General features: G+C 46.3%; 1 protein-coding gene across 1 annotated transcript; it reads left to right on the forward strand.

The window, feature by feature from the left end:
* Positions 1 to 31,979: 31,979 nt before the first annotated feature.
* On the forward strand, positions 31,980 to 60,439 carry LOC135902898 (uncharacterized). Its single transcript, XM_065433209.1, has 13 exons — positions 31,980 to 32,274; positions 32,567 to 33,132; positions 35,548 to 35,746; positions 37,997 to 38,172; positions 40,268 to 40,467; positions 41,089 to 41,192; positions 41,332 to 41,478; positions 49,290 to 49,352; positions 51,846 to 51,940; positions 52,689 to 52,759; positions 53,680 to 53,911; positions 58,021 to 58,117; positions 59,796 to 60,439. Exons 1-13 carry the CDS (start codon positions 32,045 to 32,047, stop codon positions 60,133 to 60,135), a joined length of 2,520 nt encoding a protein of 839 aa, XP_065289281.1. The 5' UTR covers positions 31,980 to 32,044; the 3' UTR covers positions 60,136 to 60,439.
* Positions 60,440 to 72,089: the final 11,650 nt, after the last annotated feature.

Genomic DNA, 72,089 nt, shown 5'->3' on the forward strand with positions numbered 1-72,089 from the left:
CCCTTGCTCGATTCTGACTGGGAATTTTGCGCGCCAATCCCATAAAGGTCCGCACCGCCGGCCCTTAGTGTTCGGCTTTCCGCCTCTCACCGCGTGGACGCCAAATAGCACAACGCCTACCGAAGCCATAAAAAAATACCGAATGTTGGTCATCCTTAGCAGCATGTCTGGGCGCACCGCGAGGCATAAAAAAATAAAATTTCCGAGACTGGTGCGGTCATCCGAAGCATGAGAAGCAACAAGTCGCAGCGTTTGCCTTCTGCCCGGGCCGTCACCGCTTAACTCGGTCGCTATTAGCAGGTTATTGACGGCATTGTGATGCCACTGCGAAGAACCTTTGAACGTACTTGCAGTCAGAACATAGTGGAAAACAGTGACAACTTCTAGATTTCTCTATGAAGCCACGTCTAGCGAGACAGAAAACACCCTGGTATTTGCGTAGACTTATACCGACAAATACCCTAGTCGGTATGACCACAGCGCCACCACAACTGGTGATATGTTGCTGTATGTAGCGAAAACAAGCATGCACAAGTACAGGGTCGTCCTATTTTAAGGAAAACACCTGATTCGTATTGAAGCCCTCAATTCTACCCTAATATTTGGCATGAAATCCATCACACTAAATTTTTCAAACGTAGATCTCCGAATTTGTTTTCGTGTAACGTAGATTTATCCCACGAAGAATAAAAAAATGCTAAAGTTATACTGGCGTGGGCGAATACAAATCAAGTTTCTCCCCTAAGAGTGGGCAACCCTGTTCATGTAGTCATTTATGCCGTTGGGCAAACTTCCAAATTCAAGAAAGAAGGACAACAAAACGAAGTATAGTTTCTGGATTGCCTGTTACTTCAAATGAGGTATTTCCTTGTCCAGAGGCGTCAGTGAGTAATGTCAAGGTGGAAGCTGTGTGAAAACGAGATTATAAGGGTTCGAATTTCAGGCTACCGCCGGTTCGCCTCACTCGCCGGCGTAAACGGCAGGGAATTAAGCAGCCGATTTATACTGCATTTCCCTCCGACCTCGAGAGGGATTAACATGCACGAAACCACTTTCATCACGATAAATGAGGATTTCTACTGGGTTTATTTTGTTTCCTCGGAGCGCATGTACGGAGAATTCAGCGCGCAAAAGAGTGCCTAAGCGCGGTTTTTTGGCCATGCACTTTAAAGAAGGAAACAAAAAGCGGACCTGGGAAACAAAGCCAAAAGTTTAATATGAAAGTGCGTAAGGGTAGAACTGGGGCAAACGCACATCAATGCGTTCATTCAGAACATAAGGCTGATGGCGCTTAAAAAAAGGAACAATTGTGCTATGGAGAACTGTTTGCTTCCGAGAAGCTAAAAAAGAAAAAAACCTTGCACATGAATGCACTTGTTATGCTAATTAAATTTGTTGAATAACAAGCTAGTTAGGTGCCTGACTTCGCGCTCTTCTTTTGTTGCTTCGTTTGTTTGCTTCAAGCTTCGAGTGTAGTTGGCGGTAGAGTCGACCGCTGCCGGAAAGTCGACTTTGCCGAAGAATTCTTTTATATGTCTCGTTGTGAGACCTTCTCGGCGTTATATTCAAAATACGCCACCCCCTATTTAACCAACGAGAGTGTGGGAACCCGCTCAATTTACCGCGGCACTTGAAACACAACGACGTTGCGCTAGAAAATGAACCAGAGATAAAACGCGGATCTAAGGAAGTGAACTTCCTTGTGATAAAGAAAAGCAAGATTGAACCTGAACTCACTTGTTATGCTAATTGGATTTTCTCAAGAACAAGTTCTGCGGATGTTTTATTCTTGTTTGCGGTTCGCCGCTCATTTATGCGTTTCCAGCTCTTCTCCAAAGAGACGGCCGTGCTGCCGTGGTATGAAACCGAGTTTGCGGGTGGATCCACGACGCCCTCCCTACGCCATCGGAAAACGCCAACGCATCGGAGTTTGGCACGTTTAAAGTCAGTTTCTCGGGTGACGGCTTCGTGCGAAACGCGTAATGTCACGCCCAACACCGCGTAAAGAGGCGGTGAATATGTGTGGGTTAGGCCGGCTTTATGGCCATGCCTGTTCCTTTGCTTATTGATCAAACTGCAGAATACAGTGAAACAATACATCTTGAAGCAACATGTCTATACTCCGGTGAAACTCCCTTACCTTCGCTGGCAAATTTGCGTGCGCCTGTTTACGGGCGCGGGCCCGAATATACCAGTTCTTTAGAATGAGTGGCAACTTGTTCATCCTTGGATGTATCAGTCATACTTAAATTTAGTCATGTTATATCATGCGCGAGCTTAATGTCAATCCGTACTGGCGGGCAGGTATCCGATGGCGTATACCACCGCTGTACATCTGAAGTTCTTTGTTGGCGTTTAAGTTTTAAAGAAGCCAGGACCTCTTTATCAAGAAAGAAAAAAAGAGGCTTGCTATAGGGCAAGGGATTGGGCAACACCTTTCATCAGCTTTACTGTTTCGTTGCTTTCCCCACTATTCGTGCCCTTTCATCCCTAGAAGCGCGCTAGTTCAAACCTGGTGTCGCACGTGAGGCACTCACAGTGGTCGGCCAGTCAGGTAATACAACGCATCATGAAGTTGGAAGTTTATAGTTTATTGTTTGTTACTGCATGTACAAAAACAGGGCTTGCATAATATATACAGCATCAGGAGGTCCCAGAGCCAGAAACTGCCAGGGAGACCTCCTATCATTAGTGGGTACATAAGAGTATTAGAGCAGCAAGAACAGGGTGAACAAAGAAAAAACGTCAAGATATACAATCGGTAGGGAACGAGTTATAATAAATAGAAAACAATTACATACGCATTAAAACAGCGCCATACGATAAAATCACAATAAATGCTCACAAACAGAAATCTCTAGTAATGAACAAAAAATGCGCTTTTCTGCATACTACTAACAAGGAAAAATTAAACTTGTTTCACAACAACATAAAGCCTACCATTACAGCCATAAAAGTCATGTAAAGAAAATGTAATAATTATGAAATTTATTAATGACAAATGAAAAGATGGTTCTGCGAAAAGTATAATTTTTCATGTTGTGTTTAAAAAACTGCAACGAACGAGATGGCGTAATATTAACAGGGCTTGATTCCAAAGCGCAATACCATAGAAGCGAAGTGTACATTTTCCATAGTTGGATCTGATTGTAGGTAAGAGAAGGTTATTGCGCTTGAAAACATAGTATTATTTTTGTTGATGAGATTATCAAGAGGAAGGCTGTCTAATGATATTTCACGATGAAAGAGACGAAATGTAATGAGAGACAACTTATGATAGAACAACTGTTAAATGCGTAAGTTGCGAAGATGTTGATAGATGGGTAAAGAATGGCAGTGGAATGAGCTAAAAGTAATTAATTTTATTGCCTGCTTTTGAGGACGTTCAAGTGGTTTGAGATGAATAGGATATGTGTTACCCCATGAAGATAAACAGTATGATAAATGACTATTAACATAAGCATGATACAACGACCTAATAACATGAGGTTGGAAAAAAATTCATGGGTTTTAATGATAATGCGGATACCAAATGAAACCTTTTTTAATAGCTAGTTTGCATAGCTATTGAATTTAAGGTGTTTGTTGAGAGTAACACCTAGTAATTTAACAGTACCAGATGTTAGTATAATGTAAATATTTAACGAGACAGTTATGGAAGAAACATTCACAGTTTGTGGTTTATGAAATAGTATAAACGTTGTTTATAAAGGATTGGTTTGAAGCTGATTATTTCTGCACGAAGAATACACATTGTTAAGATCGGTGTTAAGTGTGTCTTAAGTGGCTATGGTGTTGGGCTGCTGAGCACGAGGTCGCGGGATCGAATCCCGGCCACGGCGGCCGCATTTCGATGGGGGCGAAATGCGAAAACACCCGTGTGCTTAGATTTAGGTGCACGTTAAAGAACCCCAGGTGGTCGAAATTTCCGGAGTCCTCCACTACGGCGTGCCTCATAATCAGAAAGTGGTTTTGGCACGTAAAACCCCAAATATTATTATTATTATTATTAAGTGTGTCTTAAAGCGCGGTAAGCGAGTTCTGCGATGAGTAAATGGTCGTGTCATCAGTATATAACAAACAGTTAGAAGTGGTAAGTACATTGGGTAGATCATTTATAAATAATAAGAACAACACTGGACCTAGTATCGAGCCTTGGGAACGCCACAGCTAATTAATTTAGTAGATGAGAACTGGTCATTGAGATACACTACTTGAGGCCTGTTAGACAAATAACTACGACTAAGATTTAAAGGTGGGCCAGTAATACCGAAAGACTCGAGCTTATGCAGTAGAATAGAATGATCTATAGCGCCAAATGCTTTTGTGAGATCGATGAATAGGGTTCCTGCAACAGACCCTTCGTCAATAAATCATTTGATATTTTCTGCGAAATTAATTAATGCCGATTCCGTCGAGTAACCATGCCTAAAACCAAACTATAATGGACAAAGAAGGTTACATTTCTTAAGATAGTGCATCAGACGACTATAAATCATTTTTTCAATGGCTTTACTAAAAAAATGACAACATTCAAATCGGGTGGTGGTTAATAATGGCACGAGAACCCTTTTTGAACACAGGGTCTACTTTATCACGTTTCATCAAATCATGAAATATACTTGTCCTAAAAATTTTGTTCACAATGTCTGCAAAAACAAATTATACGTCTGCCGCAACCAGTTTTACTCTAGAAGGCTGGATAGAATCTAGGCCAGGTCCAGTAACTTTAAGAGAAGAAATTACTTTTAAAACTACTGAAGAAACCGGACGAAGAAAAAATGACTGAGGGCTACGTGGGATGTGGCGTAGAACACTAGGCGACAGCGTATTCTGGCAAGCGGCCAAATGATCACTAAAAGCATTTGATATGTCAGTCTCGTTAGTGCATACCACATTGTTGTAAATTATTTTAATGCTCCTGTGAGATTCAGTAACTTTAAGAAATTGTTTAATAAGCTCCCAATTACGCCTGATATTCGTTCCGTTCTGAATAGTCCGTCTTTCATAATACTCCCGTTTTGCACGTTTAAGCATGGCTGAATTTGCACAGCTGTGTTAAAAGGCTGCAATTTCGCCTTTTTGTGAAGATTCTTGTTCTTTATTATAGAGCGCAGCAACGTATTTGAAATCCATGAATTTCTAGGAGACGAGAATATCTGCTTAGGGGACACATGAGTTGTGCAGTCATTAATATAGTTTGTTATTGTTGATAAAAATACCCCTCTCAGGACAGTTATAATGAAAAACTTTGTTCCAACAAGTGCCTTGTATCTTCTGTATAAATAAGGTTTAAGTGAAATAGCTTTTGGTAGATTGGCGACACTGCGTACGTTTTCCGACACGCAGAAAGAAGAGCAGATGATAGTGGTCAGAAATGGAATAATCTATTACTCTTGTGGTATAATCAGAAGATGACAAGGAAAATACATGATCTATCAAATTGCAAGAGCGAGAAGTGTCACACCTTGTTGTAACATCGATTAAGGAAGAGAAACCGTAGCTAAACAGTTTACATAATCAGATCATGACTGACAGTTGGGAATAAGTATATATGTTTATGTTAAGGTCACCACAAATGATGCTATTCTTGTTTTCATTGGTTAAGACACTGAATATTTCTTGTAGCTGCGAACAGAAGTCCGAATAAGATAATGATGGGGAACGATCACTGGACGCCAGGATTGTATTCCGGTTGAATGACAAGACATTCCGGTCGAACTCCAACCAGACAGACTCGCACAACAAATTGGGGAACGAAAGGTCATGACGACGAGTGTACGCAATCGACGAATTCACAAAAATGGCAGATCAACCGCTTCGCTGAACTCCACGATAACTATATTCCTTGGCAGACCATATAGATTACCATCTACTGGTGTTAGCCATGCTTCAGAGAGGCATATTAAAGAAACATTATGGTTAAGTATACAAAGATAGCTTAAATGGTGATTATGGTACTTGCGGAGGCTTCGAATATTGCAGTGAATGAATGAAAATGTAGCTGAATTGTCATGTAGTAACATTTTCGTCTGATCACACGAAAACATGCCTCTATTTATGGCGAGGATTTACCACGGAGAAAAGGAACTGCAGCCGCACTGATTATGCAGTGATCACAAAAGAGACTAAAGTCTGTTCGCATAAAACTTCGACTGAATGTATTTGCCACATAACTAGTTCAAGCCACTCTTGCTTACGCTGCCGTGCGTGCTCTTGCTTATCAACCACCGCTTCAGGCGCACGTTGACGAACTTGCGCTAGCGAGGCGCAGGTATGCTACACGTATGGTGGCTGCACCCATACCACAGGCATTGGTGACGCATCTGTGTTTGCTGCGGCGCTTTCATTGTGGCGCCATCTTTCGTGCACTCGGCGAATGATGGCTGCTGCCTTCAAGATTTCAGTGCTCACCTTGGCGTTTTTGACTGCCTTTATTATTTTTGCATTTTGCGTGAGTATATACATACGACAGACGAGAGGATACAGACAAAAAAACACGAACGAGTGCAAACCCTAAGTGAAACTTCCTTCATAAGTAAAATTTTGCTTGACTGGACAGCTCTCAGGCACATATGACACACAAGAAGCCTCAGAAAGAAGGCTTCACAGACAAGTGCAAACATTCTTTTTTCTTTCGAATTTGTTACTTTACCACCCGTATTACAATTTGAGCATTGTAGCCGGTGAGTGCGCAAAGCGTATGCACTTGGAACAATGTCTGAGGATGACACCAGTTTCGAGATATGCATTCCTGAAATGTTCGACGAAATGTATTTGTGTTCCAGCTGCAGATATCCTTTAGCTTCAATGCATAAAAAGGCGATTTGTAACAAACGTAAATGGAACAACGGTGCATTTTTACCACAAGTTTTATGGCGGTTATTTCAAAACTCGTGCTAGTTTTCAAACTCGTTCCAAGTGGATGTATCGCCTTCTGAAAGCACTAGCTTCAATTCATACCTATATTGCAATATGTGAGCTTAAGTGAGTAATCAAAAATGTAAAGCCAGTTCCACGCAGTGAAAGCTGTGAAAACAGCGAAGCTGGTGGTCATTATCTTAAGTTTGAACTCGTGTTTAGCGCGATTTTCATTTTTTGTGTCGTTGTCGTCGTTTTGCTAGATTTGACCTTCGGTTCCGGATTGCGCACACTTCAGGTGCACGAGGTTGTGATCAAACCTCAGTCTATCACACACCTTGCAGCTGTGGCCGCACTCACGGTCGAGGAACTCTCTCTTTGAACCATCCATTGTCACCCTCCGTGGGAGGAATCTCTCTGCGTCGACGTCTCTGCTCGGCCTCCTACACTAGAAGTTGGGGGTTAGCTTTCCTCTGCTGGCGCTTGGCTTGGGTTGTCTTCTCTTGAAAGTGATGGTTGGAGTGCCTCCACCGGTGCTTGGCTTGCGCTTCCCGATCCCTATCATCGGCGGTAGCGGCTTCCCTCCGCTGGCGCTTTGCTTGCGATTCTCTTTCTCGAAGATCGGGATTTGCGCGGCGTCGGCGCTTCCTCTCCCGTGCGAGCTCCCGCTGCCGCTCGCGCCGAACGGAATCCATGGTGCTAATAGGGGCGTGCCGGCGAAACACCTGCTCCTATACCCCTCTACTCCCCTCCCCCGGCGTGCGCTCTGATTGGTCCACTCCTCCTCCCCTCCCCCCTTGCGGCCCTCTGACTGGTCCGCTCCAATTCCGGCGGGGCCCCGGATGTATGGATGGATTGATGGATGGATGCTCTATGAGCGTCCCTTTTGGAACGGGGTGGTGGGCTGCGCCACCAAGCTCTTGCTATTCTATTGCCTAATGTCCTACCTATGTTACAAAAGTAAAAAAAGGAAAGGAAAAAACCCACGATGAATTCCCATAACCAAACTTTCTGACCCCCTATTGTAAACTCTGTTTTTGTAGGCCTCCGTTGTTTGTCGTTTCCCTACTTTTCTTCCAGCAATCTTCCAATCACCGCTTACTAATCTCTCTTGCGGACATGTCTACTTTCCCCCTGCTCTCGCTGAACCCAAGGGCCTCAAGGAGGCCAGTGGTGCCTGAATCGACCGCTGGGCAGATATTGTCACATTTTAATAAAACATGCTCCATCATTTCCCTAGCTTTACCGCAGCAAGTACATGCTTCTTCTTCCTTCTTATATCTCGCTTTATAGGTGCGTGTTCTAAGTACTGACCTCGCTTAGAAAAGTAATGAGCTTCCCTTTGAGTTATCATAAATTGTTTATTTCGTTTTTTTCCCTCTTAAGTGGTTACTCATGGCAGGTTTCTTTTCCATTTCCGCTACCCATGAGATTATCTCAGCCTCTCTGAGCTTCCGCTTGACGTTCTTTGTTGCCATGTTGCTAACCATACAGGCCGCATACTTGCTGGTAATCTCCCGAGCTCGTTTCCTCCACTGGTAACCAGTGTTGTTTTTTTTTTTCCTGTACCAATACCTGAACACTCTCCAGCCCATTTACTTTCTTCCATATTCCTCAGTCGTTCTTCCTAACCAATTTACTGGCGGGGCCCCGCTCCTTGGTGTTCCTGTATATGCTCTCGCAGAGAGCAAAGTTGCGCATAACTTATCTGGCGCCGCTCGCGCCGCTATTGGCCAAGCACTACCACGTGGCGCAAAATAACGTCAAATGTTCAACTGCGTCACTGTGAAGCCAACTTCACGGGCGCGATGCCGACTCGTCGTTTCCGTCAGTGCCAGCGGACCGTCGAGCGTGCGTTGCATTCAACGGCTCCGAGCTGTAGGTACGGTATTCGACGATATTAAGTCAAGTAACTTGGTGAAGGGATACGAAGTACATCATATTGAGAATTGTGTTCCAGCATGACGGGGTGCAGCTCACCAAACTGCACAAACCACGCGGAAGGTGGCAAAGCTTTTTGGACAGACGTGCGCCGGCGACTGGTATGGCTACTGCGTACCAGCCGACACAGGCCGGCTCCGAAAGAGACCAGGATATGCGAGATCCGTTCGCTTTGTTTGCAGAGTTGAGTTTGCCTTGTTTACACTAAAGCAACATTTATCTCGACTAACACCCCTGTTAACGCTGAGATGCGTACGGATGGCGTAAAAGGTTGCTCATTTGTAGGATTTTTTGCATATGTGTGAAGCTCGACACAGACGCGGGACAAATAATGAACGACATGTCTTTGTGACGCTGCACATATACGCCGAGAATGTTAACTTACTAACTCGCCCAATTCGCTGTGTTGCTTGTACGATTGATCTGACTTTGCGGCTCTAGAACAGTGTGTTCAAAACAGTAAATACTAGCGGATACTATTTGCCCGCCACACCCTGGTTTTTCTCTCCTGTTTTCTTTTTTAATTTTTTGTTGGCGTTTTGGTTTTTCATGTAACGTTCATTGATGCGCTAGTGTTCATTGTTTTGTAATAAGCGAAAACCTCGCCCACTCGCGCATATGAGGCAGCTGTGATAGCTTCAGCGTTTACCGCCCGCAATATTTTTCTTGTTCAATAGGCATTAGTCGACGCGACCATTGTAAAATTATGCCTGTATGTTTAATAAGCGCTGTGTTATGGTAAACTGACCGGAGTAGTATGAAAATATTGTCACGTGGTGGTGACTTTGAATAACACAGTAGCAATACGGTGAACGACAAAACTAACTTTTATTGGGCGAACCTGTGCCCACAAAACAGGCTACACATATAGCACAACGATAGCACACCGCCTAATAAACGTTAGGCGGTGAAACGTGTCGCCAGATAAACACAGGTACACGTGTCAATATCAAGAAAAATGCGTTACACTATCGTCAGCAATGTGTGACTAATTACTTTGCACGTTTGTCATCTTGACGTGATTAGTTCAATAGAAATAACCTGTTATTCTTATTAGCTTGCTGTCTTTCCAGTTGCTTTAAATTCTGCCCCCCAAGGCTCCAAGAGCCAGCACTCTTGCCTTTCTGCCCGCCGCTATTGGTCATCCATTCCCCTTGTACGAAATAAATTTGATCTAGACGCTCGTCCTTCTTGAATCTTTTTCCACTTGAAGATTTGCTGCTACGAAGCAGTTGGTTAGTATGCGGCATGAATGAATCGTAAAAATAAGCTTTGCATAAAATGTGCGCACGTGAACATTTGAAATGCGTTTAAGTCTACGTGTCTGCACCGCATATATCGAAAAAGTGCAGCTGATGTGAACGACGGTTAGTGATAAATGACACTCTGTTAACGATCCCCGACATAACTGCATGCACGATAGCTCTCTTGGCAACGATCATTAATCGGGCGGTTTCACCAGCCAAAATGCGCTCAGATTATTGTCCACCTTACGTGTGTGAAATCTTCTTTTAACACTCTTTAAAATATTACTTGCCTTCCGGACTTGGTGAGAAAACTTCATATACGTTATATGAAGTTTTATATACTTCATATACGAAGTAGTTAAGGAACAAGATCAAGCTAGCTGAGGACTTTTTTTTACCGTTAGTTTAGGCAACTTTCTCAGTGAAGTACCAGAAAAGTTCTGGAGATAGTATAATGGTGATAAACAAGTAGTAGCTCTTTAATAGTTAACAATTCGCCTCTTGCAGATCCAAAAGCTGTCGTTGATATCTTTAATGAGTATTTTCATTCAGTGTATGGTGATAATGATGTCAGTTCTTGTTCTAAACCAGACGGCTACACTTCTAAGCCTCAATAAAACTTGTTGCTGGGCTAGTTGGTGATGTATTCTACATACCGACTTTGTTCGAGTAAATTCGATCTATGAGTTCAAGCTTATTATCCCACCTGGCGCTTGGACAATCGATCCCACTGGAGTTGGTCTTTTAGGGACGTGATGGTAACGTAAGAGTCGCAGTTGTTCAAGACAAAGCGAGCAGTGTGATTCTAGACACATTTCAATATTTAGAGGCGCACTTCCTAAAAGATATGGAGTTAGGGTTGCTGCACGTCTGCGAGTAAAGGGCATTTGTTTCAGTGTTTTCGTGACATTATTCATTTTTCGCACAATTGCTGTATACAATTCAAGCCTCTTTGAAGGACACTCAAAGTGTCTCGAGCAGCCAGTCGCGCTGCAATTTTGGGTACATTTGCGAGCTTCTTTCACGCTCGGAAAAAAACTCTTTTACGTCGCACGTATTGAGCAACAGAAAGCTGTATCGGGAGTTTTTCATGTCGCTCTGCAATTCTCTCATTGACACTTTTCATGTAATTATAATATTACAGAAGGTTATTAATTAATTAATACTAATTATCTGATTAGGCGGAATGAAAAAATAATTTGAGTATCTCCAAGCGACGACAAACAACATCACGTCGGTTCTGTCCAGCTACATGGCATTCGCATATCCTTAAACTCTGGCTAAAGTTGGCTGGGATACCCTGTATAAAAATCTTATCAGGAGTAAACTTCAATACGATGCGTCGGCATGGAAGTCATGTCACGCAACCTTAAGCCACTTACTGCAAAATAATCTGGACAATTCTGTCAGATTAATACTAAATTCACTTACGATCTCGCCACTGGTACACAACACAGATGAAATCAAGCCTAACTGACTAACTGACTTAGCAAGCCGACGCAGATTATCTCCTTTAGTACTTGTGCATAGATTAAATCATCATCGTAACCTACGCAAGCACTTAATTCTCCCAACGCAGTGCATATCGCAAATACCGTGATCGCGTTCGTAAAGCTGGTGTCCCACACTGTTGGACGACTTCATTTTTATATATCCACCTAAAGTGCATATATCGCGCTCAATATCAATCGCAGCACGGTATACACCTACCAGTTTTCTTTAAATTTTCAAGATTGAAAGTGTATACGAGTTCCATAAATCTTGGAAACGGGGGTGCCACCAGTAATTGGAACCAATTGAGAGTGTGTTGCCGTGCAGTTTCAGAGCTCCTTAGGCCATGGGCTCCCATATTGCAAATCATATTGAGCACGCCCAACGACAGGAACCTCCTTCCCACATGCCTAGCTATTCTGGAACCTCCTTCCCCCAGTGTGGTGTAGCGAACGGGACATGCGTCTGGTTAACCCACCTGCCTTTCCTCTGTTGTATTTCTCTCTCGCCCTCTCTCATTCTCTCTCTCACTACGCATTTATGTACTTGTTAGCTATGTTTTTATGATAACGAAATGGTTTATTTTCTGTCACGCAATGATGTGTGTGTGCTTTATATTGAGATGTACGGTATCATTATATAGCTTGTATTGTATAGTATTCGTCACGCTTGTATTCTGTCGTTTGTTCAAGTCTTTATAGGATAATTTTCATTGACTTACGGTGGCATTTTCTTCCCCCATGATGAAACACTTTTTGTAACTACTTGGTGTAACTGGTCTCCTCTGTTTTGTCATTTCACCTTCAAGTAATTATAAATAAAAGAATGCACGCAATCCAGCGCACTCTGGTAATTGATCTTATGCGAACCATTTTGCAGGTAGCTGTCAATCCAGCGTCCTCCTTCCACCAGTGAAAGCCCTTCTGGCACGTCTCTCGCTGCGGACGGCACCAACGGCGTGAAAAATGAGCAACGAACTACGAAAAGAACGTCGATGGTATCCGCGCATGGTCTTCCACCAATGGAAGACCGTGCATTGAAGAGGGAGCAACAGAATGGAAAGACGGGATCGGCGCAACAGCCCAAAGTATTATTTTTATGTGTTCCTGGTTTAGATGCCGTAAACAACGCCAGAACAAGGAAGTACGAGCATCGTTGACGCCGCGTGCAAACTGAACGAGTCACTTCGCGAAGCAGAGAAAGAGCAAAAATTGTTCAGTCAATTGTTTCGCGCAAGCTATACGTTCAGCTTTCAGTTTTTGCACTCGAGTTGTCCACGACGTCTCTATTTTCCTTTTTTTTTGTATAGGTGGAATTTGATAGGCTGAAACTAGCAGTGCTGATAATGCTCGTTGTATTAAGCACCGTTTTACCTCTGTCGGCCCGCGCGCTACGAAGGTGATGATCAATTCATTGACCAAACGGTATGTGTTTCCATTCTTCTGCAGGTGCAATGACGAGGAGCGTGGGTGCTAAAGCTGTAACTATAACCATTGATTGGAAAATTTTCAGGCTTCGATTCTACTATTAGCAAAACGTCATAGGCATAATATGCCTTATCAAAAGGTGAGGAGTGATATCTGTTCGGTGTCAATAAAGGCTATATCTAGGTGTTCTCTCATAATTCTGTCAACTTCATCTGGTGCGTCGGTTTTAATCAGTAACCGAAACTGACGCACCAGTTTTATGTGCTTTTTCTTAGTGTAATTTTATTTCATGGCTAAACAGAAAAGAAAAGCTTTTTTTGTGTGATAGGATAGAACTAAATGCAGTGCAACTTAAATTATGAGACCGACGACTGTCTCTGATTATTAGAAATATAAGATTGGAGACAACGCGGCAATATTTTTGTTGGCCAAGATTGTTAGCAGCTGACGGACACAATGAATCGTCGGTAAGCTCGTTCCTTTCCAGCGACTTCTTATGCAAAGGAACTGTGGTAACGACGACGACGACGACGATGATGATGATTATGATGATGATGATGATGATGATGATGATGATCGAGCCCCCCCTCTCCAAGCAAGCTCCTCAGCCAGTCTCTCCCATCCACGATCTCTTCCATATTCCTGCATCGAAGCACCAGCCGCGCGTAGGCCGAAACGGAAAATGTAGTACGCATACACTGAGCGGGCGAGCAAACTTCCGACCTGCATCAACAAATGCGTGCGCTTTCCGCTGCGCTCTAGTCGAACGAGCCACGCGTTAGACCTTTTGATGAGATAGCGTTGTCACCCCTTTGTTGCGAAAAGTGTTCGCGCGGCCCCAGCGCAGTTAGCCGTCCTCTGAGGTCCCGACCACCCCCGTGAAAGTGTATTGTATTCCTTGCCTGTGTCCGCGAGACATTCAGATCGATGGGTGAGGGACGCGACTTAAGCTGCGAAGATTTGCGAGCAGTCCGAAGCGCGCACCAGAATTTCCTTAGTGGACGAGCCCTTTCAGGAAACGAACGGACGGCGGCGTCGTGGAGCGTCGACCCGTGTTCCGGTCTGCGAGTCTGTATATCGCGGGCGCATTGATTGTTTCCTGTCAACGGGGTGTCCAGTGGATTCGAACGTCCGCCCGATCACACGACGCTTCGGAAGCCGTCGGTTCGGTTCGTGTGAAGCACAACGACGTTCTCGCGGAGAAAGCTGTGCCAGTCAAGTCCCAATACGTTCGCACAAAAGAAGCGCCGCTCGTATCGCCCGTGCTCTACGTGCTCTACAATGCTCTACGCATCTGCAGTTTTGTCTCATCATTTCCGAACGCTCCTTTCATGTATGGCGTGCGCATAGCAATGCGAAACTGCCTCTGAAGTCGATTTCTTTCCTCAGAGAGCTTCAGCTAGAGAGATGAATGCGTATTCCGATTGCTGCAAAATGTAAACACGGATCGATAGCTCGCACCTAAGATCGATTAAAGGAACCAACCACGGATGCCTAGTTTAGCTGTTAGAACTGCCAGAAACTGGGCTTTATTTTGTTTCTGTCTTAGCGCAAATAAACGCAGCCGGGTTTCCCTTGCAGGAACATTGCAGAAACTTTCACTTGCCTAAAAAAGACCATGATCATTTTTGATCCCACGAAGCTACATAAGGTGCGTGGGAATCTCATTTCTGCCCCCCTGAAAACGCATCCTTCGTGTCCGGTTGCGCAACATCCGTGCTGGAGCTGGAAAGTATTCCGACGAGAGCAGTCATCACTAAACACGGTGGGTGTGAGAACGAAGCAATCACGTCTGTCCTGCAGTCAAACCCCTTAGCAGCATACTGATATACAGAGCCTTAAGTGAAACTCCAATAGCGAGCTCCGTTTCTTGAGCGGACTGCTGAAACTATATGAACGTTATATATGAAACTACTCCGTACGTCAGCCACTAGACATCCTTTGATGTCAGCAATCTCTTCCTTGAATCAGTCATCTTTTTCGTTGCGATGCCCTCTGAAATTGGAAAATTCTGGCAGTGTTGCAGAAAAACTGTACCGATAGATGAGCACGAAAGGGGAGAGAGAAGAAAAGAGCGGTTTGAAAATTGTTGACTAATGAAATTTCGCAATGTCCACCCCTACATGGTCAAATGGAGCCGTTAGAAGAGCCGCAGCCGTACTCGTATGACGTCGATATGTCATGGCGGTTTCTGCTGCACGAATTTTGAATTGGAGGATGGTTAGGTTAGATTGCCGCGAAGAAGCTGGTCTGAAAACGTCAAAACGCTATTCGCATTAAAAAATTCCACCGGATGAGTTGGTTGGTCCGGGAAGCACGCACACAGCACAGTTTCAGAAAGGGCTATACTACAGTTACTCAACCTGTTTCAGTTATACATTCATTTGCTTCGGTTCTCAATAATAATGGCCAAATTCGTTTAGTTGTTTTAGCTTCTAGCGGACCATTTGATAAGGTCCCTCACCATCAATTAATATTAAAGCTTAGAAAAACTGGCATTCCTGATCTGTTTATATCATGGATTGCAGCGTACCTGGATAACCGCGAACAATTGCTGGGTGTTGGAGGGCACCACTAGGACTGTCTTCTGGTCACATCTGGATTTCCAGAGGGCAGTGTTTTAGGCCCTTTGTTGTTTTTATTATATGTAAAGGATATTGTGAATGAAGTCAACCCCTGTGTTGAAATGATGTTGTTCAGATTGCGTTTTGTTCCATCAGAGAGCTTGTTCTAACTACCACGACATCACTTCAACACGTCTACCATTTCACACTGGTGCAAACAATGGGCAATAATCATGTCTAAGAAAGTGTATTTCTTCCTATACCTATTTCTTCCACTTTCATATACTTCTAAACTAGACACTTCACCGCTCAAAAAAGGTGGCTAACTACAAATAGTTTGGCATCACTATTACTACCAGTCTATCCTGTAATCTTCATATTAGCACCGTATGCGCTTCCGCTTTTCGCAAGCTGTCTTCTTTTTATTATAAACTCCTAAAAGCACCTTCTAATGTCAAACTACTAGCGTATTTCACAATTATTCGGCCAAAATTAGAGTATGGCTGCCAGGTCTGGCACCTTTGCACTCAATTTAATAGTTATAGTCTTGAATGAGTTTAAACACAAGCTGTCCGGTTTGTGTAAAACATACTCTCTACATTTGATTCACCATCATAACTAATAAACTCCAATAACATACCTTCTCTGGAAGCAAGGAGTAAGAACTTGCAACTGCAACTTCTCCACCAGCTCATTAACACAAAGCTAGCCCTCGCATTTCACCGTATGTAACCCCCCTTGCAACCAGGCCTACCCGACACCACCTCCAGCATATCCTAACTCCGTGTTTTGCCAGAACTGACTCATTCAAATACCCTTTTTTCGCTCGCACCAATAAGGATAGGAACTGCTTGGACTGCTCATAATAACATGTATAATGTTGTTTTCCAAGGTGTTGCTAAATTGTTTTGTTATTGTGTTTGTGTATTTTTATATCTTTATGTCTACCCAAGCTGCTTGGTCCTTGAGTCTGTAGAATGTATTAAATAAATTAAGTTAAATAAACATGTTGTTGCACAATACAGCCAGTCTGCATATGCCTATGGAGATGCTGTAGCTTAAGAATCAGGACAAAACCGGAATATCCATCTCTATAAAGCCGGGTTCCACGGTTGTGTCGCGTTCTAAAGAGAGTTAGTGTGTACGTGTTCACCAGTCCGGCAAACACCAAATATGCACGAACCCAAAAATACGCTCACGGCAACAGGCGTGGGCCTGTTATTTGAACCTTTGTGTATCGTTTGTGAACCTTGCCTTTCTTTATTCTCACACTGAACCTTGCCAAATGTTGGCGACGGTGCTGCAACGGATGTCCTTGTTCCTCATTATACAGAGTGTCTCGGCTGACTTTAGCGAAGCTGTTAGAAAGCTTATACAATATAGTTCTTTTGAGCTTTACTTATAGCACGCGAAATACAAAATGTGCCGCACGACGCGCAACCAAAGTGACTTGAAGGAGCTCTCTCAGCTCACTTCGTGCTTCGACAACCGCCTAGTCATTACGCAGGCACGTGCAATACGCAACTCACGATCAGCGAAAGCCAACCGCCAACGCCGACAGCATGCCTCTCACACGCGATCGCCGAGTCACGCAATGGACACAGTTAGTTTGTTCAAATGGCTTTCGGGGTCACTGGTTTAGGCGCGCGCGGACGCGTAGTCACGTGGCACGTTTCGCGCCGTTTCACTTCGGGTCTTGGGATCCTAGGGCTGAGACCGACATTGGGATTTGGGGAGAATAGACAGAGTCTCGCAATTGGGCAAGAAGCGAAGATACTTTACACATGCATTTACATATCATTTACGAGAAACAGATAGTTCGCAAATAGTTGACAACTAGCTGCCATATTGCTGGCAAACAGCTGTCAGGCTCAGAGCCCACCGGACTGACTGGGTCGACTGGTAGCGTCTCCCTCTACTAATGTGCTGATCCAGCCTTGAAGAGCCCTGCAACGCCGTTCTCGGGTCATTATATTTGCTCTGGATATATTCTCAGCATCTCATAGAACACAGAGCAAAATTAATTATTAAAATTGACTCGCACAAACCCAAGTTATCGGTCAGAGAAAATTGCAAATACAAGCAAAATTATAGCTACCCTCCACTTGAATTTTCGCGGTTCTAAAGAGCACATTTCACTCTCCCATGACGTTACATCATTATCATCAGCCTGGTTACGCACACTGCCGGGCCAAGGGCCTCTCCCATACTTCTCCAACTACCCTGGTCATGTACTAATCATGGCCACGTTGTCCCTGCAATGAAGGGAATCACCCTATGAATTTCCCCTATGTTGTCGTTGGTGTCAGTGTTTGTTGGCTTCTTATGATATGACTATATATATATATATATATATATATATATATATATATATATATATATATATATATATATATATATATATATATATATATATATATATATATATATATATATATATATATATATATATATATATATATATATATATATATAGTGTTCTGTGGTTTTTGTAGCTGTTAATACTGTCATGGAAAGACTGGCAAGCCCCGCCAAGGTGATCCTAAATGAAAAAAAACGTAAATTATCGTAAAATACACAAACACGTCATACGAACACGTCGCATGTGGTGCCTGCAGGCAGAGTTCGTAATCTTGGAAGACCAGTGCTTCGTGTTTCATCGTTGCTCCGACCTTCTCCTCTTATAAAACGCTAACTCTATCGGGCGTAGCTGCTCTTTATCGCTTGAGGGCAAATTAAATCATATAAACATTCTACGAATATACGAGTACTATTGAAGCACGGCGTCTCGAGCGGTACCTACAATGTGCGGTATGTCGCCGGGTAGAACACAGTATATACGCAGCACTCAAGGCTACCGACTGTGGCACACCACCGTTCCAACGAGTGCTATAGAAGAGAGGCGAATTGACAGCAGGCACTGCTTTCGCCATATATTTAGATTTGTGCACTTTGTAAGGCTTGCACAACGAGCACATGGTTAGAAATGACCGAGGTGAACGTCGGCAGTCGTTATATACGCTACTGGGCGCGCCCTATCCCTCGCCTTCAAGTTTGAGGGTGACGGACATGCTAATATCGGTGCATCAAATATGAGCGCCTAATGGAGTTGACCGCTGTTTATTGGCCAGATAACTAAAACCCGCAACGCGGTCGGAAGCGCACGTCAGGTCTTGTTGAAGTGAGCTTAGCACTTTCGAGTTGCACGCCAACATTTATTGGAGGTGTCGAAAAATTTCCCGAATTTTTAAAACGCAAAAGAAAGAGAAAAAAGAGCGGATAATTGTAATAACTACTGTGACGGTTAAAACTAGGGCATTAGATATTATTTTTTTATTTTTTGTCCTTGTGCATATCATCCTTTCTTGGAAATAAAGTAATCAAACTTTGGTAACACAGCTGCAAAGCTATACAGGGTGTCCCACGTAACTTTAGTTAGACTTTAAAAATATGCAAATGCCACGTAGCTGGACAGAACCAAGATAATTTTCGCCATCGCTTGGAGATGGACGGATGGAAAAACTTTATTGAGGTCCATCGGAACCTGCACTATAGCACGCAGCGGGCCGCTCTCACGTCGGCACAGAAAGCCCTTGCTCTTCGCCACGTCGCATTTGTAGGTGTTCAGAATGTTTTTTGCATTCCGCCCAATTACATCATCATCAGCCTAATTTTATGTCCACTGCAGGACGAAGGCCTCTTCCCAGCTATTTCCAATTACCCCTGTCCTGCGCCAACCGATTCCAACTTGCCTCTGCGAATTTCCTAATTTCATCACCCTATAGTCTTCTGCCGTCCTCGACTGTGCTTCCCTTCTCTTGGCACCCATTCTGTCACTTGAATGGTCCGCCGGTTATCCATCCTACGCATTATCTGGCCTACCCAGCTCCATTTTCTTTCTCTTAGTGTCAATTAGAATATCGGCTGTACCCGTTTGCACTCTGATCCAAACCGCTCTCTTCTTGTGTCTTGACGTTACGCCTAACATTCTTCGTTCCGTAGCTCTCTGCACAGTCTTTAACTTTTTCTCGAGCTACGTTGTCAACCTCTGAGTTTCTGCCCCATGCGTTAGCAGTGGTAGAATGCATTGATTGTACACCTTTCGTTTCAATTATAGTGGGAAGCTCCCTGTCAGGATCTGGCAATGCCTGCCGTATGCAATCCAATCCATTTTTATTCTTAATGAATCAATCAACTTCTTATATATTATAAATAGAGGAAGAGTATAAATGAGAAAATTGTAGAGCAAAATGAAAAACTCCAGATACAGCTTTCTGTTCAATACGTGCTACGTAACAGTTTTTTCCGAGCCTGAAAGAAGCCCGAGAATACATGCAAAATTGTCGCACTATTTGCACTCGAGGCCCTTTGCGTGTATTTGCGAGATTCTTTCATGCTCGAAAAAAAAACACTTTTTTTTTCAACAACAGAAACAGAAAGCTGTATCGGGAGTTTTCATATTACTCTACGATTTTCTCATTGACACTTTTCATCTATATAAAATATTTCAGAAGTTGATTAGTTAAATAAGACTAATTATGTAATTACGCGGAATGCAAAAAAATAATCTGAGTATCTCCAAGCAACGGTACACAAAATTACCTTGGTTCTGTCCAGCTACGTGGCATTTTCAGATTCTTAATGTTTGGCGAAAGTTACGTGGGACAGCCTGTACATTGATGCGAACGCATCTAATGGCCCAGTGAGCGAAAAGGCCGGCGTCTGTAGCAGCGAAACGGCACCTAAATTCCCATTGGCTGCGACGTCACGCCACGTCCTGGGCTTAACTGCTGCGCGCGCCTGCCGTCCTTGGTGGCCGCTGCTGCTTCCTCGGTCTCTCGTCGCGCAGGACGTCGGTGGCATGCGGCGTCCTTGATTTCTCAGCAATATCGCCCAAATGATTCCGGTCTACTGCCAACGTACTAACGTAGAAACTGTACAAAAAAATATAACCCGCGCCATATTAATCGCGAAACTTGATACTATACCCCACAGCGAAACTCGAAAACATTACTCGCAGCGCAAAGCTCGAAGGACCGCACAGCGGCGTTCGATTGGACATTAATGCTTCCGCATTCACAACTGATGAGAAGTGCTTAGGTGTCCTCGGAATTTTTTCTATACCTGCCAACCTGCCAGAAGTTTTGGGCTTTTTCTACATGCACAGTTAAAAATAAGGAGAGAGAGGAGAAAGCTCCCTGACAGCGCAAGCTAGCATGCGCTCACTAATTCTGTGCTCCCTAATTCTGTGGGGGGGGGGGGGCTGCACGGGCCCCGTGTGCCACTGACTGGCGTTACACGTTAATGGGAAAGTTAGGAGAAACGGATAAAGGAAAGTTCTGTATGTTGCTTTTGACATTAACAATACTGTAAAATAAAGCTAATTCTATTCAAACTTGGAGTAAGTTTATGCACCTTGTCATGCCAACGAATACTGAAGAACTTTAGGAGCCAGTTGGAGTGACCATTTGCTTGCACTAACCATTCGCACACATTAGACGACAAAAATCGATCCAAGACTTAGCGGCACGCTAATCGAGAACAGAGAGGTAGACGGTTATGCATAGAAACCGATAATGCCCCTGGAAAATGTCTGACAAGCATAGAGAATTAGAAGGGCAATGCAAATGTAAATTGAGAGCACTCCAATGAGTGAGTGTAAAAACATAAACCAAAGTTCTCTCCGCGGAAAAAGCAAGCACAAAATAGAGGTGGGCGAGTATCAACATTTTAGAATACGAATCGAATTCGAAAAATTTGATGTCGTGTGTATATATACATACATTTCTATATATATAAATACCTTGAGCGGTGCTACAAGGTAAACGGAACAAGTATTTAATTTCAACAGTTGCGACCGGTGGACCGAACTTCATCAGGGTTTACATCAGGGTTTTTTTTTTGTAAACCCTGATGAAGATCGGTCCACCGGTCGAAACTGTTGAAATGAAATACCGCTCGAGTTATATATATATATATATATATATATATATATATATATATATAGAGAGAGAGAGAGAGAGAGAGAGAGGGGAGTATTGTCCGCAGAGACCACCACCACCCCCCCTCGAAATAAATTTCTGGCTAAGCCACTGGAAATAATTTCTACGATAGGGGGGTAGCAGTCTTACAAACATTATTATGTCTATCTACGCTGCTCTCCAGCAGACGCGGGCAAACGTTGGAAAGAGCTGTTGCGGTCGATTGGCCAGAGCCACAACTGATAGCCCAGGATGGCGTGGAGGATAGACGAGGATATTTGTGACGCGTTCTGGCTTGTCACCTCAAAGTGCATTGAGTAGTTTTAGTGCATAATTGTACTGAGCATGTGCGGCTCTGAAAGGCAGTAACTTAATTGTTGGGTTATGAACTTGTGCTTAATGCAATGATAGGCTGTGTTTACACGTGCAATAGCTTGACTTTTGATACTCGTCATGACACTCTGTTGGGTGGCAGCAAATCGAAGTGCACTGCATGTCGCTGACAACCCTCAAGTTTGTCAATGGTGTGCTTTTAGTACTTTTATAGTTGTTTTTGTCTGGTTTGAGCTTTCGCTTGGTTATAGGGCTGCGGATTATTATTTTTCCCGACGCTATTGAGGCTATAATTCTCCATGCGAGATGAGCAAAGGAAAAAAAACACCTAATCGTTTATAATTATCAAAAGTTGTTTCTGCTGTACAGTTCAGTGTCATCTTATTTTCAATTCAGCACTAAGTAGAAGCGATGGAGTACCTGTGCCCACGGTTTCTGAGCGAACGTGAGGTGAGGATTGTTCAAACAAACGTGATGCTGTGAAATAAAAAACACCTCTTGATCGGACCGAATTATTGTCGCATGTCACATGCACACGAAAGCAAACACACGCGCACGCACTTCTTAGCTATGTATAACCACGCAGCCGCGTATCACTGGAGACACTTCGTTTTTGGTAAGAAATAAAAAAAACTAAAGCCTACCTGAAAACCGTACCTGAAACCGCGTGCAGTGCGATTACATACCATACCGATGAACATACGGGTGCTGGTCGCCTTGCTTTGAGGCCAGATGAACTATTTATTATGTACCTTTCTTTTGTTTTTCCTTTGCGGAATTAGTATCGAAATAAAGACATTTAGTCACCCTGTAATATGGTGGTGGTGGAGGTGGTGATTATGCTGCAGGTCGAGTTAGCCTGACAGACCTGCCCAGCAATTGCTCTGCTTGCGCGTGTCTATCTGCACCAAATGTGTTACCGTGTGTCCATCAATCCTGTCTCCCGCAGAAAAGTCAGAAGAAAGCATGACACTACCGCTGCCGTTCTTTTGTCGGCGTTGCGGTGAACGGGCGAGCGCGGTTGCGCTTGTCGGCGCTGTTGCAGACGCCCGGAAAAGGAAACTGTCGAATAGGAGTGTGCAGTAATTTGCCATAAGAATACAGCATCAACTAGCAGCACTAGCGGGCGCCATTGGAGGGCGCCACTGGCGCCTCGAAACGAATGATTTCTCCAGTTCGACTGCAACATCTGTCTCGTCGTCTTATACCATGAATGGGAAATGACGATTTCTACGCCAACATTTACACGTCAAGAGCTGGCAGGTGAACGTGGAGTAGGAAACCTGCACGCTGCAGGGCAATGTGTGCAGGGATTCTGTGCTGGTAATTTGATACCCATATGAAGATGTCATTCGCACACAGTGACGTTCTTATTGACATTCTACTGCTTCCAATCGCTCGATTGAGTCAAGCAAAGCCAATGATGGCAAGATCGGCGAACAGAAAGCCTGAGTATGCAGTCGCCACGAAGCGCTTCTTAATGTAGTAAGGCACAGCCGCTGGCGATGACGGGACAGTGTTGACTTTCGTATTCGTTCGTGAGCACCTACCTTTATGCAGGCACAATGACTCCCGCCCACCTCCCGCGCTCTCCTACCCCTTCTCCATGTGATCTTTCTTTATTTATCTTCTTCTCTTCTGCCGCGCGCGGATTTACACGGCTATGCTATTTCTTTGTTAACACCCCTCGTTCAACATATATACAGTACAGCTACAAGATCGATGAACTTCATTATAGCATGTGCGGATCCCCATATTGCGAGGGTGCCGAACGACCGTTCTGAATTGCATGCACGGAGACAAAGCCCGACCGCAGCAGCCATTCCCCGTTCGAGAAAAGCAAGCTAGCGCAAGTTGATATGCACGAGTTGCCATAAGCCCAGAAAGCACGCGCTCTGTAATATATAACCAACAAAGCAAGAGGTTCGTTGTGGTTTTTTTCTTCTCCTGATCCAAGTGGTGGTATTTTTTTCAGAGAAACTGTTGTTTTCAGTTCTGAAGATATTACAGAAGTAGGTTTTAAGAAGGTATATACATGAGTTGGCATGATGACAAAATTAATCTATGTAATGCTGTCTTGAAGTATGCGGTGCCCAGGATGATGGCAACGCTAGCAGGAAAGCGGTTCCGCTCCAGACTTGTTCTCAGAATAAAAGAGTTGTTAACTAATTTTGTTCATCAGGAGGGCGCGCCAACTTTTAGATTGTAGTCAAAACTGGAGAAAATGCAGCTAGGAGGTGGTCTCTGGTGATTTGGTTGAAATAACAAATCTTGATGATGTGGCTAAGTAATAAATCTGTTTAGCTATTAGCGGCGAGAATTAGGAGTGGCGCCCTCTTGCTAGTGACGTCACGGCCAGGACGCCGCTCGCTCCGGTTCGCTCGGCTGCCGCGCGCGCTCGTTCCCTTCGTGTATGCTTGGGGTATGGGTGGCTCGAGCCGTACGTATTGAAGGATACGTCAGCTTCTTTCAGCTGCCATGCCTTAACCACAGTTTCTTCTACAAGAGCGCGTGAGTCGAGAAACTTTGCGGTTTGTATATCGCAAGCTATGTAGCGTTAAAGGAGCACTGACACAAAAATTTGAAGTCGAGATAGCTTGTGAAATCGATTTAGTTGGTCACACACACATCGTCTGTAAAATATCAGCGGCGAATATCGCTCAGAACATATTTAAAATCAATATTAAAGTACGTGCGCGCAGCCAACCGCAAAACAGAGCACCTCGCGACATTGACATCAACCGGGATTGTAAATAGCCAAGAAAACGCTACGTCATGTGGCTACGTCACAAATTTTCGTTGGCTGCCATGCGGCTTACATGTGCTCTTCTCCTCTGTTGTTGCTTGTTCTAGCTGTTGTAGTGGGACGCTCTCCGTGTCGCTGCAACTGCAGTTTTTGTCGTGTCCATCGGGATATTTCCCACACTATCAGCTTGACTGCGCTGCCACAACGTTCAACGCCGATTTGTTGTGTCTTACCATTGATCGAGGCCGATGCGAGGGTATTGTTGAGGTTCGTCCTCGCCATCACCGGCCGCAATATCTGAGTCGCTAAGTGATTGGCCACGTCTACCGGCGCTGTCATTGGCTGCGGTCGTCCGACCGATGCGGCAGTCGCACGACAATATTCAGCAAGTTGGTCGCGCACGCTGGCTGCGCGTCAGAGCATACGTCATGGCTTTTTGCGAACACGTGACCACTTTGTTTACACTCCCGTTTGTCCCGTCTCGTTGCTCTCTGGAATCGAAACTTCGACTGGTCGCTACAAAAAAGACTGCGAATAATTACCTGTCGCGCTCTGAAGTAAATGAGGTTTCGTGCCGTGATTACTGGGTCATTAACTACTTATTAAAGCAGAAAAACCACGTGTATTTTTTTTGTGTCAGTACTCCTTTAAAGGGGTCTACTGGTTTTGCATTGCATATACGTGCCGTGTCTATCGGTAAATTTTGCGTAAAAAGAATGTCTGCAAATTCAACACGCGAAGTTGTGTATGATGCCTCGCTGAACACTTAACATTCCCTTAGTGTTTAGCTATGAAAGACATTGCATTTTACATGGAAGAAAAATCTTGGTAATTGGCGTAAGCATGTTATCCGATGTTAGAAAGACACTGCCCAGCAAAGCTTTCATCATGATTCTTATTACTCTGGTGTGTTGTTCTATTCAAATATGGCCATTCATTAATGCGTAAAAAATAGTTAGGCGCGCATTTCTTATGAAAACTTTTGCTGCTACTTTCATGCCGCTCTGAAACAGGCCTCCAAAAAATGAATTGTTCACGGCTGCTAACACGACGGCGCGTCATGTAGAGTATTTACATAGTTAATTCATAAACACCATAGTAGCAATCACCTGAGAGAAAAGTTTCGTTGTTAAGATCGAGAGCCAATCAATTGAAAGTGATGAAATGTTTCATAGTGACCCTCAGTAGCCTTTATCGACAATATGGCACACTCCTGATCACGTAACGGTGGCAATCGACTGTCAGTATGGCGAGGCACGCTATGTTCGCGAAACCCATCAGTTCACTACAACTTCGAATTGAAACCATAAAGCATTTTTTTACAGCGCCAACTGGAATGGCTAAAGTATTCCCGAGCTACTACAGCGCAGCTTATACTGCCTAGAAAAGGAAAATTCAAGCACCTTCCGTCTCACCATGTCTCGATCCAGCGTCCTTTAATTATACAAACGGATAACTATTCGCTTCGTCGGTACATAAAAAAGAACCTTGCCCAACTAAAGTTTGCTCCAATCCAATCGCAAACATTAATAAAGAAAGCACCACAAGCCTTGCATATACTTTCACTTGATTTCTGAGCCTCCACTGGGGGGGGGGGGGGGGGGGATTTTGATATCTTCGATATGTCCCATACTACTAGTGATTGACGCTTCGACTTCTTTCTGGATGCAGCCATGCGGTCCAACAGGCATGCTTCACTAAAAAAATTGGGCCGAGCAGCCTGTGTCAGTTCGTCAAACAGATTCGTCATGTATATTCCTCAAGCAACAAGCACCAGTAAATTTCTCAAGTCAGTTGAACGTGTAGCACGGAAAAGGGAATATATATTGGTACATTCCTATTTGTATTCTGTAAATAGCTGTAAGCTTTCATTAACTTTACTTCAAATTTCCGCCGCTTAAAGTAAACACGTGAAGAACTGCCTAATGTTTACAAGCAGTTAAAGAAGCAAGTGGCGCTTGTAGAATCTAAACTCCCGAAAGAAGCAAGTGGTGCTTGTAGAATCTAAACTCCAGTATTAGTTAAGTCTCCGTGTTAAAGCCGAGCGTTTCTGTGAAGAAATGCAAAAATTCGATATTATACCATGAACTACTCGTCGTGAGCAAACCTGTTTTAGCGGATTGAAATCAACGTAACTGTTGTAGAAGTCATATATAGCCAGCATTTGTGACATACATGTTGCACCGCGGCAGATATGGTATCATATTTGGATTCCTGTATGCTATGTTTTTGCGATTGTCCATCCGTGCATGAAAAACCCGCAATGGGCTGGTCTGCGCTCCTTCGGCTGGCACTGTAGCGTTGCCTTTGAGAGCTGCGTTGTTGTCTAAGATATTAGCTCTTTGAATAAATGTTCGCAAAGGAAGACGTCGTAAAAATATATTTGAGACGACCACCATAAGTATACAAGCAGAGAGAACGAGGGCGAACAAACTAAAACACCGCAGAAAGCGCCTGGACAACGTCCGAACTGTAGCAGACGACAGGCGCGAGTTCTTGCCCTGACGTCACGCGAGCGGCGCTCGCAGCGCCCCTGTAGTTCGTTCTCGGGGCTAATATCCTGCTTCCTTTGTGTTACTGTTATTTGTTAAGCTTTGCAATGGTATTTGGCTTACTGTAGTGCAGTCATAGCCTTCTTCCTGCCCACACTTTCTTTTTCTTATCGGGCAGCAGGATTGTGTTCTTTCGATTGGCAGGAGCCAAGCTGTTTCATTCTTCCTTCTCTTTTATTAATATAGTAGTAGTAGTAGTAGTAGTGCTAGTAGTAGTAGTAGTAGTAGTAGTAGTAGTAGTAGTAGTAGTAGTAGTAGTAGTAGTAGTAGTAGTAGTAGTAGTAGTAGTAGTGTCCCGTCGTAGAAACTCTGAAGAACAAGATAGTGGGCCCCACAGAGTTGAGTGGCAAAAACTAACTCTTTATGGGCAAGCTTGTGCCCAAAAAAAAGCAAGTGGCACTCAAATGCGGCTAGCACAGTCATCGAACGTGGAAAATTTGGTCCACAGTTTACTAAACATGGTTCTTGGGCGCTAGATGGGACATACAAAAGGAAAGGCGCGCGCACACACACGCACACAAAGCGCCCGAAAAGCCCCAGTAAGCCCCACCAACATGCAGAAGTTCTGATCCACGAATCAAACGCATCGGCTATACATGACTCATTGCACGTTCCAGCGTAATCGCTGGTGTTCACATAAGTTCCCGAATGAACAACACTATTCGCGACGCACGTGCAGTATACTTCGACAAGGTTCCTCCCTCGCTACAGAATCGGCGACATCATCGAGAGAGTTCTGAATACACGGACGACGCGACTTGCGCCGAGCGACATTGTAACAATGGCTGGTCCGTGAAAAACGATCACTCAAAAAGATAAACAATTTATGCGCGTGTCTGTATGTTATTGTTGGTTACTAAGTTGGAATGCGTTTTTTTTTTTTCCTCACCGATTTGAGAAATGATGCTTTTGGGCCTTTCTCCTTTACGAGTCACAGAAAATAACTGATCAGAACTTCCGTTACGCGCACCTACACGGAATGCTCTGTGGCCGATTTTTATTCGGACATGGAGTAGTCGCTGGGGCACATTTAAGAGCCTGAATTAAGTCACTATCCCAAACCCAAGTGAACTTGGAAACAAAACAATGCATCACCCTTTCCTGGACTCGAGTTTATCGGTCTGAGAAGAACTTGTTTTTAATAGCACCAAACCCTTAAAACCGCCTTTTTCGTGTGGTACTGATGACATTCCACCTTATTCGATTAAGACGCAGGGGGCATTGCTTGTTCCAGTGCGTACTTGTAATTTTAATTCTGCTTTGAAGAAGAACACATTCCCAAAGGCTTGGAAAACAGCGCGGGTCGTTCCCGTCTTTAAGTCAGGCGTAAACACTGCTGCGAGTAACTGCAGGCTTATTTCTCTACTATGCGCAGCATCTAAATTATTTTAGTCAACTCTGCACTGAATAATTTCATCTTCTATTAAAAATACTATCATTCTTCAGTATCATGGTTTCATATCGGGACGCTCCACAACTGCCCACCTCGTTAGCTTCATGATGCATTCCTCTCAAGCAGTGTATAAGATAATAACCCTATAATTATCCTGTCTTATATATTATTATCTCCACTATCCCAAATCTCGCAAGTTTCATGGCACATCTCCGCGCCGGTACTTCAAAAGGGGCAAGTTGACACCATTTATTGTGACCTCAGCAAGGCTTTTGATTAGCCATTTACTCACTTCTTCTCATCAAGCTTACACACTTTGGTCTTGACTCGCCCATTGTAAATCTCTTGCGCAGTTATCTTCTTGATACATCATATTATGTTGACGTCAATGGACAAACGTCTCCTTTTTACATGGCAACTAGCGGCGTCCCTCAAGGATCAGTGTTAGCACCACTCCTTTTTCTTAATCGTTTTTTCAATGGCGTTCTTTCCGCTATTCGGAGTTCTTCATCTCTTCTATATGCCGATGACCACAAGATTTTTAAGGAAATTCATACTGTTGACGACTGTCGCATCCTGCAGTCTGGCCTGTTTTCTTTTTTCTAAATTGTGTCAGGATAATAACCTCACCTTGAATGCTGCTAAGACCGAAGTCATGACTTTGACACGCAAAACAACAAGCATTTCTTTTTCTTACTCTATAGATTCTGTACCATTGTGTAATGTATGTGAGATCAACGATCTCGGTCTACTTTTTTATACAACTTTACGCTTTGCAGCTCACACTAAACGCGTTGCACTGCGGGGTATGTGCCCTCTTCGCTGTTTGCAGACTATCGAGGGATTCAATGCTCCTACACCGTTCCGCAAGTTCTACACAACAATCCGTCTTCCTCGACTCGAATACGCGTCGGTCGTCTGGAATGGCATTTCGAGATCCAACAGTGACATTATAGATCGGGTCCAGAAAACGTTTCTTAGCATATATCGTCATCACTTTGCTAGGACACTGGACTTTGTTCTAGCACTGTTGGATTATTGTCATTGGATTCACCTAGCTGCTGACGTAATCCCGCCTACCTGTTTCTTTTCAAACTCCTTCAAGGTATCCTCACTTGCACCGAACTCCTCAGTTGCACAATGTTTCGTATTCCGCGCAAGATCACCAGAGAACATAGTACTTCACATGTTCCTGATTGTCATCACCAACACTCAACCGTCTACAGAAGACAGAGGGATTATAACGCTTATTTTGATTATCTTGATATCTTTCATAACTGCCTGTCATTGTTATTTTCTGAAGTTCGCTTTTTTGTGTCATAGTTTCACGTATTGCTCAACTCCCATTCTACTCCTCTTTCTTTTGTACTCACCTTGCGCCTTGTTGTATGTAGTCTCTTCCTTTCAAGAGTGTTCTTTTTATTCATTTGCCGTTTTGTTTTTGTTTCCTTTTTTTATAAGGTAAGCGTGCGCCAGCACTTAGACGCCATGGTTCTTCCTGAGCAAGTAAATGATTGATTGATTGATTGATTGATTGATTGATTGATTGATTGATTGATTGATTGATTGATTGATTGATTGATTGATTGATTGATTGATTGATTGATTGATTGCGCAGTTGTAGTTTGGGCCGCAATACCTTTCGTACCCTAGTGATCCTGTTTGAGAACGCTGCTTTCTCGGGTAAGTGGGTGCGCCATCACGTGGTATATTTTGCGTTTCGCGTGCTTTCTGTTTCCCGTCTGAATAACGTAACCACGCTAATTGTATCTTGCTGAACACATCCTAGTACGCCATGTCCTATAATTACCTACATCTTAATGTTCATCTTACCAGTCTAGACATTTAGATAATTAACTGTAATTAATTTATTGAATGTCCGCAACCAAAATTATTGGTGGCTTCTCAACTTGACTGTCAGCAACAGGTATTTAGTTTCGTTCCCGGAAAATGATCCATCATTTTTAACAGCACAGCTGTTTAAGCTTGAGTTCCAGCCGTGCCCGGCGACCGCTCAAAACTCGGTGCAGTTATGCAAAAGGAAGTGGAGAGGAGGAAAGGCTAGGCGAGACATAGAGAGGCAACAGCTAGGAGCGCGCGTCGCGGCGAAGGCGTTTGGGGGAGGAGGCGCGCAGTGAGGGATTGGCTGCGCCTAGCGGTGATCTATGCTCTGACGCACACGTGCGCTCCTAGTTGAGAGACGCGTCGTGCGCCGGCGGCATCACTGTCCCATTCACCGATAAGATGGGCAGACCTAGGAAAGTGCACTCTCCCGAAGAAGAGAAGCGACAGCGAAGGAGGAGCAGGCGACCAATGAGAGGCCGCGCAGAGCACGAGGAGGAGAGGGGATGGGTAGGTGTTTCTGCGTGGCGCGCCGTTTCAAAAGGTGGAATCGTCGGCAAGTCCCGGCAAGGAATCGGCGGTGGCGCCGACGGCCGCCGCTGATTACGCAACATGGCGATGGCTGCTGCTGCTGCTGCTTCAGCGACACAGCTGCTTGCAGACGTCGCCACCTACCGCTGCCACAACCTTAAACATTCATGTCCTTCACCCCGTATGTCCTCCAAATGTAGTTCGCAATGGGTGCTCTTCGATTTGTCGTCCCGGACTGGCTCAGAGCTGTCCGAGTAGCTGCATACGCCAACGCTCATTGGCTATTTCTACTCTTTTCTTGACTGTCACTACCACGTGACAATAGTGCACTACCAGGCCGACTCACGGCGGAGGTGAAGCAGGCTTTAAGCAACGCCCATATGTGGGCCGATCCCGAAGATAGTGCGATAACGGGCCGACCCTCGGCGAACGTGCAGTTCGCCATTAAGGAGCCCACATACACAGCTTCGCTGGTCATCCTTCTTCACAGAGTGGAAGGGCACTGGATATTTTTTTAAGCTAGATCCATGTTAGCAGGAACATCCTACATATGCAATTTCATGAAAACTTCCTTTGCGAATACCATCGACTTCATTGCTAAACGCACTGTTCGTTGATTAATTTCATAATTCTCTCTCGCCCATTTGATACTTTTCTTTATTGTTGTTTATCCAAACGCAAAACTGAAATTATGCTAGTCTAACTGCTCAAGCACACGCTTCTTCCTTTCTTCGGGTTTTTTTTTATTTGTTTATATGTCTTTTTAAGTTATTCCCTATAATGCATTTTGCCGACGCCATCCGATTCTTCGCCAATCCTTCTTAGTGGCTCTGCGCAACTATCTTTGAAGTCATTATCACTTCATATTTATTGCGGGTATGTGCCGTTCATGTTGGGATAATAACGAAGATCTCCCACAGACGAATGTACTAATTACCGATTTCTTATTCGCTCTTGCAAAGCAATTATGTGGTCGTGCAAATCTCCTTATTATTGGCCTATCCTAATTTGTGGTTACATGCCATGTTCTGAAGGCCCACCATCATCATCAATGACTACTCCATTAAGGACTCAACCTGAATACCTGTCACTGCGAGTGCAATTACCTGCAGCGGTTAGTCCATGCAACGGAGGCATGATGTTGCTCATATGTACGATGAGCTTCGTCTTGCGTCTCCTGTGCATCGTATCCATTGCTTGCGGCAAAAACCAGCGGGACTCGAGCCAGGAAGATCCGGAGTCGGTGACGTACTATGTGTCGGTCATCTCCGCAGACCTGCCTGGCCCGAGGCCGATGGACAGCCGGGTCGACTACTTCAACAGCAGCGTGCAGCGCAGGCACAACAACGTTGGCAACCTGAGTGGGTACGTCGGAATACCTGAATTGCAAAATAGTATTCTGGGTGCACGAAACTTATCTACCCTACTTCTAATTGACTCAGCTTTTCACCCACTAAGCAATCTCGAGCAATATTTGGTTGCCCTGGCTTCTATGTACACGTGTTTCATGAATGCAGTGTTCTGGTTTCAAAAACGCATTGTGACTTGTTATTATTTGTTCGCCAGCCTTCTTCCTTCGGTGCGTTCTTTCGTACTTTGCGTTTGGCACCAGGGTCCCCGAACACGTTGCTTAGGTCCTGGTATCTCGAACGTGCAGGAGCAACGACGGCGTCGTCCTCGCCGCAATACCCTCGGGCATACCCCTGCGACGAGGCAGGCGCCGTCTCCTCACATATGGCGAGAATGAAATGACGCCCTCCGCAGAAGAGCGTCCGAAGCTTTTGAAGCGTCATCTGGGAAGCACTGCGCTCTGCCTCCTGGTGGCGTGCCTGGTCCTGCTGGCCCTTCTCCTGTGCCTGGCGATCGCCGCATTGTGGCTTCGTGCCCGCTACCGTGCCAGGGATAAGACCCTGTACGCCACACTGAGTGCTAGCGACCCCGACCTGCCAACGCCCGCGACCTCGTCAACGCGTGGCCGATGGCAGCTTTCCGGCGAAGGGCCGCTTACGAATGCCGCTGTAGGCACGGCTCGCTGGTCTCGCAAGGACACGAAGAACTCGACGTCTGCACCCGCATTTCGGAGCACGAAGACCAAAAGAGCCTCTTGTCTGGGCAAGAGACAGGCCTCGCCCTTGCGATCCTCGACAGACGGCGGTCAACCGTCAGCGATGCTGACCGAGTCGAGCGAAGCCAAGGCGACGCCCTCCCCCGCCGTTACTAACGGTGAGCCTGCTTACTCAGTCCTGTCGCATTGCATGCCAGGTGGCGTCGTATACCAAGCGACTGGTGAACGAAAGACAGTATTTGCCCTAGCAGTCGCATGTGACTTTGAAATATGTGAACAATTAAATTCTTTTTGAGTCACCCGTGAGTAAATTTAAAAGATAACTATAGGCCAGAACTTCACATATCAACGGCCAGATGCCTGTGATTGTATTTAAAGTGGCATCATTACGGCAATAATATTTTTGTGGCCTTTTTCACTGTGAGAAGCGAGATGCGTTGCAACATGAGCTGGGTTTGGGGCATGTAAGGTGTTGTTGCGGCTGTCTGAAAATCACAAATTATACAAGAAGAGCAGAACACTGGTCAGATGCGAAACTGCGTCGGCCTTCTCCCCAGTCGCAAACGCGTGGGCGTCTTTTTTTTTATTGTTATTATCGACGCATCGGTTAACAAAATTTACCAAACGTGATTGCGTGATGTTATATGCTTATATTACGAGGGCGAATCAGAAAGACCTTACCCTTATTATTTTTTTTGCCAAATTATGGATGCAAATGCGAAGTCCACATACCCATTCCCAACGGTGGACTTTTCTTGGGCCGGCCTGGCCTTATCTGCCGGTAGCTCCGCAGCACGGCACTGTGGTCAGTTGTTGAAGATGGCGGTTGTGCTTCACACGTCCACGGCGTACGAGCAACGAAGTGTGATTCACTTTCTATGGAGCAAGGGGCAAACACCCATCAAAATCCACAGGAAAATGCAGCCCGCGTATGCGGAGAGCTGTTTCGCGTTGAGAAGTGCGAGGCGGCGGTGTTGTGAGTTCTCAAAAGGCCGTGAAGACTTGCTTACTGACGACAGGGGCATCTAAATTTCAGTGCTGCAATGGGACTAATGTCTGAACCGGTGCGGCGACTATGTGGGAAAATAGTGTAAGGTACGTAGAATAGTACGTTATATTTGTAATTACCTGTATGTACCCTATTTTGGCTGATAAAACCTAGGGGCAAAGACTTTCGGATTCGCCCTAGTACTATAACATCTTGAAGCGACACAAGGTTTATTCGATACGTCCGCGTTCGCCGAAAACGTGCTGGAAGGTCACAAAAAAAATGGCAATAATGGTGTCACTCCTGCGCTTTGTATCACGTGTACAACACAACGAGCGAGTAGAATAAGAGAATCCGACGGCCGAGATTTCTTGTTAGTTACAGCCATGTTGTTACGTGCAAAGAAGCAGACAAGAAACTATATTCAGGTATATTCACAAATAGGCAGCACTTGGCCAAAGGGCCAAATGAAAAGCCAGCGCTAGCTCTAAATTTGTCGTTGTCTTTTAGACACCACAGGATTCGTCGTCTTGAGAACGTATATCACTATGGCGACCATGACCGCCATAGTTCCACACGGACTGAAGACGAAGACGCCCTCTACCCCCCTTCCGCCCCCCCCCCCCCATACTTCACGCAGGCGTTCGCTGCCGAACGTTCATTTGCCTTAATGCTACCCACATATCTTCACAATCGCCGCGCATGCTTTGTGTGTTATTTGTGTACGTGAATGTGTGTGTGCGTGGATGTGAGTGTTTTTTTTTTCTTGCGCTCTGACGCTGTCACCATACCAAGATGAATTACCAACTAGCGCAGCTACAACTTGTACACAAACAAGTAACTGGAAGGATGGGCGCCACGCTAGCATGATTGGCGAAATAGCGCACGTGTAATGCGGAAGATGTGGGCTCAGCTCCCACCTACGGTAAGGTATCTTTTCGTGCGCTTTCATTTGCATTTACCTTATTATTTCTAGATTTCACTATAAAACAACAATTAATTTCCCCTACGCTCGCTTGTTCTCGTTGTCAGTTTTCTTCACATGGTTGTAACTTAAACCACACAAGTTGTAGTAAGCGCCCTTGGGTACAAGTGGAGCAGCAGCCGAGATCCTCCGCGGTTCGTGACCGCGGAGGATGTCAGTTTCAGTCATCAACAGACTGTTGAAGGGACAGTTGAAGTAACGAGATAAGCCATACCCCAACAACGCCAATGCAGCTACTAGGGACGCTGCAAGTTGCACGCTGCTCAGCGTTGACTTAAACATTTCGAGCTTTATTCGACGTGTGCGAGGAACGTCGCGTAAGTATGCCTCCCTCTTTCCCTATTTCTCGCTAAAACTGCACAGTACAGGCGATGAGCAGTGTGTACTTACTGTGTACCTTTTCTGACTGCAATAAATCGTTTAACCAATCATTTCTTAACTAAGCCGTTCACTAGCCTATTGGCTATCGGTCCAAGTATTTCTTATATAAATTCGAAAATTGTACTTTTGATGAAAGTTGAACCTAACCATGGAACACGTCCTTGCTGCTCTCAGCAGATGAGTGCCTGACGCCGCTAAGCCTTGAATGCGTGTTTGCAGGCTCCGCGGAGGGGCGCAAGCTGCTTCGCGTGAAGTCGACGGAGACGCTGCTACCGCTTCGCTCGTACAGCGTTGTCCGCACGGACACCGCGGACCGGCAACGGGCCAGTGACCACCGCAGCGACCGCGACGAGTCTGGAAAGCAGAGGAGCAGAAGTGGTGGCAGCCGAAAGCGTCGCAAGCGCCGCGTCGATCCCAGGTGCCTCGGCACGGGCAATTTTATTCCCTATGTTTACACTGGAGTGAATATTGACGCTCTTTGGGGATTTCCTTGTACCTCAACAGTAATAGCCATCTATCTTGCGCACCTTTTCGTTATTCAACACCCTGCGCGGTCGCTATTTTCCAGTCAGGAACGCTCGTACGCGCATGCCGTTCGTTACGTGTAATTACCAGGTGCGCAGCTTTAAAGAAAGAAAACGCACGCAAGATAGGCGACGATCATTGCCGGGGTGTAAAATCAGTCCCAATGAGTGAAGAAATTTCCAAGAGTCTAAAATTGCTGACTCTGCGCAGGAACGAGCGACCCTAGTTTCGCTCACACGTGCTCGACGCAAGGGGGTCGAGTCAGGTGTATATATAGGGCTGACCAAAACTGACCCAACTCCGTGTACATGCACTTATTCAAGCGATTTGAAACGGTCAACCCGTCACTTGCAAGCGGGCTGACCCAATTAGCCACGATGTTCCCTATAAGCTTTACTCGCCTGCCTTTACGTGAAACCGACGACTAAATTTTCACCCGATAACCTTTCTTCCTGATTAGTATGGCGTTCGACGTAGGATGCTGTCTTCTATGTAGTTTGCACTCCATATTGAAGTCAAAGATTTCCTTGGGTGTAGTCACAAAATATCACCGCCCCTTCCAGTCCGGGAAAATGGTCGAACAGCGAAGCTGTGTTACACCGAGTGTTACACCATGCAAATCAAACTTCGCAAGCAGTCTTTATTGCAAATCTTTAGCTTCACTATCAGGAACGTACCCAGGATTTTTCTTCGGAAGGGGGGGGGGGGGGGGGGGTCGGCAACCCAAGGTAACATTGCTATGCAAGTGAGGGGGGAGGGGTACCTTTACTAGTGCAAATGTATATAATGCCCACCATTCGCCATATATAAACGCGTAAACCCACAAAAGAGAAATGAAATAAGGTGTGTTTTACAGGTACGCATGCGCGATACACCTCTCCTTTACTTGGCAAACAAAGAACCACGTTCAACCTGTTCACCATTCTTCCACCTCATTTTCGCTTCTGCGTGCGCCGCGTGGTGAGCATGCTGTAGAGTGCTTTCTTTCCTCTTTTTCTTTTTTTGCTCGTGAGGTTTTTGTCTGGATGCCGTGCTTTTTTATTTTTTTCGCGTACAAGTTGCTCCGCACCGTGGTCTTGCCATAGTTGTAGCTGGGATGGAATGTGCGGAATCCCTAATCCTAAGCTCCGTATATTTGGCGAAAGGCCCACCACTGGACATGACCATTGCTTGGATTGGTTTGACGATTGACGTCTTTGTACTTCTTAACGAGGTCACACACACGTTCGGCTGCGACGGAGAGAACGACGTCAGTGAGGGCATGCCTGCAGTCCGCCGTTGTCGCTTGCGTTCGGAGTCTCGAGTTTGCTCGGTGACGTGGTTAGCAGCATCCGCCCGGCATTACCGCTTGCGATTCTTCGAAATTAAATTGGTTCAATATTAAATCTGTCCGTCACCTAAGACAATGAATGGCTCATACCCCCTCAAGCAATGGCTCGTACCCCCGTAAACTTGGCCTCCCCATTACGACAACAGAAGAGAAGTGAAATTCAACGCTGGAATGACGAGAAGCAACGGAGCCAGCTGTGGAAGATGGCGACGACGACGACGAATGCGGGAGCAGCGGCACGAGCGCGTTCGAGCGGTAGCGCCGAGGGGCGCCAAAGAGCCATCTGTGGAAGAAGACGACGACGCTCGAGCCATTGCTGATTATGATAGTTTTAGCGAAATCGACAATTACGTCACAGGGTCCGCATAAACAGCTCCGCTGTAAAATCTTATTTATCACAGCCGTCGATGTTCGCAGCTGGATGCCATTCGACACAATAATTAATGAAGAATAATAACTCATTATGCCTGATCTTTGCTGAAACGCACGCTGACATTTTTTGCCGCGCTAGAAAGCTAGTCCCGAAACCGTGCGATCGCACCATTCGATGTAAGATTCTGCCAGTAAGTGTGATGAGTTTTATCTCCGGTCTGCGTGTTTTCATTTGAATTGTGTGATGACGAAGAGAGCCCATTTGTCGCGTGCTGTCGCTTGGCTCTTGAAGTGAAGAAGACGACGATACGCCTCGGCCTTCCCTCGAGACCGAGCTCGCGCTAGTTTAGAACTGACCGGCGCTGCTGGAAGTTGCTAGGCTCTCCCCTGCCGACAGACACCATTGAATAAGGTAATGTAAGTCCAGCTTCTCTGTTTCAGTGGACACTGCAACGCAGTCCTCGGGTCGCATAATGCAGACAGCGATGGCGGCGCCTCTGTCCCTACGAGTGCCACGTCGACGTTCAAAGGGGTCGATCTGAGCGAGGACTACCATCAGTACTCCTACTCGGACGACGTCAGGCTCGCACCGGGCGCCAGTACCTTGCCTCTACCGAGTGAGTAGCGGCTTCGATGGGCGTGCTTACGACGCTCTAGTGACGGTTCATTTCGCGAACCGACTGTTTGCGGTCCATGGCGATTTCGCTAACTATGAAAGCACGAGTCAACCACGTTTAATAACGCTGCCGTTTCTGATCAACGGTGGGCGAACGAAGGACGGCTGAGCCTGGAGCCAGCGTTTCGTCAAGGCCATTTTGTGTTATTTCTTACCCGCCGCGGTTGCTTAGTGGCTATGGTGTTGGGCTGCTAAGCACGAAATCGTAGGATCGAATCCCGGCCACGGCGGCCGCATTTCGATGGGGGCGAAATGCGAAAACACCCGTGTACTTAGATTTAGGTGTACGTTAAAAGACCCCAGGTGCTCGAAATTTCCGCAGTCCCCCACTACAGCGTGCCTCATAATCAGGAAGTGGTTTTGGCACGTAAAACCCAATACATTTTTTTTTAATTTTGTTTTATTTCTTGTGGGCAGGCTTGTGTGATGGCGCTGTCAACGTTTCCCCGAAATGGAATGTGCACGCGCTCAAAAGCGCGCTCATGCTACGCCGCAGCCTTAAAGTACGCTGCAGCGCATCTACCCTTTTCTCGAAAAACCCACCGCGGTGACTCAATGGCTGTCGAGTTCTGCGACTTAGCACAAGGTCGCCAGTTCGATTACCGGCCGCGGCCGCCGCGTTCTGATGGGGACTCAGCACAAGAACGCTCGTGTGTTTAGATTCAGGTGCACGTTAGATAACCCCATCGTGGCCAACGTTAATCCGGAGCACTCTGCCACGACGTTTCTCATAACCCGCAATATTACTCAATTTCGCCTCCAAAAAGCTAGAGTAGGTGTCAGACAGACCGCTCACACTTTTGTAGGCTAGGAAGCCTAAAGGGATGCCGATGGGGCCGAAGCTGTTGCCCCAATACAGTAAGCCGCGGGACTCCACGTCAAGAGAAAAGCCCGTTAGGTTGGGTCTAATGGCATGAAGACAATTGTCGTAAGATACCGAACGAAAGATAAGGCTTGAGACAACGCCCACGCCTTACTTACCAGTAATTATCAGCATACTTTCTCTACGTAGCAAACTTGCGAGAACATCCATCCCGAGCTTTTATTTTCAGATTGTCACTGCCTGTATACCAGGTAATCCTGAAGAAGAGACATGTGGTTTCGAGGGAGTGAACCAGTCATTCACAGAGGTGGAATGCAGTGCTGTATGCTGGTACCGGTCTTTTAGCTACGGGGCAGTCTTACAAGGCGTCTGTAAAAGACACGAAGTCCCCGCAGTGTCTCGTGGTCTGATAAAGGGGTGCATAGCAGATGAATGGATGGGTGCTATGAGCGTCCCCTTTCAAACGAGGCGATGGGCTGCGTCTCCAAGCTCTTTCTTATTTTGTCTGTCTTACCTATCATTTTTAAGCTATCATTTTTAAGCAGACCAGTTCCCCATGATGATGGTGGTGGTGGTCATTTATTGGCATCTGCTTTGAAACGGGGCGGTGACAAATAGTCACCTAGCCTGCTTGATTTAGTCAGGCTCCTGGCGCTACTTTAGAGACATCTACCGCTCACATTCGGCGTCTTTAATTTCGGGACGCGTAAGACAAAAATAAAATAAAATTATGTAGATCCTGCGCACTGTGGGAATCGCATGCCGACTGCCCATAGATGGCGCCACTGCGTAGCAATATGGTGCGCAATAGGGGATCAGAAAATTTGGTTGTGGGAATTCATAGTGTGTTTTTTTTATTATTGTTTAACCTAGGTAGGACATTAGGCAGTATAATAGCAAGAGCTTGGTGGCGCAACCCACCGCCCCGTTCCAAAGGCGACGCTCATTACATCCATCCATCCATCCATGGTGGCGCCCATGAAAAAACGGTCTTACACGCTCTGAACCACCCCCCGACGCTGTGTGCCAGACAGCAGCAGCATCAGCAGCAGTGGGAAAGTCGAAAGAAAAGGCAAAGAAAGCTTCGCTTTAAAACACGCAAGAGAGCTCGTCTGATCCGTGTCTATCACATATAAGCTTCTCAAAACCATGCCTCACGCTCTTTCTTAATACTGGCTTGTGCGAGTGCTTTATTTGGGCCTCGGCGTCGCAGCGATCATCCAGCGATCGGTCACCAAGACCATTCGGCGCTGGCGCACCAGAGGCAGCGCCGCAGTTTCTTCTCTGTGGACGAGCTCCTCTGCTGAGCCCTCGGTTGGAGCCGGACAAGAGGCGGTCGCGCTCCCCCTGCCGGCACGACGCGGCCGGCTGCAACAGCTAGGCTCAAAGACCATCGCCGTCACCAAGCCCGAGGTACTGCGCTGCAGAATACCGCTGTACGAGAGAAAAAAATGCGCTGCGTTGTTCAGCCGCTAACGCCATTCGTTTTCGAGCATATGCGTTGGGCTAAGCTGCGCGGTTTTCAGACGCTGAGCATTTACTTGCGCGAGTAAGCAACAGTTCGGTGCCGACTGTTGTAACTTCAAACACCGGCATTCGTTTGTTTTGCAAGTTGGGTTTCTTAAAACTAAACCGCAGTAATGTTCTCATTCTTTCTTTATTTTTTTTTCAGCCACACTCTCCGACCGTTGCCACTTCGCAAAATAAATACAATAATAATGATAATAAATCGCGTGCATATGCGTTAAAACTGTTAAATTGGCGGTGAGGCTACGTGTTTGTGTGCAATAAACTATATAACTATATGAAGAAAGACCCAGTTCGGGGCGCGCCTAACATACTTGGCGGTTCACATTCTCTGAAAACAACTGTGCGCAACGATCACACGTGGTGTTTCTGGCGGTTCACACTCCCTGTACAAACTGCAGTTCAACGTCTCGACGCACGTCCACACTGACATATTTGTGGCGTCTCTCGTCGCGCGAACTACGCTGCTGTGACGAGTATACTGCTTACATTGTTGCCTATGTGCAGGAACACCGCATCTACACGATGACTGACGCGACTCCGTGGACTCAGCTCCTGGCATTGTGCACGGAACCCAAGCCGGTCGAATTCCAACAGGTCATCCAAAATAAGTAAGCTTTTGCGTCGTTTCGTGCGGCTGTAACAGAATCCTTCCGCCACCGTTCCATGCACCTTCAGTGTTAGCACCCACGATGCTTGGCAAGCTGCGAGGCCGGTCAGAGTGTAGCCACAGTGTGGCCTGTGTTGCAGCTCGAAGGCGGCGCTCGTGCGCTGTAACGACGGTGACGGCGACCTGTTCTGCCTTGGTGCCAGCCCAGCCGAGGAGCGGCTGGTGCGCGTGCTCCGACTGCGCCCACAGGACGTCCGCTGGCACACCGCCCGACTCAGGCTGGCACGGTACGTTGCGCGTCGCTGTCCAGTTTTGCAGAGAGGTGGGCCGACAGTGCGTCCACGCGGCGGACCCACTTTTCCGCCACGAACAACGTCCCTAAATTAGCAAAACTATAGGAACGTCGGTCGCGGAATGCTGCGCCTCCCGCGCTTCGCCTGTGGAAGAGAAAAAGACGCAACTTGGCAGCCGAACCCACAACCTCCGCATGTCGCATTCAGTGTTGTACTAACTGAGCTGCGGCGACCGGCTGTCCCTCTTTCTTGGGTATTGGTGCGCCCCCTCGAGCGATACATATATATTTCGCTTAGAATCATGGAAAAAAGAATTTGCGCTGGCCGCTGCTCTTTTGTTGCTCACATTTTGCAGAAAGATAGCATTTTTCCATCGGTAGCGTTCGGTGTAACACTTGGCACGTTTACTTGCCGGGTTTTTAAAAAAAGATAAAGTTGCATTTGTTTGTGGGGAAGCTAGCTGCTGCCAAGGATGCGCTGGCCTAAACTTGTGCCGTCGCCTGTCGGCAGCTGTGGAAAGCAGCTTTTCTGGGAGGGTTGTCGCGTGTTTCAGAAAAGTGGGCAACCCGGAACGGCTGCTTTCCGCTGTTACGACAGGCGACGCCACAAGTTTATGCTATAGCGCAGTCCCTGCAGCAGCTACCTTCTTGAATTGAAGGCAGCTTTGAATTGTTTTCTTAGAAACCCGGCAAGTAAATCTGCCAAATGTTACATTGAACAACCTGCAAAAAAAAAGTCGACCTTTCTTGGAAATTTGAACAAGATCAAAGGAACGGTAAGCACAATTTTTTTCTACTATATTGAAGGGCCCCTCACCAGGTATTGGCCATTTTGAGCTGACAAGAGCAGTGCATACAATGCGCGCTATAACAATCGTGTCTGCTAGGCATTACACCCCTACGCGCCAAGGAAAGAACTTTCAAACCAAGCGCCGTTCGCCCTCCCCCTCGCGGACGCCGCGCTCCCAGCCAGAGAGTCGACGTCTATCACGCAAGTGCGCCAACGAATGCATGGCAGTGCTGTGACGTCACTCACAGTGGCACGTGACTTCAAGAATTATTCGAGGCAACATCAGTTATTTGTCTAATCGGTCGCTTCAATAGACGACTTAAACTTTACAGAAATAGCAAGACATACAGACCGAATGTCTGCGAGTTTTTGTTTTACGTTGTACCGTAACCAGAGACTCGGATGCACTTCCGTTTCGTCTGCTTGTTCCCGCTTGGTGCAGTCGGGCGCGCAGAGAACGAAAGTGTCATTTTCTCCCTCGTTCCAGCACCGTGATCATGCTCTTTCATCCTCTCGCGTCTGCGTCAGTGGTCGTGGTTGCGGCACTGACTTACACCGCTAATCAGGTGCTCCCGTCCCGAGCGCGCGAAATCGTCCGCTGCACGAAACGAGTCAAACGCAACAGCTCGCGCTGGAGACCGTCACCGGATGTGCCGCACTCAGCGAAAACGCGAGAAAGACAGAAAAAAAGGCGGGGCCCGTGACGGCATTCGTCAAGCGATCCCCCGGCATGGGAGAACGCAGGGAAGGAATTTCGCTTGCGGAGGTTAGACGGGGCAAGTGGAGAGAGTGTCTATGTTGGCAGTGACGCTTGCCTCCTGAAAGCGTGGGTTCGCGGTACTTCAAATATTTCTATCTCTGCTATTAATGAACTAATTTGAAAAATTCTTGCGGTAGAACACTCCTTACAGGGCGGGCGCGTAAGAACTTCCAGCGTATAACCAAAATTTGCTATGTGGCCTGGTGAGGGCCTCTTTGAGCAAAATATGCACGCCCTCTATGAAGGCAAACAACAAAATTGCTTCCAAGAAACGCCGCCGTGGCTAAACACACACATCTCGCATATAAATGTTCAATGACAGTAAATGTTCAACGTTGAGAGCTACTTTCTCAATATTCACATACCACGTTCCAAATCAAACGTCACGAGTAATATCGCTTAAAAAATAAATTAGGTGCGCTATAACGTAAGGCTATTCCAAACTGTTTTTGTTTCAATTCTGCAATCAGCATTCCACAATTGGTCAACAAATTTTCGGGCCACCACCACTTCGCCTGTCTGTCACGCGGCGTCGCGAAAAACGCGATAACTCCCCATCTGATATGACGTGTACACACTGATTGTACACGATTACACCGAAACAAAAATTATTTCTCATTAGACACCTTCTTAGCAATTAGCCTTTCGCTATTGGCTAAATGTTTTCGGGCTGCGTCCACTTCACCAGTCTGTCACGTGAGGTCACAAAACCGCGAGAACTCGCGCGTCAAAGTGACGTGTACAGCATCATGCCGAACAAAACTGGATCCTTTTCTGAATAGCCGGAGACTGCCCCGTTCTGCAAGGAATGGAAGATGGCTGGCCGGCCGATCGCTCTGTCAATTCTTCGCTGACGATCCGCTTTAGCGGAATTTTTAACATTCCGTTGCACGCCGTCGCGATTTTTGACCAACCACTGCAAGCTAAGTAAGGGCTAGCTGACCAACAGCAGAGGCCGTCACTACCTTCCTCATCCGGTTATCTACTTTAACTGTGCTGGCTCATATTGCTCATGACTGACACGTGTATTAAATCTTGCCAGGCGAGCATATATAACCGGCACCACTCACGACAGTGGCGGCGTAGTGGTACACTCTTTCAATCGCAGCTATAACTTAGTGCACAATGATCAGGAGCAGGCAATTCACGTGCTGGTTCAAATGGTAGCGCATAGCAGGAGTCATGCGGAGCTTCTCGGCCCGGCACTCACCGACGATAAGTTTTTTCCACTTTCCCTTCACCTTTAAAAACATGAAGCTTATCGCAGATTTAACCCTCATTCATAATTAATTTCAATTAATGTTCACTTCCCCAAAGCTTTCCTGGGCACTATAATAAACATTTGATGATAGTCATTATTATTATTATTGTTGTTGTTGTTGTTGTTGTTGTTGTTGTTGTTGTTGTTGTTGTTGTTGTTGTTGTTACTCGAACAGTATTTTCCTTTAATCGACTATGACTAATTGCGTTTTCCGCCTTTTCTGGTAGATTTATGGTAGAGGCTGGAACTACCTGCATGAGAAAACGCAATGTTCAGGTAGCTAATTAGAAAGCATTCACTAACGTTTTCAGTTATTCACTATAGGGCACATATTGCCACAGTTAAATTGAATCCGAGCAGTAGAGAAGTCGCTTACATAAATATTATGACTGGCACCGCTTCCCAGATATTGTCCTCCGAACCTGCTAAAGCAATGCATTGGAGTACTACTTAAGGTTACCCCGATCAGGGGGTTGCAGAGTGGCTACTCCGGAGTTCGAACGGTTAGAATGGAATTATGGCACCAGTCCGGCGAATGGAATGAGAACGGAATGGGAGCCCGAGATTCCGTAATGGAGTTGAAATTGAATGGGCGGCCCAATGCTTTTTAGCGAGACTACAAAACCTGAAAATCTGCCCGTTAGATTAAATTAAATTTGGCCAATTTATTACATTTCTCAATTTTTACACAATACGGATCTTTCACTATCTACCTATAGGTGACTACCTCCGCCGTGGTAATCATGAGCAAGACCGTATTCTACCCATTCGAGAATTCTGATGACACGGAAGCTTTTCTTCGTTGCAATGTTGAAGTGTATTTAAAAACAAACTTTTAGCTTACTTGTTAACTTTTAAAGCGGATCGTTCTTTGCGAAACCTCCCGGATTTTCCTGACCGTGGCTGCTGGGTACTGCTGTTATTTTTGTCGAATAGCTTAAGCTTAAGAAACATTTTAATTGCGTTCGTGTGTGTGTGTGTGGGGGGGGGGGGGGGGGGGAGGGCTGACACGTATTAAAGCTTCCTGAACTGTCTTACAAAACAATCAAACACTCGGGCACATCAGGTTGATTCCTGAACGCCTCTCTAACACGAACTGCATTCTCAGTGAAATTAACAGCACGTGTTCACTTCCACGGTTGCCAACGCCAGCTTGCCCTTTGAGAAGATCGCTGCGTGTGTCACATCGCGTACATAGAGCACGGGTGCGGGAGAGCGAATGCGCGCGCGCCACTTTGCGCCAGAAACGCGGGAATCAAATGGGCACACTTATAGCATTTGATTACCCGCTTCGCGAAAGCTGCACATGGACTCTAAGGTGTGCGTTGAATGTGCATACTTGAACTACGACAAAGAGGCGCAGGCCAGAAATGTCCACGTCGCAAACGGTTGCACACTGCGCGAGTCCGGGGTGATTTCGAAAGCGCGCCATGTTTTTCCGCACGCTGTCTAGTATCTGCAGAAGCCGCGATAACAGGTGGTCAGAGCGGTGTGCTGGAGAAAATGGTGCCTGTTAATGTAATTTAATAATGGGGTTTTACGTGCCAAAACCACTTCCTGATTATGAGGCACGCCGTAGTGGAGGACTCCGGAAATTTCGACCGCCTGGGGATCTTTAACGTGCACCTAAATCTAAGTACACGGGTGTTTTCGCATTTCGCCCCTATCGAAATGCGGCCGCCTTGGCCGGGATTCGATCCCGCGGCCTCGTGCTCAGCAGCCCAACACCATAGCCACTGAGCAACCACGGCGGGTATGTTAATGTACCATTAAACATGAAAAAAGCAGCATACTTCAGCGGATACTTTAGCTGTGAGCTCATTTACTGCAACAGCAGCATTCGCCTTGGAAGACCACCACCTCAGTTTTGCTTAATTGCCTGCTTTTTCCTCAAAAGTTGCGCTCACCCACTAGCGGGAGACACGGAGTCAGAATATTTATCAGATTGCAGGCAACAACACCCTGAAGATATAAGAGGCCACAAAGCGGGTGTTTCAGCGTTCTCGTCCGAAAAAATACGTTGTTCCTTACGTTAAGACTTCAAAAAATACGTTGCTGTTTTTTGTCGCTTTTTTGTTGTTGTTTTGGGAGGCTTTTTGTGAAACTGTAATTGGAAGACCAATTAATTTAGTAGCGCATTTTAAGCACGGATATCTGGAAAGTTCGCCTAACTTCATGATTTCTTCTATGCAAACATGAATTTCATTATTGCTCAGCTTCAATTTCGCAATTGGTGTATGTGTCCTGAAAGGAATAACTAAGGTTGATTATTGAACCTTTCTTTTTTAAAATAGCTACATGGTCATTGAAATTCGTTGTGCAAGCAACGTCTTAAAGGGACCCTGAAACGATTTTGGCGATTTTCTACAAACGTACTGAGTCGTTAGAGTAGGTTCTTCTGATCATTAATTGATGCATCTAAGTGCTCTGCGTAAAGCGTGTAATTTATTATAAGGTTTTAAAAACACACATCGCTGCCGATCGCAGCGCACTGCTCGGCGGAATTTTAAGCCGCCCCTACCCATATGATGCAAATAACCCATATTACGTCACATGGGCGAGCTATCTGATTGGCTGACCAGGGCGCGTGGTCGATAATTTTTCCAACTTTATGGGGAACAAATGATGCTGGTAATAGTTGGAATGTTAGTTACTTTGTTTTTGTAAAAAGAAAATAACTTAAAGAGAATACAGAAAAATAGTTTTTTAGTACACTTCAGCACTTCCGGCACACAGCAAGTGTCGTCTGCTTGTGTTACAACGTACTCCATTTTGACGAGAGCTCCGCGGTCAGAGTCGGTCTCAGTCTTTTCGCGAGCACTATGATTCGACTTTGTTGCCTTGTGGACTGCAAACCTAGCGACCTGCAAACCGCGAGTCCAGTATTAGGGCAAACGCAAGCGCAAGGGTACAGGGTCTGGCCGCTTGACTGCGCCGGGATGAGCCACGAGATGAGCAGAAGGCCAAATGTGAACGGTCTGCACGGTGCAGCCACCTGGTGGCACAGAGCTCAACCATACACAGTAGCAGCAACGAAGTGTATTCTTTGCTGCTGGTGTGTATTTTTCGCAGGAGTGTAATCATCAACACGTTGATTTATAAATGTTTAAAATGCTTTACAATTGGTTAGAGCAATATTAGCGCTTTGTTTGACTGGTTAAGCGCTGCGCCAGCAAGTGTCTGGACCGTGCAGACCGATCAGGCCGCTCACGTACGTCTACGCTAAAGTTCCTTCATCAGCTTGAGTTTATGCCTCCAGTCATTTGCCGAAATGACCAGCTTGCCTGTTTTTAGCGGAGTATCGGACACGTTCGGCACTACGACAGAATGCTCGCAACGCACGCTGCTTCGATCAACGCTCTTGGCTTCGATAGCTCTCGGTCGACGGCCAAGCGGCTAGCGGAGAGGTCTCGCGCGGGAGGGGACGTGCTCCTAAACAACCGGAAGTGAACGATGTGACGTTGCATCGTGACGCTGAACCAGTGAAGGCGGAGCTTAGCGCCGCTCGCTCGGCGAGCGAGTTGAGGAGGAAAATCATAGCTAGGGAGGAGGGTAACTTCTAATCGCTTGCAGCTCCATTAATACGTAACGCTTCACTTAAATTGTGGTGCGAATGTTCTACTTAAGCTGTACCCTACGCGCCTACAAAATTTGTCCGAACCGTTTCAGGGGCCCTTTAAGTAACCTACCTGAACAGGCCGAATCGCGCGATATGCTCATCGCGAATAAATAAGTGATCCACCCTGTGTAGAAGATTCTGTTCGTCGGTAATCAGGAGTGTCGTCTTGTACGCTGCGATGTTAATAAAGGCACCCCTTCGTTTAGCTTACGAAAGGGCGCGTTCGGAATGAGCCCAAGACAGATAAAGTTGTGTCCCACCGTTTTCTGTCCAGCACGCGTGCGCAATGTCCGCACTGCTCCGTGCTCCACCGCTGAAGCCATTCTCGTCCCGTCGTCATCGATGGCCAGCCATGTAACCTTCTCTACAAATCCGTCCAGATTTGCTACGTAACGGCTGCCGTACAGTGTAGCACGAATGCCCTAGCAAAGTGACGTGTCCACTAGACAAATTGTGGCAAGGACTGGTCATGCGGCAAATGTGAAACAAAAGCCTGCAATGGCTTGGGATAAATCAGTCTTGCGAGTCCGGTGCAAAAAAAAATGTACGTGGCGCGTCGAATACGCGTCCAGATCCAAAGACAACCTCACGACGTCGTCAACTGCTCTTGCCCAAAACTTCGCAATAGCAGTCGGATGTGCCATTTTGAAGTTAACAACGTAGACGCCGCGGTTGTCCAGTGGCTATGCCGTTGCGCTGCTGAGCTTGAGGTCGCGGGCTCGATCCCAACTGCGGCGGCCGCATTCAGATGAAGGCGGAATGTAACAACACTCGTGTAGCGTACATTGGGTGGACGGTAAAGAACCCCGAGCAGTCAAAATTGATCCGGAACTCCCCCACTATGGCACACCTCTTAATCAGATAGTGAGTTTGGCACCTAAAACCCTAGATATTTAAGAATAGAAAGCAATACGCAGCAGTCAGATACATCGATCACTGCCTACATGCAGCATGTAACAATAATATTTGGCAAGACCAAAAGTCGTGTCAGCAGCAGTGCAATTTACTAAGTAGTGTCAGCTGTAGCTGTACCACGTTATCAAAACAGCCCAATGTTGCCCAGTCGCGTGAGTTGGAACTTATCCACAGTAAACGACGGGTGCTGCCTGTCATGAATGGTTACCCGAACAGATGCAATCAAGGCATCTTAAAAACGAAGCTGAAGCACTAAGGACAATCTGTGTGCATGTGTGCGTGTATTTACGTGTGTTATACGCAACTAACACAGACAATTCACATGATGAAATATAACCATATTCGTAAAATCTGTTCGCATACCGTACCAAAACAGTTATTGTAGAAGCAAGTTTCAATCGAATCATAATCCCTGGCTGACCGATATTTCGTAAACTATTCCTTTCTTCTCTATTCAACAGCGAACTCTGCAGCCTCAAGGATAACGCCCAGAACCGGACGTCGGCATTCTTCCTGGATGCCAGGTACGAAAGCAAGAAGCCCTTACAACAAAGTTCGCATACGAAAAGAGTGGCTGTATATTTATTACCCAAGCTACTGGTGTGCAATTTTTTTAAGGTGCTGGTCGCCGGTGTACCAGTTCGCGCCACTCTACAAAGAGCTTCTTGTGAGAGCCTCATGAGAGCCTCTTGTACAAACTGAGCAGTCGATCACAGCATAGACGATCAAACTCTCTATCTCTCTCTCTCTCTCCCTCTCTCTCTCTCTCTCTCTCTCTCCACCCAGCTTAAATTTTCTGAATTCTGTAAGTGGGTGAGGCTCGTCGACGAGATTTGCGCCGATTTTTACCGCCAAAATAGTGCTAAAAATGCGCTGTTGTGCAATTTCTTAACAAAATGTGGTTTTGTGCACTAAAGCACAAACGTTACTGGAACGGCAACGCATTTCTCCGCAAAGTTCGGGAATTATTATTTCGAAACTGGTGTCATCCTGATAATTCGTTCCATGTGGATCAGCCTTGCGAACTCTCCGGCCAGAATTTGTAAATTGCAATATGTGCCATAAGGTAATTATATAGTTTAGAACTTATTGATTTTTGTCAATTATTTCAATACGCATTTCACTTTTTTGTGCAAGTAATGTCCGCCTCTTCGAGTAGACCAGCTCATGGACTAGAATTGTCCTATCTGCCACCGGCAATTTTTTAAGCATTTTTGAAAGTGTTCGCTGAAACGCACCGTATATCGTATGGGGCAAGTTTCATATGATTATAGAGAAGTATGACGTTGACATATATAAACACGTATGTTTTTGTACATCATACGTTGGCATGCCCCACATGATATGCGGGACTTTCATCCTCTTCGATCTACTTAAGCTCGCGAAAACGCACGCGTGAAATAGGACAACCTGTATACACTGAAGACTAATTCTCAGAGTCACATGGATACAGCAACGCCATCCAAAAGTTTGACAGCGCACCTTTGAAAACGTCGTTTTTCTCTTTTTTTTTCTTTTTTTTTCTGCCAATACACTTATTCGCGAGTGGGCGCCTCTGCCGTACTTTTTCACGTGTCACCTGCTTTCACGCATTACGGAGACGTGAATATCGTGAACCAGCTTTCCCCCAAGCCACACGTCGTATTATGCTAGCTTGCGTTTCGCTCCTCCTGGTTCATCTTCGAGTGGCGTCTATAATGACCGACGAGATGAAGGCGCCATAGTTTTTTTTAGTTTAGAAATAACTTCAGAAGATGCGAACTCAGCGCTTTTTCGTGTCACTTATATAGACGCGTCCATTTCTCTACGTTGCTCTACCATCACGAATGCTGACAGACTCGCGCGGCTTTCTGTACTTCAGAAAATGCAAGAAAGACGTAGTTAACTACCCGGTCAGTTCATAGGCTTTAAGAGCTTCGCAGGACGGCGCTGCCTGGAAAAAAAGATGAGAAAAAATTTGGAGGACGCATAAGCTTCGCCTTTAAGAGTGGAACGCGATAGCATTCAAAATATGCCTGATTGCTTCCCACGCTTCCCGGCAACTGGAGCGTATGTAACTGTAATGTTTACAGGGAAACGCTGGCGGCGAACGCTATGCACGAAGGCGAGCTTTCTGGTAGAAATGCGGCCTCTTCCTTGGGCCGCGATGCGGTAGTGTTTCTGTATATACGATGCGGTGAAGGCGAGCGTCATCTGGTGTTGCAAGGAACCGGGAGCGCCGCTCTGTAGTCTCCGAGATTTGCGCGCGCCGGCGCGCGCAAATTTCTGAAGCCGTGGCTGATTTATGAATGGCAGAAACGCTGCAAAAGGGGTTTGTGTTTGAGTTTCCGCGTAACAGAATTATGTTTTCTCGTATATTCAAATCACAATGCGACGCTATCATGTCTATAGGTTGTGTGCAAGTCGTACTGTACGACTTTTCTTACGCGCTTTACTTTCAGAAATTCAATTATTTCAGTAACTTCTTTGCGCTACCCGGAGGGTCTGCGTGGTTGGGTATGCGTGGCTGCGTTTGCATGATTCGAAATGATGTTTGCCGAAACGACGGTCGATGTGGGACGCCGAAGCCGGAATTTCTGCGCCACGGAGCTTTTGACGCTCTCGCGTTAACACGGTGGTGTACATTATATATACGCTCTGCGGCGTCTAAGGTTTTGCGTGAAATCACAGTCCACTCACAGAACAAGCACGATATAGCAGCACAGCACGGGTCGGACAAGGCGCACCTGCTTTTGTATTCGAGGTTCCCTATAACGATCATCGTCTACAAATGTTCTAAGAGGATTCACGAGTCAACTTGTCCCGTAGCCGCGCGACAATCGGAAGTGCACCCGAAGCGCCACTGGCTTGTCCCATGATTACCGACTTGGACTGCGCTTTCGTGGTACTGCTTCCGGCCAGACCAAGTTTATGATTAATTAGCTTGCGCTTAATGCAAAGCTTAAAATATATTACCGTCGGAGATTTTTGTCGCTAACAGACTACGTGCACCACACAAGAAAGTGCCTGCTTCGCAGGACCAGCCTTGTCCGAGACAAATATCCGAAGTTGCTGTGGGACGCGCGCCAGCGCAACCGTGAAGGCCCAGCCGCAGGAGATACATCGCCGGAAGGTTTGTGAATGTTGAGTTTCTCATATCGGGAGTTTTTCGTGTTGCTCTACAATTTTCTCGTCTGACACTTTTCATCTAATTGTAACATTTGAGAAGTTGAATAATTAAGACTAATTATGTAATCAGGCGGAATGCAAAAAATATTCTGAGTATCTCCAAGCGACGGCAAACGGTTCTGTCCAGCAACGTGACGTTTGCATATTTTTAAATCTTGGTGCATGATAGTTGGGACACCCTGTATACCAACACCAGCCTCCTCAGCTGGCCAGTTATCGTCTAAAGTGTACAGCGCTATTGTTCCACTTGACGCTTGTTTGGGCTTAAGGGGGCACTGAGAGAAGCGTTAGGCTGGATTGGTAAGGATTGCAATTACGGAATGCCGAACAAGTCAGTCTTAGCACCACGTCGCACATTTTAACTGCGTTTTATCGCGGCTACTTTTTCGAAGGTAGTGACTTCATTGCGCTCCTTAAAGATATAAGCCTAATCCTAAATTCACGAGCACACTGGCGTCACGAGCACGGCGCATTAGGCGTGAAATTATCATTTTTTTAAAAGGTAGGTTCGGCTTTCAATCTTCTTCGTTAACGATCTGCGTTTTTCGGCCAAATATAAACGCAAATGAAGTTTGGTTCGCTCTCGACTGATTTACTGTTTCCCGGTGAGGGGTCCCACGCGTCGCGGCGCAGGCCTCGATTCACGCGCTGTTCTCGTGCCAACTGAGTCGTGTGCGCCCGCCTTTTCCCAGACCTGAAGCAGCCCGCGCACTACCTGGTGACCGAGATCCAGTCTGGCTGGCGTCCGCTCACATCTTGCGAGGTTCGTCTGCAGTCGTGACGCGGCACTGAAAGATGAGTTGCACGCGCCCGCTATCTGTGACGCGTCGACGTTCGGGTGGCTACTTTCTTCGTACACCCTAAATGGGGTATCATAGGGTATAACTTTTATAGAGGCGCACATTCTTACAATTTATAGGTAACCAATGACGTCCGCCTTAAATAACGCTGATATCTGACCTATACTTCGCATGTTTGAATATATCTCGCCAGGCCCGACGTTGATATCCATCCCAGTAAAATTTACCAAGGTCGAGCCATATCTATATATGGAAAGTGTCGTGCTACTGCCCGTATTTGAAGTTTAATCCAACTTAGGACGAATACAGCATACACGTAAACATTGGCCGAAACCCAACAATATTGTTTAAGAGTTCCAAACCAGAAATAGATATAGATAATAGATAAATAATAATAAATAAAAGATATAGATCAATATAAATAGATAATATATATCGATTTCTAACATAGAATGGGGTTATCTTTTTTAGGTTTTATTGGGCAGCTGCAAAGAAAAAAGACATCTGATTTTAGAATTCGTGGAAATACAACTGAAATATAAAAGAAAAGATATGTTCAACGTATATCGATCGTGATTTGTGCGCTCTTTTGGTAACAGCCAAGTGCGTTCATTAACAACTCGCTGTGCTGAAGTGTATGTCCCTGGCAACATTAAATAACGTTGACGCCGCCTCCAAACGTAACGAAAGATAACCAAAACATTCGACCTCGTGCGGTTTTTATCATTATATAAATTAAAGAACGACTGTTACTATCACAGATGATTATGTGCACACTTTTCTTTTTGCAAGTTGCCGTGTCTATAAAAGGTATAGCGCGTTTCGCGGCCATTACACCATTCCCCTGCGACTTAACCTAACCTAACACACTCCGCGCGCGCAGTTGCCCGGTCCGGCGCAAGCTGAGAGCGTGCTGGAGCAGGCATGCTGGGCGCTAGCAGTTGCCGAGTCCGCGCTCGACTTCGAGCACCGGCTGCCAGTGGTCGGCGCCGTGCTGGTCCGTCCCACGCGTTCGCCCCGCGTCGAGTTCACGCTACGGGGCCGTCTCGAACGGATATCCAGCGCGGGGTTCAAGATCCGCTTGCAGGGACTCCAGATGGCCAGGATGACCATAGGTAAGGCCTGCTGTCCTAACTATAAACGCGCTGACGCGCTTCCGCTTCACTGTGGACTTCTTCAAAGTGTGAGGCATAACTGATTCACACAGCCGTTGGACGCAGTCCGCGAAAATAACGCGCGGGTGACGTTGGCCGATGCTCTTAACGTCGCTAGCGTTCCATTTTTTTCATCACGCGCCAGCGAGGAAACGCTGTCTCACGACGGACGCGCCGACGCCGTGACAACGACGACACGGGGAGTTTGGCGACTGTGTGAATCGGGGCCTAACGGTGCTTGACTAAGGTAGCCCAGTGGCCATGGCGTTCTGCTGCTGAGGCTGGAGGGTTCGATTCCCCATGGCAGAGGCCGCATTCTAATGGGGTCGAAATGCAGAAACGCTCGTGTAGTACATATGCACCCTCAAAAAAAACCTCGGCGCCCTTCCGCTATGTGAAGAAGGATGACCAGTGAAGCTGTGTATGTGGGCCCCTTAATCGCGAACTGCACATCCGCCACGGATCGGCCCGGCAATGCACTATCTTCGGAATCAGCCCACGTATGGGGAGTGTTTAACGCTTGCTTCACCTCCGCCGCGGGTCGGCCCTGTATTGCACTATCTTCGGGCTCGGCACACGTATGGGGAGTGCTTAACGCCTGCTTCACCTCCGCGACGGCATGGACCAGTATTACCCGCCGTGGTTGCTCAGTGGCTATGGTGTTGGGCTGCTGAGCACGAGACCGCGGGATCGAATTGCGGCCACGGCGGCCACATTTCGATGGGGGTGAAATGCGAAAACACCCGTGTACTTAGATTTAGGTGCACATAAAAGTACCCCAGGTGGTAGAAATTTCCGGAGTCCTCCACTACGGCGTGCCTCATAATCAGAAAGTGGTTTTGGCACGTAAAACCCCATAATTTATATGGGCCAGTATTCCACTATCTTCGGGAACGGCACACGCATGGGAAGTGCTTAACGCCTGCTTCACTTCCACCGCGGGTCGACCCGGCATTGCACTATCTTTGGTATCGGCACACGTATGGGGAGTGCTTAACGCCTGCTTCACTTCCGCCGCGGGATGGGCCGGTATTCCACTATCTTCGGGATCAGCCCACGTATGGGTGCTTAACGCCTGCTTCACTTCCGCCGCGGGTCGGCCCGTCATTGCACTATCTTCGATATCAGCACACGTATGGGGAGTGTTTAACGCCTCCTTCACCTCCGCCGCGGGATGGGCCGGTATTTCACTATCTTCGGGATCGGCACACGTATGGGCGCTTACGTAACCATTAGGTCATACTCGCACTTCTCTCGTGCCCAAGCCAACTAGTTCTTTGCGACGTCCGGCGCGTGCGTCACGTTCCAGTTTCCGGCATTTTAGTGCAATAACAGTTACCCTCCAGGCCCATTTCTGCTGTCGGCGTCGCCGTGTCGTTCCGTATAAAGTCCAAGGACGATTATGCCGTCGTCGTATGCTGTATGTGCGAGTGAGTGTGCGAGGGGCGAGCCGAAGATGGTTTCTCTCGCGCAGAAGGGAGGAAAGCGAGATGGAAGCGCGCCGTGTTCTGTCGCGCGCAGGGCACCGGGGGGAGAGTGAAGGGGGGGGGGGCGTTCTACTCCGGCGGTGGCTGCGTATGGCGCGGCCGCCCAAGCCCACCTTCAAAGCGATCTGCGATGAGTACATATAGTCTACGTGCACCGAGGGCTTCGTGTGCGCTCTGTTCTCGCCGCTTAGGTCGCGTTGAAGCAAGAGGCAGCACGAAGGTCAATTCGCTCACTGCTGCTGCCGTGCTTTCTCACTCCAGCGTTTTTACAGCGAGTGTGCACGGTCGTCGAGTGAGATGTGTTCATGTTTGCTTGTGCGCGCGTGACACCATGCTTGTTAATTTAGTTAGTAAGCGAATGATTACAAGTTTATACGGCCGATGAGACTGCTCTCCTCACTTCGTATAGCTGTCTACTAATTTGCTATCGCAATCGATGTTTCGCCTCTAGGGCGAACCTGCTACTTTTTTTTTCCCCTCGTGACCGCTAGCGCTTTGGAGCGCTGTGTTAAACCACGGCGTTAGACTGAGCCGATCTCGGTGGCAGTGCACGAAAAATGCCCACATGCTTTACGAAATTAGCAGGAAAAGTACTTCTGCTCAACGAATAGCATACTAGGTCATAAACTGCAATGGTGACATGCGGTTAACGTCAGTATGAGTGCGACACGCGGATTAATTCACGCCAGTCTTTACCATTCAGTAGCATAAGAACTGAAAACGGACTAGCGACAACAGCTTCAGAATTCCTTCAAAACTACTACGATGTTTCGTAATCAACGCTTTTTTTTCTGTTCTCACTGTTAGTGGACATTGTCTATATCTGGAGCTACTATTACGAGGCTTCACAGTACTTTTCAAGTGAGTAGAATAACGAGAAGTGTCGCGCCACTTGGGTCAAACATTTCTCGAATCCTGCACAACAATGATCCTGGGGGCAAATCATGCACCCTGCCCCGTAACCAGGAGAATGATTAGCGGACCCTGAAACACTCCGAAATTATCACTGCGGCGGTATACTGCATGTACAATTTATATATCACTGTATTTACTACACGTCGATATACCGGGTGATCACAATTAATCTTAATCAATTGTTTTCTTAAAATTAGGCACTGGGAGGCACGCGAAGACCACCTGTGCAAATAAGTTAAATGTCCAGGGGGACACAAAGTGAGGTGATAATTATCGCTGTCAGCAGCCCAATTAACTAAAATTGCATAATTCTTTTTGTTGACTGCAGTAAGTGGGTATGTTTGTATTGAAAATTTAGAGGCAGTCGTGTTTGTACGCAATATCAGCTGGAATAGTTCTTCTAGCGTGTCTGTGCTCCGAGATGTCCGACTCCAATTTTTAATTGTTCGCATGATTACGCATGTAAGAGAGTTAAGATCGGCGCAAAGCTCCTCCCTGATGACCCGCCGTGGTTGCTTAGTTGCTATGGTGTTGGGCTGCTAAACACGTGAGGTCGCGGGGTAGAATCCCAGCCACGGCGGCCGCGTTTCGATGGGGGCGAAATGCGAAAACACCCGCGTACTTAGATTTAGGTGCGCGTCAAAAAACCACAGGTGGTCCAAATTTCCGGAGTCCCCCGCTACGGCGGGCCTCATTATCAGGAAGTGGTTTTGGCACGTAAAACCCCATAATTTAACTTTATTTCCTATCTGTTGTGACGCGGCTGTTGCGTGCGGCGTTTAGCCTGACAACAGGGCTGAGGCAGAGGCAAAGATGATAACTCTTCCCTTTGCCCTCTCGGCTGGCGAAATCAACGTATGACAACGCGATGTGCCGGCCAGTTGTTGCTCTTGATTTCAGTAGAACTTACAATGCTCGCAAATCAGCAGTCACATTATTTGCGTAGCCCAGGCAAGGACCACGGCCGCTCGTCTAGTCACCATTACGCACGCGCACTGCCCTCCGGCTTCTCCGCTCGCGCCATTGTCTCGGCACGGCAGCTGCCGCCATGGTTACAGGCTGCGCGGTCGCGTGTTACGAAAGCGGTGCCAGGTTATTCGATTTTTTTTTATTTCGCCAACGACAATTAAAATTTAGAATCGGATATCTCGGAGCACGGACACGCTAGAATTCTTACAACTGATACTGTGTAGAAACACGACTGCATCTTAACGTTTCAATACAAACGTTCCCACTTAATGCAGTCAACAAAAAGTCAATCATTCAATTTTAGTTAATTAGGCGGCCGACAGCGATAATTACCTCACTTTGTGTCCCCCTGGCCACATAACGTATTTGCACAGGTGGTCTTCGCGTGCCTCCCAGTGCCTAACATTAGGAAAACCATAAAGGTTAATTTTGAACACCCGGTATGTATCATATGTTTATCCTATCATGTGTTAGCGATGTGCTTCATTCATACGCGCGAATAGGTGAACTTACATATTCAAAAATAGCCGCCATTGTCCCCTCAAAACCCTTTCCGACAATAATTCCAGGGTACGGTCCTGCACCGGCCGTTTGTTCTACAGAGGCAAATACGCCCGCACTTTCGCCCGAGCCCGGGTTCGCATTCCTTATGGCCGCTGGTCGTGTGCGTTTTTCTTTCCGCTCGTCTCGCTGACGCAGACGCAAGGCCGGAGTACACTGAACTGAGCCGCCACCGTGAGTTCGTCGTGGGCGAAGAAGAGAGTCGTGTGTGCGAAAGGATGGCTTCCAGACTGAGGCAAGTCGTCCATCTTTTTGACTGCCTCGCTGTTGGCATAGAGACGGCGCACTACGGTTTGCAGCTGAGCTAGATGACTCATACTTTCCGGGAAATTTGCGGCACTTATTTTGACAGCACGGAAGGAAGACGACGCGTATCAGCAGTGACGTCTTCCTTCTGTCATGTCACAATAAGCGTATGCTGATTTCCCGAAAAATAAAGCTGACGTCCGCAGCGACTGCGTTGGGGCCTGGTTAATAGTTGAGATCTTTGCAGAGCAGCTTAAAATAGGCAGCGCTGTTACGTAATAACGTATAAAGAAGTTATACCACGCACCTTGCATTTGCGTTAGCTTGTGCGTATTTGGCATCGGACATACCAGTTTCATTCACTCGTACAAGTGCCATATGGAGCGCAGACTAAGTTTTCTGTATCCCTCTACGTTAACCACTTGTGACCACGCACTCTTGTGTATGGATGAGCTGCACAAGAGCGTCCTCTTAAGCCATCCAACTGTGTCACCGTTGAAGAATGCTTTCGCTTCAAGTAACAGTTCGAACTGATTTGAGTTTTTTGTCTCTTCACGTGAGGATAGAGTTGCTGGTACGCTGAAAAGGAGGAGGAGGAGGAGGGGTTGGCTATTTGCGGGGATCGAGGCAGATATTTTTACCCTTATTATAAGGGGCCGCATGTGTGGCCTTCTCCTGCCAAATCAACGGGTGCATTTTTTTGGAACAGGCATAGGTTATTTGTGAGCTTTTCCTTGCTATTTGTTCGTTTTTTTCGGCAGTCTCCTTACGAGTTGGACATGTTGTTACCCGCCCTTTTGTCTTTGCTCCGTATTTCTGTAAGGTCTGCTCTCTCTCTCTCTCTCTCTCTCTCTCTCTCTCTCTCTCTATATATATATATATATATATATATATATATATATATATATATATATATATATATATATATATATATATATATATATATATATATATATATATATATATATGATATAAACGAGAAGAAAGGGGGTTAACCGAGGGGCTCGATTTTTATTAGTCATACCATAAGAAGCCAACAAACACTGACACCAAGGACAACATAGGGGAAATTACTATTGCTTAATAAATGAAATAAAGAAACGCTAAGGTAAAGGTAATTAAAGTGGATGAAAAAACAACTTGCCGCAGGTGGGAACCGAACCCACAACCATCGCACTTCGCGTGCGATGCTCTACCAATTGAGCTACCGCGGCGCCGTTTTCCCATCCACTTTCTTGGGTATTTGTGGGTTCGGTTCCCACCTGCGGCAAGTTGCTTTTTCATCCACTTTAATTAGCTTTAATTTATCGTTTCTTTATTTCATTTATTAAGCACAAGTAATTTCCCGTATGTTGTCCTTGGTGTCAGTGTTTGTTGGCTTCTTATGATATATATATATATATATATATATATATATATATATATATATATATATATATATATATATATATATATAGGTGTGTGTGCGTGTGTGTGTCGCCTCTCTGATAACTTCAGTGGAGAAGTATACTTTTCTGTTGCAAAGGCCGCCCCACATCTCCGCTTTGCACGAGCAGACTTTTCGAAGTCTTTTCGGCTGCATCTCGTCCTCCTTGTTAGTCTTGCACGGACTTTGTACGTTCACTTTTTATCGTTCTTCTTTTCCTCGCGTTGTGGCGACCCCACAGCAACCAGGCCGCCCGGTTCAAGCCGCTGACCAACGTGCTTTGGCTTCAGCACTTGGCCGCCTGGCTATCGCGACAGAGCGCCGAGACCGCTGCTGCGCTCGCGCCGTGGGTGCGCGTGCTCGCCGTCGCCACGTCGGCCCAGGACGCGGCCGAGGAAGCCGCCGACGTCACCGCCAATGTCCCCGCCGGCCGTCGCCCGGTGCACCTCTTGCGCCGTCGCCGCAAGCAGCCCAAGAAGAACGCGCCGAGACCTGCCGACAAATCGGGCGGAACCGACCATCCCTCTGCCACCGGGTCGTCTCGGCAAAAGCCGTCCAGTGCTGCCGACGACGTTGCGTAGCGTTTAACAGGAAGTGTTCCCTGCACCAACCGGAGAGCCCCTTTTGCTGCAACGCCGCGGAGCCGCTTGCACTTGGTTCCTGTTGTGCTTGGACTCTCGACCCAAGATGCACCTCCCTAAATTGGCAGTAGTGTGCATTTCACTCGTGGCGGTGTCAACACTGTCCGTGTCCCACAGCGCGAGCCAAACTTCTAGCTCGGGCCTTCGGTGGCGGATAGCGCGCTTCCTGGCTTTTCGTCTTGTGTGCAAGTGAAAATGTGAATAAATAAATACTGCCAAAAGCACTGGCAGTACGGCTGGCGTCCGGGAAGGCCTTGTCCGTGCGCGCGCCCCGTGGCCGACGGGACAATGCCATGTCGCCGAATCTAGCAATGCGACACGGGAACCGGATATTGTCTTGCCGTTCGTGCAGCTCGAATCGGTTATTGCGTTCACACGCAGCTCGAGCGGTTATTGCGTTCACACGCTATCTTCCGCTGTGAAGCGCTCGACGCGTAAACGGCCAATTGATTTGCAGAGTCAGTTTGTTGTTATACTGAAGTAATGCAACGACGTTCTCTGCTCGCAAAGGTTTGCAATGATCCACTATTTAATGAACCACTGTTTAAAACCGATATTGTTGTCCGGGATAAATAGTGGTTCGCAGGAAGCCAAGTTAAAGTATACATGACACTATTGCGATAGCCATGGCATAAGCGTTCGAAATGCAAGTTCGCGTGCCATCATTAATGTTAACGGCCTGCATAATGCAAGTTTGCGGTGCAAATCCGCCAGTGAAAACTGCACGGCTTTAATGGGACAAAAGGGTAGCAGTTTCGGCGAGTTGGTATGTCATTACTTTTTTAGGCTTGGCGCAGCTCAGAACGAGCAATAAAGGAAGGTGGAAGGGGTAAAGCAAAACACAGTCAGTTTAGACGGATAAAGCGTTCTTTGAAAACTGTTGTTAATTTCGAAATAATAGGTTGATTATTAATAGATAAGGTAAAAGGTTGTTTTCGAATTTCGCCCCGAATCGCCATCGCCCGGTACGTCACTGTAATGTCTTGGATTTCAGTGCTTTCTCGTATTTAGGCCGTGTTGCCTCAGCAGAAGTTCCCGAAACTCGTCATGTTCTACCTTTGGCTCCTTTAGAACACAATTTAGTCTACGTTTTGAACATAATGTAGTCGATGGAGTGGACACGGCGGCACAGCCGTGATAGTGACGCCTCACGTACTATTATTCGTGCTGGTTGTGCTTGGGTGCTGCTGCATCGAATGCGGATCCGTGGGACAGGCGGATGGCGGGCACCACTCCGTGAACACGCCGTTGAATCTCGCCTTCCTTCGTCGAAACAAGCCGTCTTCACAGCGCAAGCTTCAGCAAGCCGTGGTTGGACGTGGACAGCGTGTACAAGGCACCATTTGCGAGCACCTTGACGTCGCCAGGACGATGCCGTCATGCCAGGTTCTTGGGCTTAAATGAAGCAGCGGCGGCAACGGTCTTTAGTTGACACGACTGCACGGTCGAGACAATGTCGCCTCACGTACCTCGTCTCACGTCGCCTCACGTGCAGGTTAGTGAAAAAAACAATACGGTTTTCGTAGCGATTACCTTTGTATAGTCGTGCTAACAATTGTATCGGCGAATTGTTTTTCTTTGGCAGAAATTTTGTCACTATCGGACGACGTAGAATGAAATCCTGGGCCTACTAATGGGGAAATTAATATGGAACTTCTTGAAACGCGTAAGGTAATCTTACGTAAACTTTCTGAAATTCAAGAAAAGCAGACCTCTTCTGAAGCAAGCTTACTTCAAATGAATAGCCGGTCTTCTACCACAGAAGAAGGATACGAGGACGTTGATGCTGTCGATACCATGCTTGCCAATGCTAAGGTCTGTCTTGATGAAAAAGACAGAGAAGTGAATGCTCTCAACCGAAGGGGCCTGATGAACTAGAAAATTGGTCCGGGCAAATAACTTGATAATAAAAGGGACTAAAGAAGACGCGCGAGAAACTGAACATATTTTGATGAAAAAGGTGAATGGCGATGTGTTTAGTGGCGTTTGAAACAAAATAACTACAATTAAAAGAATACATCATCTGTAGGTAAAAAGACTGAAGGTAGAGACTGTCGCATCATCCTAAGGGTTGCTGACTTTAGGGATAAATCTAATATTTTACGTCATTGTTCTATGCTTAAGGGAACGAATATAAGCGTCAGTGAGGACTATTCCAAAAGAATCGTAGAAATACAAAAAAGTCTATGGGCTTCTTCAGAGCAGGAAAGGGCAGAGGGAGCCAAGGTTAATCTTGTACATGATAAAATCAAAGTCAGCAATGCCCTTTAGGCATAGACTGTACGCGCGAAAAAGCGCTACGTGTCATACGTTCCCACCCACATAATGACTGCGCGAATTTAGGAAAGGTAAATCTTTGAGATATTGAATGTGAATGCAAGACGCATGCTACATGAGATCGAGGATATCGAAGCAATGATTCTAGAACATGAACTGGACACTCCAATGGTTGCTGAGACATGGCTCCATGAATATATATTAGATAGCGAAGCGATAGAGGCGGTGTTGCGCTAAGCATTCGCAATAATATCGATTTTTTTGTACTCCATGTTCCAGCTGATATTCAGGCTGTATGAATTAGGGAAATTTTACATACCCACGCCGTCCACATTGGCGTTATATACAGGGTGTTTCAACGAAAATGTTCACATTTTTAAAGGTTCCCTGTGGCAGATAGCCCAACTCTAGTTCATGAGCTGGTCTACTGGCGGGCATGACTTGTACAAAAAATTGTAATGCATAATCGACTAAATAACAAAAAATGCTAATTAAATTTTAACTAGCCACCTTACTTATGGCCCATATTGCACTTTATGAGTTGTACCCACGGAGTTCACTAGGCGGATTTGGAACGAATTCTCAGGATGACACTAGTTTCAAGATATTAATTCCCGAACTTTGCTGAAAAAAGCATTGGTGTTCAAGGTAATTTTGTCCTTCAATGCACAAAACGACGTTTTCTTAATAAATATATATAATAAACCCCAATTCATTTCTCCGCAAAGTTCGGGAATTAATATTAATGTCTTGACACCGGTGTCATCGTGAGAATTCGTTCCAAGTGGATCTGCCTTGCAAACTCCACGGCTATAATTTGTAAATTACAATATGGGCCATAAGGTAATTAGATAAAAAGTTAATTAGCGAACTTTTGCTAGTTAGTCGATTATGCACTTCAATTTTTGTACAAGTAATGTCCGCCTCTTCGAGTAGACCACCTCATGGACTAGAATTAAGCTATCTGCCACGGGTAACCTTTAAAAAATTTGTGTAAGTGTTCGTTGAAACGCCGTATATCATCCACCAAATTCAGCTGTCCAAGAAGGCTTAAACCAGCGACGGTTTATGGATTGCAATACGCAACACGGTGATACTTCTGGGTGATTTAAACCTACCTGGAATAAACTGGAATGACTGCTCTCCTGGAGCAACTTCCAAGTTGTGAGCAACTACTAGAACTTCATTTTTTGTTTTAGTTTGAACCACGTGGTGAGCGACTATATAAGAATCAGTGCACGTACTTCGTCTAGCCTCTACCTTGTTTTTGTGTCTAATCACATGATGCCTTTTCTACTTGATTGTGAAACCAGAGATGGTATGTCTAACCATAAGCTAGTATGTAGTGCTGTCTTTAAACCTCTCCCCCAGCACCATGCGCCTCCCCTGGAGAAATCCGTTTTAAGCTATGCTAGTGCTGATAATGTTGGGGTATTAGAGCTGTTAGAGGATGCTTGTGAGATATTCTCTGAACTTTGTCAGCTTAACCAGAGCCCAGATTATCTCTGGGAGTACTTTTTTTTGGTCTTATCTTGTACAGTACAGTATATACCAAAGTGTATTAAGAAAACTAGTAATACGAGTCCTTGGATAACTGGATAAATAATACACACAAAAAGGTAACGAAAACGTAAGAGCTGTAAGAATAATCTTAGCACTCAGCTTCGATTCACCATTCAGCGTTTCGGCAGGAACTCAAACAACTTGCGAAATAATCCAAACAAATGTTCTTCGGCGCGAGGTAGTTCTTCGGCGCGAGGTAGCGAGCGTGAACACTGCAGTACACACAGTGCCGGCACTTTCAAAAAGCTCAGGTGGTATTTTGTGGCCTTGTGCATCGAATAATGGTTAAGCCAAGTTCCCGGGATATTTTTTGCTGGGAGTGGTCTGCCGTCGAAGCGGCTAATAGTAGCTCACGGAGCAGAGCGCTGAGGGTGGAATTGGCCGAGAAGGCGCTCTTTACTGTCTCGTCACCCACCGAAAATTGCACGCCGCGCTCCTGGCCATTCCTTGAAGATTGTATATGCGACGCCAAGCCACAGCAACATTGTTTTGCGATGGGAGAGTTCAGGTGTGAGACAGGGTGGTTATGGAGATGAAGACACGCTATTTTCTGCAGCAATTTAGGAATGAATGAATGAATGCCTTCATTTATTGAGGAAAAGGTGGAGCAAGTATTGGTGGAGAGAGAGAGAGCGAGAAGTGGTTCTTTTGGGGAAAGGAAGAAAGGCTGACACTATCCTCTGCAACCCTTGCGGGAGCACGGCTCAGCGCTAGCAAGGGGAAGGATATGGGAGTGAAGGAGATGGAAGGAGGGAGAAAGGTAGAGAGTCGCCATGGGCAGCGGCGGAGCAGTCCGGCCTGGAAGGCCCAGTGGCTTCGACCGGAGGAGTGGACTGGTGATGGACCATTGATGGACCATAGGAGGTGGCCCAGCAAAAGCGAAGTTGAGCCGGATCAGGAGGCCCGAGGTGGTGAACAGAAGCACGTCTCAGCACATTGTGGGGAAATGAGCTGGGGACAAAAAGAGGAAAAGCTGGAGTCCGCGTGGCAGGCGAAGTCGCAGTTTAGGGTCGAAAGAATATGAACGAGAGTTGGTGAAGCCGGTTGAATTCCAGTGTAGATGTTGATGTGGCGAGTCGATGATTGGAGTCACCGCCCAGAATTCGTCCTTTGCTGTAGTATAAGCACCCGCCGTTCTTGGTAATAAACGTTTACTGAATACTAATGCTGGCAATTACTTATTCATCGGACATATCTGAGCATCTGAGGATTACAACGGCGATGTCGCGACAAGTTACGACCATACCGTGACGCTTACGGTTACGGTTACTATACTCGTGACTCTTGCGATTGCGGGAATACTATAAACATGGGTTTACTTCACAAGTTCGAGAACAGACATTTCAGAATAGCGTTTCTCGCCTTGCATACGCTCGACGCAAGCACCACTGCAGCCTCTTACGGCGCGCATCCCTTCAAGACAGACGCGAACGCAAACATAAGAACGCGTTAGAAGACAGGGTGCCGTCTTGGGCTTCGTGCCAAACATACCCAAGCCAACAATCTATGAGCAACCATGATGTCGTTTCTATGCAAGGAGGTTATATGTATACTTAAACTTCTCGAGTGTCAGTCCCATGCCGCCGTCCACCAACGGGAGCGCGTGAAGCCGCCGGCAGCCATATTGCTAGAGGAAAAAAAGTGCCACTACAGTACGTGGCCGCGGTTACGCGGGGCGCTCCCTGCGCTTGCGGTTCCACGATGAAAAATAAAATTAAGCCCCTTTAAGAAGTATATCAGTCCGCCGTTGTGTGTCGCTGTTGTCGAAACCATGTGTCATGTTGGTGGGTGCCTTGCGTTCTGTGTATAATAAGTTGCGAGAACTAAAATACAGTCGTATTTTCTGTTTTCATCATTCAGTAACCTGCCGCGTGTATGGGCGGTGTGATGCCCTTTCGTCGATACGTGGTGTCGGCCCGTACGCTCTTAAAACGGTTGCACCCTTTGGGGTGTATATTTGTCCCACAACGATAATCGTCCACTCTTAGAAAATTTTACACCCTTTGGGGCATATCTTGTCCCACAACAATAATCGTCATCTGTCTGGCCCGCGTTTCCTTTCCTTAACGCTGCGAGCCTGGTACTTCCCAGTCACGAACGGCTTGCGCGTTATCAGTGTGACGCAGCTTCTCGACAGGAAAGTAGCGAGCACCGAGCTTTCAAGAAAGGAAACACAAGCAAGGCAGATGACGATTATTGTTGTGATACAAATATACACCCCAAAGAGTGCAACCGTTTTAAGAGTGTCATCTGCCTAGGTAAGAACTCCAGGTGGTCGAAATTTCCGGAGTCCTCCACTACGGCGTGCCTCATAATCAGAAAGTGGTTTTGGCACGTAAAACGCCTTAATTTAATTTTTTTTCATCTGCCTAGCTTGCGTTTCCTTTCTTGAAAACTCGGCGTTCGCTACTTTCCTGTCGAGAATGCTACGTCACACTGATAACGCGCATGCCGTTCGTGACTGGGAAGTACCGGGCTCGCAGCGTTAAAGAAAGGAAACGCGGGCAAGACAGATGACGATTATCGTTGTGGGACAAGATAAGCGCCAAAGGGTGTAAATTTTTTAAGAGTGTATTGGCAGCGACATGATCTCGAAATATAGTATCCTAAGAAGGCTGAAATTCCCTATACCTCCCTTGGGACACTCGGTCCCATACCGATACGCGGCGGCGGCGCCGCTTCCAGCACTGGCGGTTGCCGGATATCCAAATAGAAATAATTTACAACAAAACAATGCCTCCATGACATCACTGATGAGGTCAGAAGGTAGAGAGGGCGCGCAGCCGGAAGGAGGAGTAGCCGCGAAGCCCTCCTTTCGCACTTCGCTTGCAAGCGGGCTATGTTCGTCCTCTCTTGCAGGTTCGCTGGACGAGCGGCAACATTGGCAAACTCACGGAGCAGAACCCGCTGAAGTGTGCCGTGTTTACGAAGCGCTTTTTTTCTGCCGCGTTTACTTTGGAAGCTTCTATTCATATCAACGCGAAAGCGTTAAGGAGCTCGTGTCGCAGAAAAGCCGGTGTCGTCGGTGTCGGCGGCGTTGGACGTAAGCAAAAATGGTGGAAGGCAATTCATAAATAAAAAAAACTAGCAAGATGGGCTGGGTGGGAATCGAACCGGGGTCTCAATCCGGAGTGTGAGACGGAGATGCTACCACTCAGCCATAAGTTCGATGCTTCAAAGCAGGGCAAAATCGCCTCTAGTGAATGCAGTGTTGCCTTAGAAACGTACCGCAGAAAGTTATACTGCGGTGTATATCGGTAATTATGAGCGTGTAAACTACAGAAGTCGCAGTTAAACGCGTAGCGAAGTACGTTTCCGCTACATTTCTTCTGCGCTTAGCGCGCGCGCAGAGCCATCTTGCGACAAACATCAGCATCTGCCCCGACAGATGGCGCGCCACTCACCCGCTTCTCCCCTTCGTCTCGTTTGAGCGCATTGGGGACGTGCGGGGACCGGTGCGAGGATGCACCAATACCCTTGCGTTTAATAAGTTTGCTCGCTCTCTCCACTTCCATCGTGCGTCACTCGAACCCTCGTGTTTAGGCGACGCGGCACCTCTTTCCGCTCACAGCGCGATTCCTAGGTGCAGCGTCCGATGCGGGACGCCTCTGACGTGATCACTGCGCCGTAGCTCGTCTGGTGGGAAAGCGTACCTGCGATGTGTGCCGTGCTGCTGGCGAGGAGTCACGCGTCTGCGTGGTGCTCCCAAGCGAGGTAGAGGACGATCCCATCGAGGCGTCAGCGCCATCCATCGAGGCCGATCCACCGATCCCATCGAGGCGTCAGTCCGCCTTCATGGCGCGTCGCGGCCCGGCTGTCCGTGCCGATCGCGACGTTTGGCTCGCGTAGATCGTTTCTCCCTCCGAGACACCGAGTTCTTTGGTTCGTTTCGCTTGCTCAGGCGCACGTTTCGTCTTTGTATGATTCGAGCATGCCGAGCGAATGAGTGGGCGGTGCGAACGGGATGAACGCTATCGCGTTCCACTCTTGAAGGCGAAGCTTAAGCGTCCTCCAATTCTTTTAAAGCACTGGGTCAGCGCTCGTACCCACCAGTGCCAAGCAATTATAATGAAAAATATTTATATAGCAAACTGTCGTTAACTACCAATTCCAATTCGCAAGTAATATATTAAATTTCGTCATTTCGTGAAAGTAGTAGCTTTCAAATTCCTAACTTGTGGTTAAGCTTTGGGCTACAATTCAACTAGTCCACAGATATAGTTGGGGGCTAGTGTAAAGAAAATAACTTCCTGGTACCATCAACCTTTAATTTTCTTCGTGTGTTGTGAAGTGCATCAACTAAAGCTGGCCGATTTCTCAGCCAGCCAAAACTCAACGCAGGTAAAAGTTGATCGTTTTTGTTTTTCCTCACAGATTCCGTGCTGGAAAAAGACTGACCTCCACACAGTGCAAAAGTGTCAATCTGCAGAAGCAATTTTCATTCACCATTGAACTTTGTACATAATGGGCGAATATATATTCCAGAAGACTCTAACCAATGCGAAAATTAACCATCGCGGGCTGGTCACACGGAACCTTACTATCACGTATGTTATGACAGCGACACATTTTGTCGCTTACAGAAAGAAGGTGAAGTATATTACATGTATTTTATTGATAGTATGAGAAGTAAGGACCCACAGATTCTTAAACTGGCTACCTGCATCTGCATGAACAGGAAGTAGCCTATAATTGCTCTCATTGTTTGAACTACGTGCCGGATGAGGTAGCATATTTCTACATCGCTCACAAGCGCATGTAATCTGCCTGTCTTTATACTTTGCGTCCTGTTCATATATACAAAAAAGCACGACGAGTATTAGGACATTATTTTGACACAACAGCAAAGCAAGAAACCAACCATTCATGAAAAAAAAAACATAATAGCACTCTTCATCGCAAGGGGGATTACCAGTTTGTACTTAATTAGCATTAAATACTATATATTTGTATTACTGGTGTTATTAAATACATTTTGCCGGCGAAACAAATAACGTTGCGCTTCGTCTACGGGGTGTTTCAGCGATCACTTTCAAAATCGTTAAAAGCTGCCTCTGGCACATATCACAATTCTAGTTCATGTGCTGGTCTACTCGAAGCGGCGGACAATACTTGGACAAAAATTGAGTTGCAAGCACGACTACTTAATAAAAACTCACTAATCAAGTTTTTAACTAATTACATTATGGCCCATATTGCAATTTACAAATTATAGCCGTGGAGTTCGCAAGGCGGATCCACTTGGAACGAATGTTCAAGATGACACCAGTTTCGAGATGTGAATTCCCGAACTTTGCGGAGAAATGCATTGACGTTCCAGTTGTGTGCTTCAGTGGATGAAACGACGTTCTGTTAACAAAATAATGGGAACGGCTAGCGGCTGAAGCAATCTTTACGTTTTTTTTTTCTTTCTGCGTCAGTTCTGCCTGCGTCTGCGACGAGAACGAGAAGTGAGAAGGCAGAAAAAGAAGAAAGCGGACGGCGGCTTCAGCGTTCGATGCTGCACGAGTGATCCCCCACCGAGGGTCTCGCGACGCTGGTTCTGGTCAAGTAGCTGGCGGTTTCCTTGTTCTCTGTGTCTTTTACCTAATTGTTATTGCCTTTTAGTTCCAATATATCTTAACTTGCCAGAGTAATTTCCTATGTCTCTGCAATGTCTCTCTCATCGCCAGGCCAGGAGGCTTCCACCTGGTCGGCTTCTATTCTCTCTGATTTGCCGATGGAGCTTTTCTTACGCAGTGGGACGAGCAGTGTACCTGTGGCTTTGGTTCCGAGTGATGGCGGAGTGATTCGCATAAAGAACCCCAAGGCAATTCAAACCGAACTCCGGATAGCCTCGGCCAATTTCCAACAAATCGTCGAGGTTCGACAGTTTGGCCGAGGGGGCATTCTTTGCTGTTCGTCAGACCAGACTTGTGTTCAAGATTTACTGAAGTGCGATGTTTTTGCGACACATTCGGTGAGCAGTTTCATACCTCATCACCTAGCATGCACCAAAGGCTTAGTCCGCGGTGTCGGCATTAGTCTATGTCCCGCAGAAATTTTGGAAATGTTTTCAGCGGCAGGCGTGGTTTCTGTGTATCGTTGCAGCCATGTCGTTGATAATAAGCGCATGCCCACAGAAACAGTCATTTCTACTTTTGCTGGAATGAACCGCCCATCAGAAATCAAGGCATGGCCACTTACATACTAAGTTGAGCCTCTATCACCCCGCGTCCTTCAGTATCTAAAGTGCTGGCGTTTTGGGCACTCCATAGAAGGTTGAAGGTCCAACACACGATGCGGGATTTGTGGAGAAGGTCATAATCAAAGCTACTGTTCTTCCCTAAATGAGTCCTGCTGGCTTTGCAGTGGTCATCACCCTGCAGATGAGCCTAACTGCCCTGCAAGGTCAAAAGAAGTGTAAATCCTTGAAGTAATTGACAGACGTCGATGCTCTCGTCGTGAGGCCATTGGAGAAATGCAGAGCAGGACTCAAGGGTATGCTGGTATAACGGCCCGTCAAACACAGCGTATGGAAAACTCAATTTTTCAGGCTGTGGCAGCTTCCGTAGAAAAGGCGTTGGAGAAAGCAATGGCGCGCATTGTGACAAATCTCACTAACTCCCTTTTTCAGGTGCTGTCCTCACAACTAGCTCCGTGACTTCAACTAACCAATAAAGCCAACATTGCGGATCAGGTGTCGGGTCCACTGCGGAATTCACCTATTGAAATATCGACCGCGCAGCCATCGACTAATAACGATTCATCAAAGCCACCAACTTCTGAGAAGGTTCACCACATCTGTCTTTCTGACATAGATGAAATGGCAAATCAAGATGTAGATATGGACCCCCGATCTCGTGAATGAACAAGGTCACCAGTAGAGAAAAATTCTAGCTCTTCCACCAACTCCAAGGCAAAAAAAAGTATGTTAGAGAGATTCCGACTAAGGAGGACTTCTTAAAAGAGAGCGTTTTAGACCAAGCAGTCTCTGCTGCTCGGAGTTATTCACCATAGGAACTTTAACAGTGATTCAATGGAACTCTCGTTCCGTAGTTTCCACTGCAACAGATTTATTATATGCTGCTTCTAAATATTCTCCAGATATTATATTACAGGAAACCGCTGGTCAGACTTTTCATCTAAAAAATGTCAGATGTTTTCGATTGGATCGCCTATCCCGAGGCGGTGGTTGAGTTTTTCTTTTTTTTTATCGCATCAAACATCTGCCATAGAGTTACTATAGCATACCAGAGAATGTCCCCCAGACTGAAATCTTATCTCTGGATATAATACTTCCTGGTTGCACGCCTTTTTCTATAATTAACACGTACTTCCCCGCTGAAGTGCAAGATGCCCGTTATCTCGACACCTCTATTGCCTGCAGTCAGAAGAACATAAAACTAGCGGGCGACTTTAATTCTCATCATGTATCCTGGGGTTCCCGAACGGGCACTTGTAGCAAACGCTTGTGGGATTGGGTCTTATCAAATCATTTCTCTTGCTTAAATTCGATAGCACATACTTTTGTTCGGAGTCAGTCGCGATCTGCCCTAGATCTTACGTGTGCTACCTCGAGCATGTGTGTCACCTCCTGGAAGACTGTAAATTCCGGAACCAACAGGGATCACCTCCCTATAATTTTTGAACTGATTACCCTGTTAACTAATTTAGATAGTCATGTGCGCACTTTTGTTAATTACGCAAAATTTAAAAATGCGTTAATATCAGCTTTAAACACTATGGAGGGCATGGAGAGGGATATTAAAGCAATGAGCCTGTGTTCAATTCTAAAACAATCATCAAAAAAAGCTCAATTTGTTGTGCAATCTACTAAGGGTGGAACGTATTGTCCCTGGTGGAATTCTGACTGCGAACGAGCTTTTCGACGTAAAAAAACTGCGTGGAAAAAGCTTTTATATAACCAATGCCTTGTTAATTGGGCTGATTATACATATATAGCTAGTATATTTAAACGAACAGTATCAAAGGCTAAGGAGGATTAATATTCCAAGCACAACACGTGTCTTTCGAAGCCTAGCTATAAAAAAACCCTGTTTAAATGTCTTCGA

This window comes from Dermacentor albipictus, chromosome 1 (assembly GCF_038994185.2).
Source record: "Dermacentor albipictus isolate Rhodes 1998 colony chromosome 1, USDA_Dalb.pri_finalv2, whole genome shotgun sequence".
Classification (NCBI taxonomy): domain Eukaryota; kingdom Metazoa; phylum Arthropoda; class Arachnida; order Ixodida; family Ixodidae; genus Dermacentor; species Dermacentor albipictus.

Bases quoted from the DNA above. Each gene is read 5' to 3' on its own strand.
- LOC135902898 (XM_065433209.1), top strand. From the start codon at position 32,045: ATGATGTTGCTCATATGTACGATGAGCTTCGTCTTGCGTCTCCTGTGC. The intron at 51,941-52,688 runs GTTTGTGAATGT...GCCTTTTCCCAG, and splicing joins AGGAGATACATCGCCGGAAG to ACCTGAAGCAGCCCGCGCAC. The intron at 53,912-58,020 runs GTAAGGCCTGCT...TCGCTGACGCAG, and splicing joins GATGGCCAGGATGACCATAG to ACGCAAGGCCGGAGTACACT.